Source organism: Chelmon rostratus, chromosome 6 (assembly GCF_017976325.1).
Source record: "Chelmon rostratus isolate fCheRos1 chromosome 6, fCheRos1.pri, whole genome shotgun sequence".
NCBI classification, from domain to species: Eukaryota; Metazoa; Chordata; class Actinopteri; order Chaetodontiformes; family Chaetodontidae; genus Chelmon; species Chelmon rostratus.
In genome coordinates, this window is record NC_055663.1 from 29,647,783 (window position 1) to 29,700,644 (window position 52,862).

At 45.1% G+C, this 52,862-nt stretch overlaps 5 protein-coding genes across 8 annotated transcripts; 3 read left to right on the forward strand and 2 right to left on the reverse strand.

Annotated features, from left to right (window-relative positions):
• Nucleotides 1–315: 315 nt before the first annotated feature.
• Nucleotides 316–14,991, reverse strand: LOC121608570 (peroxisomal succinyl-coenzyme A thioesterase-like). The gene is made up of 11 exons (XM_041939899.1): nucleotides 14,886–14,991; nucleotides 11,324–11,530; nucleotides 11,053–11,152; nucleotides 10,785–10,975; nucleotides 10,381–10,550; nucleotides 7,757–7,876; nucleotides 5,483–5,565; nucleotides 5,184–5,277; nucleotides 4,162–4,242; nucleotides 2,339–2,480; nucleotides 316–2,199 (listed from the first exon to the last, which is right to left on the reverse strand). The coding sequence occupies exons 2-11, from the start codon at nucleotides 11,517–11,519 to the stop codon at nucleotides 2,063–2,065; spliced, it is 1,314 nt and encodes a 437-aa protein (XP_041795833.1). The 5' UTR covers nucleotides 11,520–11,530; nucleotides 14,886–14,991; the 3' UTR covers nucleotides 316–2,062.
• A 7,494-nt stretch (nucleotides 14,992–22,485) lies between these two features.
• On the reverse strand, nucleotides 22,486–23,922 carry LOC121608569 (kelch repeat and BTB domain-containing protein 13). Its single transcript, XM_041939898.1, has one exon. The coding sequence runs from the start codon at nucleotides 23,920–23,922 to the stop codon at nucleotides 22,486–22,488; it is 1,437 nt and encodes a 478-aa protein (XP_041795832.1).
• A 3,006-nt stretch (nucleotides 23,923–26,928) lies between these two features.
• Nucleotides 26,929–31,756, forward strand: LOC121608573 (serine/threonine-protein kinase pim-3-like). The gene is made up of 6 exons (XM_041939903.1): nucleotides 26,929–27,125; nucleotides 27,816–27,925; nucleotides 28,791–28,841; nucleotides 29,125–29,488; nucleotides 29,802–29,978; nucleotides 30,375–31,756. The coding sequence occupies exons 1-6, from the start codon at nucleotides 27,047–27,049 to the stop codon at nucleotides 30,563–30,565; spliced, it is 972 nt and encodes a 323-aa protein (XP_041795837.1). The 5' UTR covers nucleotides 26,929–27,046; the 3' UTR covers nucleotides 30,566–31,756.
• A 1,085-nt stretch (nucleotides 31,757–32,841) lies between these two features.
• Nucleotides 32,842–37,397, forward strand: ftsj1 (FtsJ RNA 2'-O-methyltransferase 1). Of its 3 annotated transcripts, none has more exons than XM_041939220.1 (11): nucleotides 32,842–32,872; nucleotides 33,591–33,727; nucleotides 33,996–34,065; nucleotides 34,268–34,370; nucleotides 34,527–34,605; nucleotides 34,711–34,763; nucleotides 34,835–34,888; nucleotides 35,029–35,131; nucleotides 35,491–35,574; nucleotides 35,882–35,985; nucleotides 36,301–37,397. In XM_041939220.1, the coding sequence occupies exons 2-11, from the start codon at nucleotides 33,607–33,609 to the stop codon at nucleotides 36,466–36,468; spliced, it is 939 nt and encodes a 312-aa protein (XP_041795154.1). In that variant the 5' UTR covers nucleotides 32,842–32,872; nucleotides 33,591–33,606; the 3' UTR covers nucleotides 36,469–37,397. The 3 variants fall into 3 exon arrangements, with proteins under 3 accessions (XP_041795154.1, XP_041795155.1, XP_041795156.1); XM_041939221.1 differs by having other exon boundaries at nucleotides 32,849–32,868; XM_041939222.1 differs by lacking the exon at nucleotides 32,842–32,872 and adding an exon at nucleotides 32,917–33,336.
• A 262-nt stretch (nucleotides 37,398–37,659) lies between these two features.
• On the forward strand, nucleotides 37,660–50,336 carry LOC121607960 (bromodomain-containing protein 1-like). 2 transcript variants are annotated; one of them, XM_041939034.1, is made up of 11 exons: nucleotides 37,660–37,933; nucleotides 41,333–42,720; nucleotides 43,266–43,422; nucleotides 43,513–43,641; nucleotides 44,887–45,015; nucleotides 45,483–45,795; nucleotides 46,135–46,896; nucleotides 47,047–47,173; nucleotides 47,354–47,484; nucleotides 48,400–48,585; nucleotides 48,689–50,336. In XM_041939034.1, exons 2-11 carry the CDS (start codon nucleotides 41,351–41,353, stop codon nucleotides 48,754–48,756), a joined length of 3,372 nt encoding a protein of 1,123 aa, XP_041794968.1. In that variant the 5' UTR covers nucleotides 37,660–37,933; nucleotides 41,333–41,350; the 3' UTR covers nucleotides 48,757–50,336. The 2 variants fall into 2 exon arrangements, with proteins under 2 accessions (XP_041794968.1, XP_041794969.1); XM_041939035.1 differs by having other exon boundaries at nucleotides 48,400–48,554; nucleotides 48,689–48,845.
• The last annotated feature ends 2,526 nt before the right edge of the window (nucleotides 50,337–52,862 follow it).

The following is a 52,862-nucleotide window of genomic DNA, read 5'->3' on the forward strand; positions in this document are numbered from 1 at the left end:
GCCTCAGTGTGGCTGCATGCACCAGACTGTGGCCCCATAACGTGACTGTGTGCACGAACCGTTCCAACCTGAATGGATACGGATGAAACTAAACTGCTATAACGTGAGGATCCGCAATACTGTGGAAATGTGGAAAACAAACTTCAGGAGCATTTGTCATTTTTGTTCAGACAAAGATGAAAGAAATACTGAATGAGGTCATGACTTCAGCTCTCTACTCACAAGTTTACCACAACATAACACCAATATGCTTTGACTGTTTTAAAGAAGACAATGTGTTCACGGGAATTTAAATCACTTCGTATTTTATTCTTATGACATTACAATGGCTCAGTCAGAATTTATGAATCAATACAAAGACAATTTATCTACATCGTGATAACAGATTAATCAACTGAGTCGTTCATCAATCAAACCCTCTTGTATCATTGTTTGTATCTTGTAAACTCAATGTGTTTGGGTTTTGGACTGTTGGTGGAAAACACAAGACAACTGAAGACATCACAATAAACAATCACAATTAATTCAATGGCAATCCTGCCAAATAATTATCGACCAGTGCATTTGTGCCCACTCTTATTGAAAAGATGTGAGATAGAAGTGCTCGTGTGAAGATGTGAAGAGGTTGGTGGTTTTCAGCTTTTCAAGATGGGCTCTGCTGTCCTACTTCATTAGGGAACTTGTCCAAGGAGGAGGAGCCCACATGGAATCTATAGCATTAATGGTGGCCACATTCCATCTTTGAGGACTTGAGGCTTGGGGCTTTTCCTGCTTTGACAAGTCAAAATGTCGGCTATGAAAAAGGACGATGCAGAGGCAGAGGAGTGTCTTGCCAGGGTGTGGGGTTTGACTCTGGTTTGGAGGTAGGAAGGAGCAGTTCCTGTCAGAACACCAGAACTGGATGTGAGCAGCAGCAGGGAGCGAGCGTCATGAATGGAGAAGTGGAGTGATGTGGGAAAATAAGAGGTTGGTGGTTGTGGAAGTGTTTTTTACATTTTCTTTACGAAATCCTCAATGTTACTTAACACAGAAGCAAATGATGTAATGATTCTGTAGGTTAACGTTAGTGGCTGCGGCAGGCAACAATTAACATAACTCTTCATATTACTAGAGCAAGTCCCAAACCCACAAACAGCAGCAGAATCGGTTGCCCTGGGCAACCTTGTGCCTCATGAAGCCCACTCTCAGTCACTTACAGTGTGAGCCTCACCAAGACCCGGCTGCCCTTTGCGGCCCCATGACAGAGTGACCGAGGCTTAAGAGGCAGCAGCGACGCCTGGTGAAGGTGCGGACACAGTGGATCCTTTGAGGGACTGTGTGTGTGTGTGTGTGTTTTGTGAGTGTTTGTGTGAGCGCATGTGTGTATATCTGGAAGTGGGATATTGTCTGTCATATTATGCTTTTATTCTCTCTGTTGTTGTATTCTTTTATCTTGTGAAGCACTTTGTGTTGCATTTTAAATGGATGAAAAGTGCTATATAAATAAAGTTTGATTTGATTTGACATCAAGTTTTCATTTCCTATGGAGAGCAGGAGAAGTTATCTCCAAGCTCCCTGTGTACGATACGAGATGGGCCTCGCTGTGTGGGACTAGACATTTGAAGGGAGACATACGCACACCTGCAAAAGAGCCAATAGGAACGCCCTCTCTTTCAAATGACCTGTGATTGGCCAAAGTCTCCCGTCATGGGAGACATTTTCAGAGAGCCAAGAGGAGTTGCAGAAGTCTAGTTTTCACTCAGACCACTTCAATTGCAGGATCCTGAAAGATTATTTGGGATTTTTTCCCCAATGACACCAAAAGAATCATGAATACAGAATCAACTCAAAAACTGTAGACCTTTTAAAGGGCTTCATGGCCAGGCTCCACATTAAATCTCAGGCAGGAATCTTTGACCAAGGGACCAAAAACCCTGCCCCACGAAGTGGACTGGCAAAAACATTCTATCCTTTCAAATCACCTACCAAATTGTATTTTGATTGAAAGGCTTTCCTTTTTAAATCATCTTATTCAATCTATTATCGGCCTCTAACGCTCTCTGTTAATGAGGTGTTGCCTTGGTTACAGGCGGGAAAATGAAGCTGGACCAGGGTTTGCGCTGCCATACAGATTCTCCCTCAGAAAGTCCAGCGTCTTCCTCCAGGCGTCTTCCTGAGCGTGAGAATGTGCCCCCGTCTCTCCGCCCCACAGAGCCACAACTGCAAAGACAACAGGAAGCTGAGACGTCTGTCAAACCTCAAGCCTGCAGTCCTGATTTCTGCATCTTAACCTCGATTATTCAGCGTCAGATTCAGTTTCTGTCATGTCTTCAGCTTCCAGGTCTGAAGGTGAACCTACCCTTCTGACGTAAGTTGACCGTTCTGAAGGCGCTGGCTCGGACGTGCGGCGAGTACGGAGGTTCGATCAGGTGGCCGGTGTTCGGATACGACAGGACAGTCAGCAGGTGGCTTTTCCCCGCCCCCTCCATCACGTCCTTCATCTGGACAACACAAAGTAAAAAAACTAATAATCATATATTCATATATCATAATCATATTTGTCAGATAATTTTATTTTTTTAATTTGCCCTCCTCCTGACATCTTTCAAAGTGTATAAATAAATTCAACCCTGTCTTTAATCTGGAAAACATCCTGAGAGTCGACTGAGTCTGACAGCCAGGAGCTAGAAAACTCTCAAAACTCCACATCCTCATGAGCTAACTAATTCAATAAATGTTGCTGTAGATTGAAAATAAAGAATGACACCATGTGAATATGTGACATCTTGCAAAACAACTAGCTCACATGAGCCAACATTTAAAAACAGAAGGCTCACAACAGTAAATCTAACATTCATTTAAAGGAAGTTTTAGGGTTCCTAAAGACAACGACAGGGATGAAACAGGTGCAGTACCTCCACCAGTCGTCACTCTCACATCATGTGTGGTCAACAGTCCTGCTGCTCGAATCACGTGACCTTGCGGGGGAGCTGGATTGCTGCATTGCGCAGCCTACCCCGAATATACAGAGATACTGAAGCCAACCATTTTCTGATATAAACTCCTGACCATGTCTGCAGAATCAGGTACAGACATTCTATTGCTCTTTTTTCACGTTTGTCCAGGCCAGATGCATTCGCACTTACTGGAAACACTGTGTTTGGTTTAGGCAGAGGAGGAGGAGCTGGAGTGGAGCTGAAGACTGGTTGGAAGCTCAATGTGGCCATAATTCTGCATTTATTTCTGCCTTATTGTAATTTACACGAGTGAGCTGTATAGAATTCACCCCCTTACAGTTGTCATGAACGGAAAGTTAGCTATTATGACAGTTTTTTGTACCAAGCTGTAAACATGTTTATTTCTGCTGTGCAGTTGTGAATTTAATATGAAGGTCTGGAGGGACCGACTCGCTTTTAGTGTCTCAAGTGGCCATTCGAGGAACTGCAGTTTTTGGCGCTTGTGTGTTTTAAACCCTGGAGGTTGCTGCTTGTTCGAAGTACAGCAAACAAAAGAGTTCCTCTCAAACACCTTTTGAAAAAATTAAGCACTTGCTGTGTGAGGAGTAACAACAGGAACGTAAAGCATTTCAGTCACTCTGTAAGTAAAGCTGAGTCCATCGGTCAACAGCCACCTCCAATGCTCCAGGACCTGAACAGTTTGGAACTCATCCGATCCGGAGTGATGTCCATAAGCTTTGAGTTTCAAACTAACTCGACTGTGTGCACACTATTTACAATTTTTGCAGGTGGTTTGGAGAGCTGAACGTCTACGGTCAGGGTCAGGGACTTCCACTCAACACTCGGTGCTGGCTTACAGCAGATGCTCAGAGTCTGCACAGTTATGGTGTGCAGCACGGCATCAAATCTAACCGAAACAGTGTTGTCATAACTGCTAAAACCGAGGAGGAAACAGCATTTTCTGCATCTTTCTCCATTCTGTGCAGCCCTGAATAAGGAATTTATTATTGCACAAATCGTTCTTTCATTTCCATATACCACCCATCTATTCATAAGATTGACTTATTTTTATTAATTTGCTTTTTAATTTAATACTGGACATTTTGGAAATCCACATATTCCCGTAACTATTCAATTTCCTCTCAGTTTCAGTCAAGTTTAATCCTGCAAACCTTTCGGCCGAGCTCGTCATTCACACCGGATGTTCACGTGTCAGTAAACTCACGTCCATTGCAGACTCGCAGGCGGGCCAGTTCTGATCGTCCTCACCGACAACCAGCAGCAGAGGACACTGGAGTCGTCCCACCTGCTCAGAGACAACCAGCAGCAGCATTCAGCACAGAAGCATTTATCTGTGGATTTCTGAGACGTTACTCCAAGCTCGAGAGCAAATCTACAAATACATCAGTTTTTTGTTAATTCAGCAGAAAATGAAAGAATATTAATTTATACACTTTGATGTTGAGTCTCCAATCAAACATGATTCCTAAAATCCAAAACATTTGTTAACGAGGACGACTGATTCAAAGAACATTAGACTCATCTGTTTTTGTTAGATATACTTTATTTATCCCAAGCTGGGAAACTGCAGTGCAGCAGCAGCATCACAGTGAAATAAGTGAAATAAGTGAAAAAAATTGTGAAATTGTTCAATAAAAGGTCTAATAAATAATTAAATCTTGAACAAATAAAATTCACAAACACATATAAATTAACTGAAGCAAATCAATATCTGAGAGCCGAGAGCAGCCGTGCTTCGATCACTTGAATTTAAGTATCTGATGAGTATCAGCTGGTTGCGTTTATCTGTCGACTTTGGAAACGTCCCTCATCTTTTGTTCATTTAAAAATAGAAGAAGAAACTCTGGTCACCCTGGGGGGTTAATGCATACCATGTAGCTTCTACATTCCCAGTTTCAGAATCAGTCTTATTCACCAAGTGTGTGTGCACATACAAGGAGCTTAATGTCGGTTTAAACTGCTCTCAATGTTACACACAGATCCAAGAACAACTGACAAGAAGATGGAAATCGGACAACGAAGGATGTATGTGCAGGGGTGCGCATCACTTTTTTCATCCGTTGAATGTTTAGATTTAAATTCAATGATGATGACATGCACATGTTAAAAAAACAATGTGTATTTAATCTACAACATGTATGATTTCACTTTTGAGACCAGAAACACAAAACTAAATAATAAGAATAAAAATCAACAATGGTACAAACTCTAGCAGGAGATACTCACGTCCACTTTGAGTGCAGGGTCAGTGGGGATGGGCAGCAGCAGATCTCTCCAGATCAGGTGGTTCTCCTCGTTGACGCGAGTCCTGTCCGAGTTTCTGATTGGACAACAAAAACACTGAAAAATTCTGACCAATGACGAGTCAACTCAGACTCAGCCAAAACCAAAACCCCACTCATGTCCGTTTGCCTCTTTATCTTTCTTTCAATAATAATAATAATAATAATGATACACACACACACACACACACACACACACACACACACACAGAAGAAATCATAAAGTAACTGACGGCAACTTACTGGTTGAAGAAACTCAGTATTTGTTCCACGGATCCATGAATCGGCTGCACGTGACTCCCACTAATACACACTGCACACCTGAGCTGAGACCACACACACACACGCACACACACACGCGCACACACACACACACACACGCACACACACACGCGCGCACACACACGCACACACACACGCACACATCCATGCACGCATGCACACATTTAGAATATAGGTTTTAAACAGGATCATCTTACAAAAAGTTTAATTTACTGTTCTCTGACACTTTCTTATTTAACTTATTGCGTGGAGTTATGGGGATCTACGTTTAAAAGCACAACTGAAAGAATTGTGTTACAGCAAAAACGAGCCGTACGCATCAGAAACAAAGCTGCTTATTATTATTATTATGACCGTACAAATCCATTATTTTGAAATGTTTAGAGCCTTGGTTTATTATAGAACAATGCAAATCATGTTTAAAGTAAAAAATAAAACACTACCAGACAGCGTGCGTACGTTTTTCAGAGTGTCTGAGAGTAAATATGAGTTGAGAGATGGAAGCAAATCTGTGTTACCAAAAGCTAAAAAAGAGGTTAAAAGAAGATGTGTTTCTTTTAAAGGGGTTCAGCTGTGGAACAGTGCTGATCTCAAACTCAAGCAATGTGCTTCTTTTGTTTTGTTCAAAAAATCATGATGTGGATTTATATTTAGTTTATGGCTGGAATTGAAAAAAGGGGAAAAGAGATATGTATGAGTATGTATGTACGGAAGCCGAGAACGGCCAGGTCCATATAATTTTTTTTACCATTTTGTCGTGATAACGAATTAAATGATTTGGTTCTCGGCTTCTGTATAGCCTACACACAGAGCCTCCAACAGGACGGCGGTTAATTTGATGACAAGGGAACACAGAGCCGAGGTGGATTTCTGGAGTTTGGCTCCGGACAACTCAGAGTCGGGTCAGGAGAGAGGAGTGCTCACAGAGCTAACATTAGCGCCGACGCTGCTAACTTTAAGTTAGCAGCGGCAGCTGCAGTTAGCTCTCAGTTTAGTCAGGAAGCTGCTGCAGTCAGTCCTCCAGGAATGGCCTCGGCATCGTAACGGTCTCTGTCATCGTCGCTGAAGGCTGTGTGTTGCTCCGGTCCGGAGTTATTCATTGTAAACGTGCTGTTTGTTAGGATGTCTTACTGTTAGCTGCTAATTTGGCCAGATGTTTGCACAAGCATACAATACTATCCAAATTGTCTAAAAAACAGCTGTCACAAAACAAAACTTGGCCGACGTGAGTGAACGCAGCACAGAGCAGCGGGAACAGCGCTCGTTAGGTCTGACAGCGAGGTTTGCTCTGCTAGTTACTGTGATTTAAACACAAGTTGTTGTTCATAATGTCTCGTTCATCATAAACAATCGATGCTTAGCCTGGCGGGGGGGCAAGAAAAGATGATCCATTCTGTGTAAAGCACTGGGGGAAACCCTGAACTTTAAATACAAAGGGGCATACTTCCTCTGATTATAGACACATTTGAAGTTGATCACTGTAATGCATTGTGCCGCACTAACCATAATGTAAACACACTCATCACATCACTGCTAATAAACACTTTATCAAGCTATACCGTGCTAAATAAGCACTAGCCTTCGTTAGGGATTTTTCTGTGTAGAAACCCCGAAATCAAGAACCAGTCTGTGCTGAGAACCAAACAATTTAATTCGTTATCACGGGAACACGGTAAAAAAATTGTACGGACCTGGCCGTTCTCGGCTTCTGTATGTTTGTATATATATATATATATATATATATATATATAGATTGTTTTGTTCGTTTTTTCTTCCCACTTGACACCATGGATTGTGTAGCTTAAGATGCATAGTAAGCTTTGCTTCTGCCTGAGCATTTTTCCGTCAAAATAGTTTTTTTTGGTTTTTTTTTTCTTTTGATGCTTTGAAGTGTATTTATGACTGAAATGAACTAAAAATCTGTGACAGAAACCTGACTGTCAGTGTCAGCTTAGAACTTCATGAGAGGCCATAACTGGAAGCAGAAATAAACCCAGAGCTTCTGTGTGCAGTTCAGCTTGGCTCAGCTACCAACAGGCAGTTACTGTCAGCAAGCTTTTAGCACCAACTATCGAACGAGGATGAGCAAGAGAACTGTGTTGAGTCACATTTCTGGTCTGACGACGTACTTACCTCTGTTTTAGACTGCTAGCTTCAACTAACCTTCATTAAAGTAGCGGAGCTTCATTAAGCTACGTGAAGATGAAGACCATAGCTTTCAGCTTCTTATCTTACCTTCATAACTTTAGAGTAAACAGCCATTCTAAGGGTAATACTGGTGCCAAAGGAAAGACCCAGCATGGCGATCCTGCTGCCGAGGACCTCAGGATGCTGCTCCAGGACTCTGTAGGCCGTCTGCAGCAGGAAAACATGTCAGAAAGCAAACTGTTAGAGCTGTAACACAGAGGCCAGGCTCTGAACACTTTGTGATGACGTTTTTTAAGTTTGAGTCTGCATTTAGTGAGAGGTTTCAAGACATGAAAGGAAACAAAAGGTTTGTTCTGCGCTGTTTAATGTGGAACCAGCTGATGCACGACGTATGAAATGATTGAGCTGCAAAGCAATGACGAGCTCAAAGGTGGGTACAAACACCTCCCTCTGCTTGAGTTCCATAAACTGGATGCACTTCAAGGAGACATGAAGTTTCCTTCTCTGTGGGATGACCGACTACTGTGGGCAGTTCTTTCTAAACTGACAAGACCAGACCATCATCATCTCGACCGTCTGCCACCAGACGCCTCGCTGATGTGATAAGGCAGTTCACATTAGAGCTACTGTGACATGTGTTCAGTAATTTGGTATGACCCTCAAAGGATTATATAAACATTTAAATAGGTTTCCCAGCCTTGCTCCACAGTGTGCTTCACAGCTGACCATGTAAGAGGAAAGCTGATAAGACTCAAGGAAGGCTACAGGCCCTGATAGTGTCAGCCAAAGCACGGTCAAAGTCTGCATCCCCCAGCTTTGCGGAGTGCTTAACCATATCTGCAGAATGAGTCTTCAGAGTGTCCCTCTGCTGTGGAAGACATCCTGCCTCGTGACAAAGTACCTGTGACCCCTGTTTCCATCCAGGGAATCATTGTGGACATCGTGGGGGACTCCAAATACCCGGGCGAGCACACTGACAATAACCTGGGCTGGGCTAAGAACACTGAAGCCCTCCACAAGAAGGGCGAGAGCCGTCTCTACTCTCTGAGGAAGCTGAAGCACATCTGCCAGACGATGCTGAGCGTGTTTTTACAATCTGTAGTCGCAGTGCTGTCAGGAATCAGGAATCAGGAATCATTTATTGTCATCACACAAGTTTCCAAGTGCAACGAAATTCTGTTCAGTTACACCGTCCCAGAGGACACAATGGCACAAAAGACAGTACAAATAATTGACATGGGAAGACAGGGACAGGAGAACCACGATGCAACCAGCAGGGCGGCGCCTCGCTTACTAGATGAAAAACAAATGAAAACAGGAGGGGAGGGAGAGGAGAGAGAAAAAAAAAGACTAATCTCAGACTGCGACCATTGGGGGGGGCACAGTGTGGGCTTGGTAAAAAAAAACACCTCAGCACAAGCAACATTTAAGACATCATAACAAGACTGTAACACCTGCACATGTGGGTGGGGGAAGGAAGTTCGGGGGGGGGGGAGTCACAGCACAGTCGCCCGGGGGAGGGCTGCAGCTCCTACAGGGCGCCGTCCTCAACCCTTGGCCTACTATGCCGCACGGGGGAAGGAGGGGGGTGAGGAGCCAAAGAAGGCGTTGAATTGAGGGTAAGGGTGAATGTCCCAGAACGAGGTGGGGTCGGAGCATCTTGTCTGCAGAAACATCCAGGAGAGTGGAGAGATAAGCGTCCTTGAGAAGGCCGCTTATGTCTGGGAGCCAATGGAGATAACAATTGTTTTGGGACGGGCCGACCTGGAATTTTTCTGTCTGCCCTTGAGTCTCTCTGGTCTCACGGTGGCTTGCTCCAAAATGTCCGAATTTGTGACCAATTCAGCCGAGCCGAGCCGACAGCTTCTCCAAGTTGTTATCCGACCGGCGAAGGAGCTCAGGAATTGCATCCAGTTTGCGATTGAGCTCACAAATCGCTTGAGTCTGAGTGCTGGCAGCCCTGCACATTCCCTCGATCAAGGCAAGCAGCTTGCCAATTTCCGCCAGCATCTTCCTTATTATGCAGTAGATCAGGTATCCGCCAAAGCCAAACAGCAGAAAGCCTAAGATCATAAATCCAATTGTGTATGCATCTTCAACATCCTCAACGGAAAGAACCGACAGACACACGATCCTCCCCTTCTCCCAGGAGTCCAACGTGTAGCCGGCTGCGAACGTTCCATCAGGGCAGGCGGGTTCTCCTTTACCCAACTTCATTGTGGAGAAAATATGGTCAATTGCATTGAGAGACCAGCTGACCAGATCCATCATTTTTGGATTTGGAGGAGAATGCAGAGAGAGGCTCCGAGATAGTTAGACAGAGACAGCACAGGACAAAGAGCAGTAGCAGGGTAGATAAGGGCAGGGAGGGAGCGAAAGAAAAAGCGTCCGCCTTCTTCGAGAGCCAGGAAAAGTCCTGTTTGCTCTTGTGTGTTGGGGCAGCAGTTTGAGGGTAGCACACGCCAACAGACTCCACAAACTGATCCGCAAGGCCAGTGACGCTGTGGGAGTGGAGCTGGACTCTCTGGCAGTAGTTTCATGAAGGAGGATGGCAGAATTCTGTGGATTCAAGCCATGACTGGTTTAACTGGTCGATCCTGCCTGTTTCTGCCTGCTGCTCTATACTGGTCATAATATCAAGGTGTTTACGAAATACTTGAGTTAGTTTGAGGTATCTGAATGAACATTGATTAGAAGCTTATTGGGTTCACCTCAAAGTAGTCATTGTCCACCATCTTCCCAGTTTCTATGGTGATTTTTGGTGTTATGTAGTCGAGGGCCAGGGAAGCGAAGCCGTGGGAGGCCAGCAGCGCTGCACGGTACTCCACCAACTTCCCTCCACCACCCCACAGATCCAAGAGTCCGGGGAAAGGTCCCAGTCCTTGAAACAAGTTAAAACACCAAGAACAGTTCAGTTTACACAACAATAGGGTCTATTTCAGATGTTCCTGCACTCTGAGATTACATTTGATAGAAACACTTTTGAGTCTTTCCAACAATCTCACACTCAAAACTTACTTATAGCGAGCTATACTGAAGTTAACTTTCATGGTGAATGGTAGTCCATTGGTCATTGCTCAGAATGTTCTTCCTCCAGACTCTCCTCTGGTCTTACCTGAGGGCAGGAACAGGGTTGCAGTAAGTCCGCCTTCTGTGATCGGGACCCTGCGGACGCCGGGCGCCATGTACCAGCGCTCCACCACTGTACTGGCCAGCGGCACCTGATCCATGAAGCCCTCAGTCTGGTGGCCTTGGTACACTGATATTGTGACCACCAAGGGAGTCTGGACATTCACCTTCCTCAACCTGAGGGATGAAGGAAAAGAGTCAACCCTGATACTAATAATTGATTCATCTGAACAGCTCCATCCTTGTTGGCCTACCTAAGGTCAGGTTTGCTGCCTGGAACTGGTCTGAGGCTCCACAGGAGACCCATCTGTTCAACCCCAGAATATGTCCCACCCAGACTGGTATCCTCTGAGACTGTAAAGTGAAAGACATGAAAAATGATTTCTCGTTTTGAAGTTCTTTCCACGCAGTGGCGTCATTTTATTAAATCATGTGTTTCTACATTTCACAAGCTTTTCGATACCTGTAAACATTTCAAAGTAAATGTTCGATGAATTTTCCAAGTTTAGGCATTGAACCATGTACCATTCACACTGCCAGTAGCATTGGTGGTGTAGTGAGCGAACGCCTCCCAGCTGTGCCCATCTTCACATTTGTGGAGAGAATGGATGGTCAGAGGGAAACCAGGTGGAGTGTTCTGGACCAGGACGATAAACTTCTCATCCACGAGTCCTCTGGACGGCTGGACGGACAGCTTCACACGACACTGACTCCTGTCCATCCTGAACTGAGCTGACAGATGAAATAACAGATATGTGAACACATGGAAAACAATAAATTAGAACTATCTGACTGGACAGATGCCATTAGCAGGAGAAATGTTTCTTTCATCATGATGCGAAATGGTGAATTCAGTTGACAAAACGGTGTTATCAGATGCTTAAAAACAGGGTACCAACTGTTATGACCCTGTGAAATGAATTCCTATGATTCCTAATGAATGAGTAAACAAGGAGCAGGTGGTGTCCCTTGAATGGCCCGGTTGCCTCGCCTGATTGCTGCCACACGATTGGTCAGGAGGAGGATCTCTGACCTCCAGCCTTTTCCACCTCCAGGAAATGCCAGCCCGTCGTAGCAGTGATCAGTAGCATCATTAAAATCCTACAGCAGTGTGTTCAGTGGAAACTGTCGTGAATGTTCTGTTAAAATCCTGTAAAAAGCAAAGCTGAGCAGGAGAAGGAGGGAGAACCAAGTTTTCTCCTGTTTCCTCATTATAGGAGGAAGGTTTATCTGTTGTTATTTCCCTTTTTGTTTATTATTATTTGTCCCTCTGAAGCAAATCAAACTGCTCCTATTTTGTAGTTCAAAGCTGCTCTTTGATGAAAGAGGTAGTCATACTTGTAAAACAGGGTTTTCTCTACATTGGACCATGTATTTATAGTCCAAGATGGCGCCGAGTGGCAGCCTGCTCCCACGGCTCTGACCGTTTCTTCTCTGTTTAAGTGTTTTCTTCTGTGTTTCTCGTCTTTTTTCCGTCACTAGTCTCGGTCGATCGTGCGTTCTCACGGATGTACAACTGGTGAGACTAGCTTTTTACTTTTTTACTTTCTTGTGGACTTTTACTTCCTCTTACTTTATTGATCCCAAACTAGGAAATTACTGCTCTGCATTTAACCCATCCATGATTGGAAACACACACACACACACGCAACATGCAGTGAAACACACAGGAGGAGTGGGCTCAAGGGCACATCAGCTGGCTAATGGAGGGGAATCCAACCTGTGACCTTCCGATCACAAGCCGCTTCTCCAACCTCGAGGCCATGGCTGCATGACAGTTGGCCTGTTCACGTCTGAGATAACTGGCCAATGAGACTCGGCCGCATGCAACCTCTGTACGGGGCAGACCCAGCCCAGGAAGATAAGTGTGAACCACACCTGGAAATCGAGGCTCCTTCTGACAGAGATCCTGTGAGAGCTCTGTCAGTCTGAGCCCAGCGCTGCCTTACTTTACCTCTGACCAAAATCAATTCTACATCTGTGAACTGAAGATGTCTTCAGCTTGTTCTTGGTCTTCCAACCAGAGAGTCGGGATAACAGTAGTAGGTCGTTGCTTTGCAGCTGAATGGTTTGGCGTTGTTGGTTATCGGGCACATCAGCTGGTTCCGTATTGAACAGCGTAGTATAGAAGTGCAGCTCCTTTTGCTAACCTTTTTGCATCCTGAAACCTCTTGCCAAATAGCTGAAGGAGGTTTGAACACTCACCAGCATATTTAGGTGTACAGCAGACTTGTTCTAGCAGCGTAGGCAAATGCAGTCTTATCTCTCTCCAGTTGCACTTCCTGCAGCTTTAATTTCGATTAATGAATGATTTCACATCTGAAAGCTGAGAGCTTGGAGGCTTGTTGGAGGTCTTGTGAAAGTTGATTGTTTGGAACCCAAACTCTGCAGAGAATTAACTATATCCAAGCGTATCTGTCCTGCAGCTCATCCGGTTCAGCAGGTTTCAGTCTGTAATGACATTTGACATTTCTTTTTCATGAAGCTTTAGAAGCTGCAGGAGCCTGACGGTCAGCTGTGAGAGCTTCCTCATCCAGTTCAGCACTTTTCCAGCCGTAATGAATCTTGAGATTGGCTTTTTTCATCACTAAACGAACTTCCCTTCAACAAAAAAATAATTGTTTGTCCATCGCTCTTGGAGGACGTGACACTCTGCATCTACTTGCATTGTGTTGACGGGCACCATCCTGCCCTGAAGTGAATATATGTTGCATTCAGGTGTCGTTCAGAAGAACGTTTTCTACTATTGCATGCTATTTTATTGCTGAAAAAAACAATTGCTTTTTTGTATTTATAAATTGCTTAATGGACAGGATCAAATTAATGTATACGTCGCGGGGGCTGGAGATTCCCCACCCCGTTACAGGGTGTGTATGTACAAGGTTCCACTTCCGCCCTCTTACGGGGACGCCTTCACTTTGTGCCAGGTTTTGCTGATTTGGTCATTTATTTCTGCTTCTACAGGTAACAGGACCATTGGAACAGGTGATAGTGTCATGATGGGGTGTGAAAGGGGCATCCTCAACAGGCTCAGCCAATCACAAGCAAGGATAGAACGAGGTTCACCACTTTGTAAAATGGGACATTACTACATGAGCAGCACCACTTCATAAAGATACTCCGATATGCATTCAGCAAAATGTACTTAAAGTATGAAAAGTAAACACACTGACTGGACAGAGCAGCCCCTTTAAGAGTGTATGTTTTTATATGTATCATATACTCGTAATACGATTACTGATGCAGTATTTCAGCACAGCTTGTTGAGGTGAGCTCACTTTTACTACATTAGACACTGTTTGGTCGTGTTGTGGAAAATGTTCCCGGTCTGCCTACAGAGAGCCAAACAAACCAGTCTGGAAAGTGTTTAATCTGTATAGAGAGGAGACACAGACACAGAACCACAGGGCAGCCAGCAGTTCAGAGCTGTGCTCCCTGATCAGATGTTTTCACCCCATTCTTATAGTCTGACATGCCTTTGGTCTTAACAGAACTGGTTTAACAGATGGCAACAGAAAAACAGTTGTCTGCAATAAAACTGGATGATGTCTTGTTCTCAGAGATTTACAGTAAGGTGTGATAACATCAGGTCATTCACTTTGGGGGTTAATTGCAGGTTACAACAACTAATCCACCAGGACATCCTCTGGTCAATATAACAGTAAAACATCTAAGATTACTAACTATATAAAATAGTAAAACAAAATAGAAGAGTATAGAAACATGTACAAATTCCATCACAGTAGTTTAATCTATAAACATGCAGAATACCTTATAAGTTGATCATATGAAATGTATGGAAATACATAACCAGTACCGTCACTATAGTTTTCAGACAAATGTACAAGTCGAAAGTACATTTCCTCATGACGCGAGGAGGAAAATGGAAATACTCAGGTGAAGTCCATGCACCTTACAACTCTGCATACAGTACTCGAGTAAAGCTTCTGTTGAGGACGAACGGCTGAAAAATACGTAAAATCGTGCGAACCTTTGGACTTTCCTCTGAATATAAGATCAAAGTCGACAAGTACGTTTCATGACCTTCCGCCAGATACACACTTCTACTTGTGTGAACAAAACTTACTGTCCGGACAGACCCGCAGCGTTACGGTCCTGGTGTTGAACTCGTCGGAGAGTCGGAACGGTTCTGCCCGCTCCAGGACACCGACCGACTGCTGAGGGGTACGCCACCGTCCGAAGCACCGCCGCGCCGGGTGGAGCTTCAGGCTCCTCCCACCAGAACATCACGGTGACTGGACACAAGGTGGCGGCATCGAGTAACCGACGCTCCAGATTCTGCTTGTGTACATGTCGAGGAAGGTCTTGCAAGGATCTCGTGAACAGTTTTTAAATGTGAAAGAAGTCACTATAGTTATGAATATAAAAACTCTTGGTGTTTGGAGTTAGAAATGAGCTCTTTAACGTGCCACGGAGACGGTTTAAGACCTCTGTTTCCACCAGCTCGCATAAAACACACAGGAAGCTCCCGCCACAATTCACAGCGCCCGAGTTGCATTGTGGGTAATGTAGGCACCCGGTCCGGAACAAGAAGGCACAAAAAAGATCTGCTGCATTGATTTTGATACTAAACCACTGGAGAACTGTTTCAGCGTGAATCAAACAGACTGACGTAGACATTTCTTCAGACTTTAGACACCACATTTCTTACTCATTTGAAAAACATCAAAACATTTTAAAAATAGTTTATTGGCTGTGACTGGAGCTTCTTATTTTATTATGTTTTATTACTGTGACTTACTAGTTGTGCACAATGAATTGGATCTTATTCTGTCTCATATTATTTGTGTTTGTATTAGTCATTATCAGGATAACAACTCCTCTTACTTTATTGATCCCATGCAGGGGAAATTATGTTGTTAGAGACTACAGTAATAAAGAATAAAGAAGGAGATGTGAAAAATGGAATAAAAGTAAAAATCAACAAGAAATAGAAACGTAAAAAATCAAATTTATATATATATATATGCGTGTGTATATGTGTATATATGTATATATAATGTGTATATGTATATGTATACATGTGTGTGTATATGTATATACTTGTATATGTATATATATGTGTGTGTGTATATGTATATACACAGTCTTATGTCTCCAGATGACCTCACACACCCTCTGACTTTTGACCTCTGAAGATAAAGGAGTGTCTCTGTTACCCACAACAGTGCACAACAACAAAGTGTTGGCTTTTGGTTGTCAATCAGTGACAAAACATCCATCTGTCCCTTGGGGGCCCTCTGACTTTATGAGGGAGCAAAACATGCTTGTGTAACATCCAGGACGGTTCCTCTGGTTCCTCCGGTTCTTGTCGTTCCTGTGGCACCTCTGTTTTCAGTTTCATAAAGGAGCACTCCTTTAGTGGAGCCTAGCTTAGCACAAGGTTAAAAATACACCTTCCAGCCCGCGTGTGGAAAATTAGCAGCTCCAGAGTCAGTTCATGGGAGAATGTGCTGTTTTGAAAGGTAGGTTAGCTGCTCGCTAACCGAAATGTAGCCCTGGCGAGAGACAAACAAACTCAAACTGTGTTTTAGATGTTGAATGTGTTGTGTGTCTTTGTGGATCCTGATTTATTTCAGCAGTTTGTCTCCAAACTTGATGATGAATGAACCCCAGCTCTCAGCCGCCTCATGGATGCTATCACGCTAATCACGCTAACAACAATTCAATGTTGACATAAAAAAAAAACATATTGAGGCGAGTTAAGAGGTCGAAGTTCAACTGTCTCCGGCCTGAGAGATGTCTTGAGCCACGCCTCCTCGCCGCCCCGCCGGCTGTCCACACACACACACACACACACACTCACACACACACACACACACACACACACACGCACACACACGCACACACACACACACACTCACACACACACACTCACACACACACACACTCACACACACACACTCACACACACACACACTCACACACACACACATTAAATCACTGACAACAGAGACTGGTTAAGGAAAGCAGACTGAAATGCTCGTCTCCTTTTTAATACATTCATACATTTAATATTCATGGGAGTCACACATCATTGTCTGCTTATTGTGTGAAGAGGGAGGAGGTTAGGGGGAGGGGGTGTCTCATTCACAACAAAGAGACACAAAGGAGGGGACACCTGCCAGAATCAGGACTGGGCTGCATTCACACTGATCCACTCTTAAAGTTGTATTAAAGGTTTGCCAGTATATGATTAGTATATGATCTGGTTGGTCTCGCTGCCAGCTCGTCACACCCAGAGGCTCGTTCAGGACCCTTTGGCGTCACTTTTCAAGGCACTGCTAGTGTTTACATCATTCTTAGCAGTGCAACTACACATTTGATACGAAACTTACAACATTAATACATTATTTCATTTAAATTTTTGCTTGTTTTAGCGTAAGTCCTGCACGTAGATCATCAGTTACAGGCTGCAAATGAAAGAGCTACCTGTACTACCTGCTAGCCGTCAAATCACTCGGAATACCCTGAAAATCGATCCCTGCTCCCAGTCACACGTGAAGAAATGTTCCCGAACACTTCAGGGACAGACTACATGTGTGAAAGGGGCTTAACATGGTCAGTAAAGGCCTGCATTTCCTGTTCTGTCCAGCAGGGGCAGCGCGAGAGACAGGTCTCTGCTCCAGAGGGGGGTGAGCAGGTTCATCCAGCTCAGTGCTTTCCATCTTTTCTTTCTTCCCTCTGCTTCTCATTTTCATTTCATTTTCTCTACCTCTGTCTCCAGTCCCCTCTGTATTCAATTTATTTATTATTTCAGTTTTAAGACACTTGAAAGTTTAAATGAAATTATTTGGTATGTCCTTTTTTTCTTCTTTTTCTCAATGCTTGTGCAATTTTTCAATATTTCTCAATGTTTTTGGCAATATATTTTTATAGTCTTTTGTATAAAATGTACATATATAGTCAACTTCTTATTTTGTATTTTTATTTTCTGCTGCCTTGCTATTGCTTTTTTCTGTTTTTCCTTACTCTTATGTCACTTTTCACCCTGCTGATGTACTGAATCTGTGTTTGTGTGTTTCTCTTTATGACCAATGAGAGCGCTTGATGCCGAAGCGGCACAGAGGTGAACTGAGGACACACTGGCTTTGAGTCCAAATTCACACAGACACACACTCACACACACAAACACACACACACACACAAATATATTTACTACAGCAGGCACAGAGGAGGTCAGAGCGGCAATAATCACAGCACAGCACACACGAGAGAGAGCAAAGAAAAGTCAAAAAAAGGGAAAGATGGAAAAAAGGGAAGAAATATAAGAAGGAGAGCGAGTGTGAGCGACACATTCAGACTTAGAAAGATGGAAACACTGCCGTTTTCCTCCGGGATTCATCAGTTAACACACTGGCTGGATGCATACTAATCTCACATCTCCTGTATGAATGTGGTGACAGCAACCACCTTGCAACACACCTTAGCAACCACTTAGCAACAGCTAATGCAATGTCCTGGCCACATCTTAGCAATCACTCAACACAATTCACAGCTGTTCAGAAATACTATGTTACAAGTAAAAGATCTGCATTCAATTAATTTTTTTTATTAAGTAAGAGAAGAAAGGTATTATTACTAGAATACCAAAAGTAAAAGCACTTATTATGCAGAATGGCCCATTTCAGAATAATATATACTACATTATTGGATAAAGATTATTTATAGATGAATATACGTATCATAATATAGTAGAATTGTAATTACTTTATATCTGCTGTGTAGTTAATCTGTAATAATAAACGTATTCAAGGCCCCAAGAAAAACAACAGCAGCAGTTGTTCTGGGAGGTCCTGGACAAACGACGTATTCTGTGGTTTAATTTCGAGGCTCTATGCCTGAAATGCTTAAAAGATTAAAACCACCCATATCTGTAAGATAAATATGAAGCTACAGCCATGCAGTCAGTTAGCTTAGCTTAGCATGAAGACTGGAAAGAGGTATGGAGGCATTAAAGTAAGAAGAGCAGGAGTCACGGTGACTCCTGGAAGTCTCACCTGACAAACACACGTGTATATAAATCAATATACAGTTCACAGGACATTTCCCTTAGTTCCAGCCTTTGTGCTAAGCTAAAAAAAAACTGCTGGCTATAGCTTCACAATCAATCATCAATCGTCTCATTTAATTCTCCAGAAACGCAAATGATTCGAACTATAACCTTCTATCACCTCTTCTACACAAACACCAACTGCAAAACAGCAAACATGTTTTCTACATGAACTGTGTATTTATGATGAGTTGACTCAGACTGTTTCCACACACACACACACACACCACACACACACACACACACACACACACACACACACCACCAAGCCTCCTTAATGCCACATTTGTTTGAAGAAGACCACCTTCATGCTGCCTCACTCCACAGTCTATAAATAGGCCCTTTTTCCCCGCTGAGAGAGACCACCATTTACGGTGTGAAAGTCTGAAAGTCTGAGCTGTGAGGAGACAGCGCTCGTCTTTGTGTCGAAGGCTGGAAGGAGGAGATGCTGGGGGTGGGTTGTGTCTCCTCTTTACATCTGATTCATGTTTGTGCAGAGCTGAGAAAACCTTTATGGTTTTATTCCTCAGGAAGGGTTTAGTTGATTTCTGTCTGTGTGTCACAGTGAAGGGTCAGCTTGAAGAGGGTTTTTCTACTGTAGAGGTCAAAGGTCAGGCACACACGCACACACTTTATAACAGCAGAGCACACACGTTACGCTGTATTTCCTTCAGATTCCAGAGAATATGAGTAGTGGAAATGTAGTGTAATTAATGTATTTCATGTTAGTTTGTCAATTTCAACGTTATTTTTAATCTTTAAATCACATAAATAATAAATAAACAATAATAAATCATGCATTTATCCATTTATTTATAAACTGCAGATTTTAGCCGACAAAAACAGAGATTAGAGTTCTCCACTTGATATGTACATCGAGAGGAAAGTCATGTACCCCTTTAACAAGCCTGAGATGTCCGGGTGATGATCAGGGGCTGATCTGGGGTCAATGGCACCATGGCAACAGTGACATCACCACTTCAGGCCACCAGTCTGTGTGTGCGTGTGTGTAAAAGCTGTATTTAGACTGACCTAGTTCCTCTGCAGCGCCGGTCAGATAAAAACACATCACATGTAAACACTGAGCTCATCGAGCATGTGTCACCTCGCCGCCCTCAACCTGCAGTCAGAACAAACACACACTTTCCTTTCACCGGCCCGTCTGTCAGTCATTATAATTCTGGTGTTTTTCCAAACCTATTATCTGCCGGCTTGGGAAGTCTCTGGAATGGTGGAGGAAGACGAGCCACACATCATCCTCATTATCCCGGAGGCATCAGAGGTGAACACAACCTTTGTAGACGTCTCCTCATAACATAATGAAGACTGACACTCTGTTCACGTCATATTGTAATGACAGCGATCAGTGGGATCGACTGTTCACGTCGACGTCCTGGTTTTAATTCTGAGTGGGAGGAGTTTGACCACCCGTTCCACCGAGCGAACTGGTTTCAACATGGCTGCACAGCCAGCATCGCTGACAGGTACACCTTCCAATAAATTTATATCAACATTATCGAGTTAGCTCACCTCGTAAAAAACAGCGCCACACTGTTTGCATTCAGTTTTATTCACTGTATTATGATAAAACATGAACATGAAGCTATCATTCAGGCTTAATATCAAAGAATCTGCTCTGACTAAAGGGCTAGCAGTGTAGCTAACAAGTGATGCTAACAGGGCGCAAAAGCTAGAACATGAAGCTAACATTCGGAGCACAACGCTATCAGAGATATTGTATTGACCAGACTTCTCTGGAAGTGTTATAAAAATATATGTTCAAAAGCTAAGCTATCACCAACACCAGCTAACAGCGCAGAACGTTTACGTAATGATCGAATATCAGCTAACAACCGAGCTCACACTTTTTAAACCTTGGTTTATTATTTCACTTGTAAGCAAGTTTGATGTTATAGCAGAGTTAGCTTGAAGCTAATTTTCACGTGTAGTTCTTTGACAGGTCACAAACATACACACTGACAGCACGAACCAGGCGAACACGTCAGGGCTCAACACAAAATAATACCTTCAGATTCCTCTTATGTTCCCACAACAGCCCCCAGTTTACAACTTTACCACTGAGTTTAAACTCAGGATCTGCTGAGTAGCTCAATCTATAGAGTTTATTAGAATCAGCATCTGCAAGTAACTAAAGCTTTGGAACAGGTGTAGTGGAGTAAAAAGTACAATATTTGACTATATTTGAGAGTATAAATTACTATAAAATTCAAACGCTCAGGTAAAGAACAACCTCAAAACTGTACTTCAGTATGGTACTTGAGTAAATGTACTAGTGACACCCACGACTGGGAAAAAACATGGAGCCGATATAAAGAGGAACAGTATTCCTTTATTTTGAGTAGTTTAGGTTTTTATTAAAAAATAAGGTGAAGCAGGACGGCTTGACAAACGCAGATTGTTTGCATGTGAATTTGAACCGTAAAGGGCAGCAACGCAGACAGCAGACCCTCAGAGAGACGCTCATCCCTCACTGAGTCAAAGCTCTGGCTCCTGGCTTCAATCCCGGACTCAAGCCGGAGGTCGCAGAGGGCGTGGGCCCGAGCGCCGTGTCCCGGCCTGACCCCAGCCTCTCTCTTTATCCCGGGTCGGATTTAGCATCGCCGCCCGCTGCTGGCGTCCCTCCCGGCAGCCCGCGGTGCCTGGCTCTGCCTGCCGTTCACCTCCATCGTCATCATCCGACAGTGCCAAGAGGAAACAGAGGCTGCTGCAGGAAACAGAAGCTCTGTGTGAGGACAAACACTGGAGTCCACATGCAGTCAGCAGCCGGAGAGACACACTGACTCGATGAGATGAATCAGATTCACATTTACGTTTTTACAACGCATCCTGCCAATGATGGAGGGGATAGTCAAATGAATAATTCAAACTCTGCTTTGACCGTATAAATCACAGCTTTATTCAAGAGTTTTTATATCAATAAGTATTTAAGAGTTAACTGAAGATTTTGTATTTTAGATGAAAAATTATAATAAAAAGTTTTTCTGCTGTATTTTCAAACATTTGTGATGTAAACCAATAACCTTTAACAGCATCAGAATACTTTAATATCTCCACAAAACACAGGCAAACAGAGCTCCTGCAGTCCCAAGTCAAGATAATGATCATACATCCGGAGTCAGACATGGTAACGCAATGGCTGTTCAGAAATCCATGGGTGACGTCCCAGAGACTACAGCCATGTTTCATACAGTCTAAGGTAGCACAGAGGAAGTAATCGTTCTAACTTCAAATCTTTCTCTCACAATATCCCTTGTTTTCTATTCCAAATAACTTCGTCTGTCCTCGGGGTTTACTCTGAGCAGCTTATGTTTCTTGCCTCTGACTCATTTGCGCCGCTATCTTCGGGAAATCAGAGAGCGATCTGATGTCAAAAAAGCTAAGTGTAAACGTGTGTAAGAAGTGCCACTGATGGATTGAAATTTTCTTAAAACCACTTTGGTAAGTGGTTTTAGGTGTGATCCAGTAAGATGTTGAAAAGGTGTAAATGTGATCTCTCCAAGATGGACGCATAATCTTTATCTTTATGAAGATCAGCTGACGGTACACTGAATTCAACCATCTCAGCCAATAAATTCCAGAGCTAAAGAAGCAACTACTGCAGCATGCGAGTGTCTGGCAGCTGGAGCAGAAACGTCCACACAGATCCACTTCTGGGGAAACCCTTCATCTGCCGACGGGGCTTCCAGTTTTTACCGTCGATGCCGTACTCCAGCGTCGCGCTCCTGTTGAGCGTGAACACGGAGTCGCCTCTCACCACCGCCGTGAACAGTGAACCTTTGCTGTTGGCGAAGTGTCCGGGCAGAGATGACCACTGGCCCGAGCTGAGGTTATAGCAGTCCATCAGGCATCTGAGGAAGTCGTCCGACGGCCCGTTTCTCATGACGTAAAGGCTGTCCCTGTGGCCGACCATGCAGTGGCCGTAGCTCTGGTGCCTGATCAGCGTGCTGATGAGCAGCCACTCGTCTTTCTTCGGAACATACTCGTAGATTTCTGTGGTCTCCATCGGCCGCCATAAACACACAAATATCCTGTTCATGGCCTTGGTGCACGCCGCTCCCGTCGCCGGTCGAGGTAAGTGAGCGGCGAAGCCCCACCTCCCGGAACTTACGTCGTATGTTTCCACCGAAGACATCACTGTTCTCTCGTACTCTCCTCCGATGGCGTAAAGACGACCGTCTACACCCACAAGGCTGAGATTGTATCGCAGCTGTGCCGGACTGGAGATCCTGCTCCAGCTGTTGTTTTCAACGCTGTAGCAGAAACAAGAGTCCACGACTTGTTTATGAAGTCCGTGAACTCCTCCGACTATGTAGAGTTTGTTGTCTAAAACAGTCACTCCAGCCATTGACGTGCTGGCCTGCAGAGGAAGATCTGTTAATACTTTCCAGCTGTTGGCAGCTTCATCCAGGTAGCAGACCGTCCTGGAGGCAGCGTGTACAGTTTCATCCACACCGCAGGTCACATGGGCCCCCACAGCCACGAAAACACTCGGGGTCAACGACTCCACGTAGGAGATCAGCTCTGAAGGAAGGGTTTTCCTGACCTCTGCCTCAAAGTCGGCGTACATGTTTCGGATAAACAGCGCAGCAGCGCGGTATAGATCCATGAGGCCGAAGGTTGCGGCTGTGTGATACATCAGCAAACAGTTGTCAGAGTCGATGATGTTGATGAGGTGCTTAGTGAGCGGCGCCACCTGCAAGAAAGCAGCGCATTCGATGGCCTCAACAATGTCGTCGCCGTCCAGGATGGGCATCTCATCTCGTAAGACCGCCAGGGCAATAAGGAAGCCTCGAGCACGCAGAGACTTGAGGTGGATTTCTTTCTGCCAACACTCTTTCATCCCAGAGCGATACAGAGCTCGGAAGTAGTCACAGCTCTGAACTAGAACCATCTTCTCCTCAGAGAAGTGAGTGTCTCCAACCACGATAGTTAACTTGGCCGGCAGGAGTCCAGAGGCACAGCATGGCTGATGTCTTCCGCCTGCACCGTCGCAGCTGCTGTCCTTTGATTCGCTGCTGTGCACCGACATTCCTATGTTCTGACGGCGACGCTTGAGAAAATATCCTCCATGAAAATGACCAAAGGTTCAAGTGTTTCCAAAAGTCTTGAAGTGGAACTGGAGGGAAGTGAGTCAGTACGAAGCAGCTCGACTCGCGATCAGTTGTTTCACAGCTTTCAAAATAGACGAAGCTAAACATAGAAGGGAACAAATGACCTGAGTCACATTCATGCTGTGGACTAGAGGGCAACGAGGGAACATGGGTTCAGTGATATCTGCTGCTGCCAACAGTCGATCAGTTCAGCCAACACAGTAACACCGACAGTAAGTTCTGTACCGAGCCATGACGATAGGTTGAGATCTCCACTGCTGAACTACTGCTGGGTCTAAACGAGCACGCTGACAGCTAAAGGACCGAAGAAACGACTGCTGTGAACTTATTGAACATGTGTTGAGACAGATTTGAAGTCAGTTCGTTGTGGATGCTCTGTGATGGAAACACTAAGAACCAAACAGTGATGTCATTACAGTCTCTGTGAGTTCATGTGAGCTCAGATCAGCTTGAAGATGTTTTGACTGAGAACAACAGCGACTCTCTGTTTGTGTCTTTAAATCTATTTTCTGTCAATCTGTCTCTTTATTCACGTACAGTGAGGGGGGTGGGGCTGACCTACATTTGGGCTCAGTGGGGCAGTAATACAGCAGGTCACGTGACTCCTGCCTCCTCAATCAAAACAATCCCAGCTGCTCCAGCAGTTTGGGGGCAGACAGAGGGGATTGTGGGAACGTTGCGTTGCTTTGATCAGTCAGCTGCTCCGCTCCGCTCAGCAACAACAAGACAGCAGAAGAAGACGAGAAGACAGAACGGTGCCGGGGATGGATGTGGAACATAACGCTGGGAAATACACTGCACCGCATGCTGCTGTTTACACCAAGCAGAAATACAATATATCAGAAAGGAAGTGATTACACATGTACTGTACGGTACTCGCCGTGTTCCCAGCAAACAAGCTGAGATAAACTCACTGCTCACTTCCTGCTCTGCACCAAACAGCAGACACAGCTGGACAACAGCTGGAGAACAGCTGGTGCAGCTTTAACTACCTAAAGAGACAAATGTTTTTCTAAGGTGCTGGTGGAGACCAAAACCAGAGCTAGAAGAGAGTGAATATCAGGTCGACACGACTGCGACTCCAAATGAATTATATTTATAATTGATACTGTACTATACTGTACAATAACAGGTAAAAAAAAAAAAAATCTAATAATAATAATACAATACTTCTTACCACTACTGTTGGCTTTTGATATTTTATTATTATGTATATAATTTTTTACTGCTTGCTATTTCAATATTTTATTATATATATTTTGTTCTTACACTTTATTTTCACTGCCATTTGCTTTTGATATTCTTATTTTGATATTCATTTTGCATTTGATATTTCTTTTTTTGTGCCATACTTTTACTACTGTTTATTATTTGGCTATTTTATTATTATTATTTTGTATATAATCTTTTTACTGCTCGCTATTTTTATATATTATGTATAGTTTGTTCTTTATAGTCTTATTTTCACTTATTTCACTGTGTGTGATGCTGCTGCTGCACTGCAATTTCCCAGCTTGGGATGAATAAAGTATATCTATCTATCTATCTAAGAGCTGGAGACGACTGCTCTATTTTCACTTTAAAGGATATGTGAATGTTGTGGTCACAACTTGTTTTTGGATAATGGATAAAATATCATTTATATTGAGCTCATATCCAGTTTGTCAGTGAGCAAAAGTAAGCTTTTTGAAATATGAACAGATTTTTTCTTTAAGGCTACGATTCATGTTGCCTGATCTCATCTGATCTTGTGATCTCGCCAGTCCAGCTACCTATCCAGGTAAGAGTCACATCCCAGAAGAAAAAATCCATTCAGGTTTTATGGAAACACAAGACACTGTACATACACGTGGCGATGTATTCATGCTATGTGTAGCATGCATTTTTGAGTCAGAGAAATAATAAAAGAAAGACACTAGAATGATTAGAGGTGCAGTTGTCTGGGTATTTTGAAAAGCATTCTGGGAAATGTAGGAAACCACTGAGTGAAGTGGATGAGTCAGGCTCAGGTAAAATAAATCAGCCAGAAGTTCATCTTTCTTCTTCTTTGTCCTCCTCCAGTGGAACAGTTGATGACATTGATCGATCAGGACAGACAGTCTGGTCTGTTGAGTATTATCTGTTAAATCTGTGTTGATGTCTCTTCCTGTTCTCTGTCAGTACCCAGACTGTGTTTAAATACACATATTCATTGTGCGGTTATTCTCTCCAGCGGGTGGAAAGTTACTCACTATCAGGCACTGAATGCTAGTGCAATTCTGAGGTACTTGATTACACCTTTAGAATTGTGGTATTGCTGCTTTTACTCATGTAAGCATCAGAATACTTCCTCTATCACTGCCAGACAGCAAGGAATAACACTTTTTAAAAAATAACCAAAAGAAATAACTGCTGCAGCTGCCTGGATTAATTAGATTTCAGTCCAGATGATGGATGAACTGCGAGCATTTAGAATCATCATTTACATAATTATGTTTGGTTAATTATGTATGATTGTACTAATACTTATTCATATTTACTTTATATTATTGTTTTTTATTAAATAAATCATTTTTTTTATTCTCTCTGATGAGCCGCAGCACTGCCGGAGGGACCCTCTCTGAATCCCTACGCCTGTCCTTCAACGTAAATCTAGTTCTCGTGGTTTCTCATTGCTGTAGAGCTCCTTTTTGATGTCAACGAGTCAAAATTCCCCGTGAACTGACACGACTCGGCACATCGCTGTTTATCCAGGCGTCAAAGTTTGGGAAAATGTGGGTATGAAGAGCGCCAGGATCTGTGGCGTTATTTAACGCTCGGCAGGGACCAGGCGGAAGGATCTGTGTGGTGTTAGCCGCTGGCAGCGGCGGAGTGAGATGCAGTCGCGCGCTTCTTCTGGACGGACCGCCGAGCTGTGTAAAAACTGGATTAACGATGGCGTTTCTTCGTGTTTTCGTATTATTTCGCCCGTGAGAAGGGCCGAGGACCGCGCTATTATCTTACACTTATTACGTGATTGTTTTCGGAGTGTGTTTTAATTCTTTGGGAGGAGCGTCGAGCAGCATGCTGCTCTCTAAACTGGGCTCCTTCTCTCACATCTCGTCCAGCATGGATCTGCCGGCGAGGCTGCAGCTTCAGTCAGGTAACGGTGGTGGCGACATGCCGGTGTCCCTCCGTGTTCTGTCACCGTCACATTCTGTGACCTGAAACCGTCTGTGTCTAACATCTATCTTCATTAAAGTCACCTGAAAAGACACATGTGTTCAGGTTTACTCAGCCGATAGAACCAAAACCATCACATCTTCATACTGGAGGGCTGGGACCGGCTATATTCTGGCATTTTCACTGAAGAAGTGACGATCATTCACTGATCACTGATCGATCGGTGGATGACCTTTAAATAACTCTGTCTGGTGCCATTTTGAAAGCCAGGTGTTGAGCCAAAATCTGAGTTTATCTCGTTAAAACCGTCATCTGAACGGCCTTTGTTTCTTCTTCGGTCACCTCACATCGTTTGAGAGTTGATGTGGGAGATGATGATCCTGTCGACTGTCCTCCATGTTTAAACGGCTGACACCAGAACAGCGGGTCACCTGAGGACACGGTGCGGTCGACTGTGTTCAGGGGTTGTTGTGGTGGATTCAGGGGGCTTTGCTTTAAACTGTGAATTATGTGGAGATCGGTGTAAAGCTGACGCTGCTAAACAACACGCCGAGGACACATGGGCAGTTTGGGGGGGGGGGGGGGTTACAGATTTTGGCGCAACATTAGCGCGTCTGAACCGTCCAGGTCACAGGGAATTGTGCTGATTCATTGTTTCTGTGTTTTTCAGCCAAAGCGGAGAAGCAGCCGTTTGAGAAGCTGTACCGGCTGGGCTCGGTGCTCGGCAGCGGGGGATTCGGTACCGTCTTCTCAGCTGTCCGCCTCGCCGACGGGCTGCCGGTAAGAGCGCGGCGCCGCTTTGTTTTGGTCCCACCACATGGCCGCGGCTCGCGCGTCAAGCTGCTCACAGCAAGCAGCTGCGTTTCCGGTTTCTGCCTTTAAAATAAAAGCCGCACCGAATTCTTATTAGAGGTCATCCGTGACCTCGTTAAAAGAAGATGACAAAAGATGTCACCACATGGTCCATTTAACTATTTCACTTGTCCAAGTTGCTTAAAAAGCTCAAATTTAAAGCTCATTCTGGACCTCAGTCGACAATCTCACCACATTATTACTAGTAATATTTATATTTTAGCTGTTTTCCTTCCCGAATGAAAACTTCCTCTCTGAATTATTGGTTCCAGTGATCATTTGTGTCTTTATGGTTAACAGATTTTTTTTTTGATGCATTTAATTTGTAGTACAATATTTCAAACTGTCAGTTTGTATTTGGACTGTACCAAATAAGAACAAAGTATATTTTGATTCTGTGCTTTTATTTGGAAGGCAGAGTCTATTCTCTTCCTATTTTACTGTTATCAGCTGCGCAACTTGACAACACAATCCTGCTGTCTGGCATGTGGTCTTTGTTTTCACAAAGAAATGTGCTTCTGTAAAGCCTTACTCAATTCTTATATTAAAAATAATTTGCTTTATGCTCTTTGGGAGCAGGAAGTAGTTTCATGTTTAATAGTAACTTTTTATTCTTAACAAAGAAACATTCAGAGGCTGAGCAGCAAACAGGAAGCTTCTCCACAGAGTTTAACTGTAGCTGCTGTTTATTCAGTGTTTTTATACAGAGACAGAATGTATTCTACCTTTATCTACCTTTATCTACCTGTATGTGCATGTGGGCTATATGTTGATGATGTTTGTGTGTATGCAGGTGGCGGTGAAGCATGTGTTCAGGGACAGAGTGACGGAGTGGGGCTCTCTGGTGAGGTGTTCCTGCATTTTCACTGCAGATTAACTGTTTTCTGACAAATTCCTTCTGGATTGATAACTACTTCAGCTGCTGTATTAGTTACTCATTTGATGAAAAAGGCGTCTTATTGGCTTATTGGAGACCTGACAAAACAGTTCAGTGAAAGTTTCACTCTAACGTCAAGTGTGTAGTTTTGTCTGATCACCAGAGCCAAACTTGAATATGTTCAGTTTAGTTTTAAGCTTCATCCTCGCACTCGAGGACGTGTCGTTGACACACCTTTCAATGTTCTCAGTGCGGCGCCGTGGTTCCTCTGGAGATCGTGCTGTTGAAGAAGGTGGGCGGGGCGTTTGGCGGAGTGGTGCGGCTCTTGGACTGGTGGGAGCGAGCGGACGGCTGGCTGATGGCGATGGAGCGGCCAGAGCAGGGGCAGGACTTGTTTGATTACATCACGGAGCGCGGCGCTCTGGACGAGGCGGCGGCCCGAGGCTTCTTCCTGCAGGTGCTTGAGGCCGTGCGTCACTGCTACGCCTGTGGCGTCGTCCACCGGGACATCAAGGACGAGAACCTGCTGGTGGACCTCAGGAGCGGACAGATCAAACTCATCGACTTCGGCTCAGCGGCCCTCCTCAAAGACTCCGCCTACACAGAGTTTGACGGTGAGTCGGATCAGCCAATACTAATCAAAGAGCTGCATCGACCGGGTAATTACTGTGGTGCAGTCGCCATGACAACAGCATCAAAGAAGCTGGTGACACTGCTGCCAGTTGGTAGAGGAACAAGAAGCTGGAGGGAGGGGGGGGGTTGTAAGAATGGAAAGGTAACTTTTATAAAAGTTCTTGTTTCTGTTGCTAACGAGCAGCATGATGATGATCTGTCGTCACTTTAATGACACACAGCTGTTCAGTCAGATCACAGTTGAACACTGTTGAATATTTAAAATGTCTAATGGACCCCCCCTTGTCCCTCCAGGTACGCGGGTCTATAGTCCTCCAGAGTGGATCCAGTCTCACCGATATCACGGCCGCTCGGCCACCGTCTGGTCGCTCGGCGTGCTGCTCTATGACATGGTCTGCGGCGACATCCCCTTCGAGCAGGACGAGGAGATCCTGAGGGGACGAGTCTACTTCAGGAGAAAGGTCTCCTCGGGTCAGTCCACGTGTGCCGAGTCGGCCGCTCAGATCTCTGGACTGAGTTTTAGATTTTTGATTTCCAGACATCGTCAGTAATTAATTCTATGAAAATTTACTTCAGAGAGTGCTGCAGATACACTATACGGCCAAAAGTATGTGGACACTTCAGTCTTGTTTCCTGGTTTGCTCAAAGCTTCCTCCAATTTACTGTGGACCACATACAGGACGTCAGTCTTCGTGTTGTTGTCGGTCTGGGTGAACGTTTGTGCCTGAAAGACTGAAATCAGGGCAAAAGAAAAGCGTGAAGTGGATGAGAGAAGTTTCCTTCAGTTTATCTTCAGGTTATTCTTTGTGCTGCAGAGAATCATTTCCTGTCAGGGTTCTTCTTCATGTCCTTGTTTTTCTGTCACAGAGTGTGAGCAGCTGATTGGCTGGTGTCTGAGCCAGCAGCCATCTGACCGGCCGACCCTGGAGCAGATCCTCCTCCATCCCTGGGTGACGAGCAGCGATGGACCGCAGACAGACGGCAGTAGCATCACACTCCACGCCATCACAGCTGATTCTTCTTCCTCGTCTTCCTCCTGCAGCCAGCAGAGCCTCTGATTGGTCGAGTGGAGGCTGCCAGTGGGTGTGGCATGGACTTGATTGACAGGTGTTCAGTTACTTTGTGACTGTTGGAGCGAGTCAGCGGTCAGGATGTGGTTGACTCTGCAGCGCCCCCTCCTGTTCACAGACGATGGAGCAGCTCTTTTTGGAGCCTCAGCTCTGGTGAGGCTCCGTCTGGTCTTCCAGTTTCAGAGTGCCTTGAGTCTGAAAGCTGCTGGGTGGAGAGACGCCATGGTAACAAACTGATTTTGCAGGAGTTGGTCTTCAGAGGTTCCTTTTAGTTTAGATAATGAAGGTCTAACCCAAAGAATCCAAATAAAAATGTGGTTACATGACAGAAGAACCCAGCCACGTTCTGTGGCCTCCTTTAGTCTTGGTGGCGGTTCGGTTCTGGTCTGGTCTGGGAGGCTGCTGAGCTCATTCCAACATGCCGGTGCTCCGAGCCCTGAGTTGGGACACACTCAGTCAGTTTATAGGGCCACTAGCTGCATGGCTAAAGGAGCTAACTAGCTAACGACAGCTAGTAGATACAGCAGTTTTGTTGGCAGCAGCTTGCGGTTACCCTGGTGATAAGCTGCCCCCGTCTGTGTGGCGTGGCCTTCGACAGGTGGCCATGTTTAACACATCGCACCTTTTTAAAGAACATTTCCATCCTCTGAGGATCCAAACACACACCTCAGCCACACACACACACACACACACACACACACCTGAGCTGGAACCGGTTTAGGACACCAGACTTGAGTCTCAGTTCTGATACCAAAACATGACTTTTTGATACTTTACTCAACTTTGAGTAGAAACGTTTCGCAGACAGACGAGGACTAAATAAAACAGCCTAAGATGAACAAAAATACTAGATGGTGACAGCTGAAGAGATTCAGGACAGCGAGGAGAGAGGAGAGCGCGACGCCCTCAGCTGCTCAGTCTTCGATACTTCTAGAAGTTGGTGTTTGTACGATGATGAGATGCATATTTTTCCTCCGAGGTTCTGCAGCCAGTCCTCCATCTGTCTTCTCTCTCTTCTAAAACGCACAGTCAATGCAAATATTCAGTTTTGTATTTTGAATAAATGTGTATAAGTACATTTTTCTGTTTTATTTATGTAGTGAAGGAACATTCCTCATCCTGTGGTTATTTATTTAAGTTGTCTTCCGTCTAACTTTTCTAAAAAAAAATATTTTTTTATTTTTTAGCCATTAACGAGAATAAAATGATTTCAGGGTTGAGTTTTCTCACATCAGGTTAAAGGGTTTTAACTCCTTTTCTCATTCCGTTTGTTACGGTTGTTGGTGTTATATACAGTTCTGACAGGAAAAAGTATTTTTTCATGAACTTTTCTTTTTAATTAAACCTTTTGTATATAAACTCAGTTTCTGTGTGATGTCTTGGCTCCTTTCAGACTCTTCACTTTTTTCTCTACCAACCACATAACTTCAGATTTACACCATTTTCTCCTTTATGACAAATGTAATTTTGGTTAATTCAGGGAGTCTTTGATTTATTAGGAAAATACACTGCTTTTACATTTTTTAAGACCACCTCGAACAACCACTTAATTTAGGACCATAAATATTAAAAAAGTAAATCAAGGGAGAGGAATTTTCCTTTAAAGTCACTTTTCAATAATTTTATTTCAATGATTATTAAGGCTCGGCCTTTCATTTAGGAAACAAATTTCAAAATTACTGAGTAACTTAAATTTACAAAAGTACTTCAATGTGGAAGTGAAGGTAATCGGCCTGTTTTCATGCAACAGACTGACTATATTGGGTCTTTTCACATTTATAATTAAATCATCCTGTAAATGGTGCATAAACGTGGCTAATTAATCCCTTAATGAACACCTCTGAGAAACGTGTATATTGTGTTCCGTATATTTTCTTATATTTCTTTCATACAGAAAAATAAATGTCTTTACTTGGACCCGTTTTTTGGCATCATTGATATAGTTTGTGATGATTGCTGTTACTCATGTTGTTTCTATCGAAAGCAGTTTCATGTATCTGCGGCGCCACCGTGTGGCCGCTGCTGAGAAGAGAAACCTGCAAAAACTGATACGTTCGAAAGGGAAAAACATAAAACAAAAATAATTTTAAACTTAAACTAACTAACTTAAACTTAGGTTCTGGTGAATGTATGAGTGAAAAACATGACTTTGCGAAGAAACAGAAATTGCTATATGAAGTACACATTTCGGTTCAGCTGCACGTGTCTGTAACTTAATTTTGAACAGGCGCTTTGGAGACAGCTATCGGCAGGGGTCCTGTCATCGTCAACACCGGAACCACACGTGAACAGTAGGTAAAACGATCTGTAACGGGCTCATAAACTCAGTTGAAAAGATATACGATGTAATTGGTACATATGTATTGTCTAGTAAAAATGTGTATATATTTAATCCAGAGGCATATACTGACCTAACATTAGTGAGTAAGCTCAGACAGAAACAGAAATATGCCGTTTCAAGAGCACACGACACCAAACTCCGTTAAAAAAATAAAAAAAAATAATTAATTACACCATGTTAATCAGTGTGCAGCACAATAACAGAGTTCATTAGATTACAAATACATACATTTCTAGTTTCAATTAGAGGTGCCCTTCAATTCGGCAAAAATAGAATAAACAAACGTTCCTCACTGTAAAGTCTTGCCTGTAGGATTAATACACACGTTGTTCATCAAGGTGTAATTTGGTTGAGACGCCATACCTGTACTGAGAGTGATAATAGACCCAGCTGATGCTAAACTGACGACCAGTTAAAGGTATCTGTTCGAACTGCTATTTGCTTTTACCGAGAAACAAGAAATAATAGAATTAGTAAATTTTACGAAATGTTGAATTTTGTGTGTGTGTGTGTGTGTGTGTTTTTTACATTGAAATTAAATCATGTTAAGAAATGAAGGATGCTGCATCTGTCACATCATCAGTCACACGATGGCAGTAATTCCATTGAAAGAAGAGAAACCAGTTTAAATGTGGTTGGTGTGTTACTGGTTTTCTGTGTGTTTTCCATCAGAGGGTCAAAGGTCAGAATGGGTCGCTCCTCCAAAGACAAGCGGGACATTTACTACCGTCTGGCCAAAGAGGAGGGCTGGAGAGCGAGGAGCGCCTTCAAGCTGCTGCAGCTCGACCACGAGTTCAACCTGTTCACAGGTGAGACCCACAAAACACCTGAGATACAGCTCCGCTTCTGTCCATGGGTGGATTATGGGCTCCAGATGCCTAACAGGTCGTCCACCTCCCCAGCTCCCTCCCTCCCCAGACTCAGTAGAGAGTGCAAGAACTAAAGGTCCTACAGAAAGCTGGCCTCTCAGAGGCTCTGTTGGTATTTGTCTGTGCCTGGTTCTACTCTGAGGCTGTCTTTTATTAAATATTTGATTTGTGAAAATGATCATTAATGAAGGTTATGTGTCTCTCTCAGGTGTGAACAGAGCAGTGGATCTGTGTGCAGCTCCTGGCAGCTGGAGTCAGGTCCTGAGTCGGAAACTCAGGTTTTGCTTGTTTTTGTTTTTGAGAATGAACATGTGGACGTACCTGGACAGAAACCATCTGTGTGGCTACAGTTTAATTTGATTGTCATAAAACAATAAACAGAAATCTTTTAAATCCTGAGTTAGAGACATATTTGGCCGTGATGTGCAGCTCTGCATTTCAGCTGCAGCTTTTTATTGATCGCTTTGACTTTGCTCTCAGAGGGCGGGAGGAGAAGGGTGAGGAGGTGAAGATCGTGGCAGTGGACCTGCAGGCCATGGCTCCTCTGCCAGGAGTCACTCAGATCCAGGGAGACATCACCAAGGTGAGGTAGCTTCACTAGTACACCTGTATAGGTGAGGACAGCCACACCTTTAAAAGAAGGTCTGTGGGATCACTTGTTGGACAAAGCAGCATGATCAGGCCCTCCTCTGACTTCACATACTGTGTCACATGACGTGTGTCTTCTTCTTCCTCTCAGGTGTCGACAGCGCAGGAGATAGTCCGTCACTTTGAGGGGCAGCCGGCTGACCTGGTGGTGTGTGACGGAGCTCCAGATGGTGAGGCGCTCACTTCCTGTCTGTACTCACCTGCTCTCAAGTTTCTCCCTTTTAATCTTTTCATTCAGCCGTCAGGAGTTGTTATGTCCTGTTCTGTTTCCATAGTAACCGGGCTCCATGATGTGGATGAGTACATCCAGGCTCAGCTCCTATTGGCTGTGAGTACAGAGGTGTGTTTTTATTCAGCTGTCAGTCTGTGATGTCACGCTGACAGCTGTTTGTCTCGCAGGCTCTGAACATCACGACTCACGTCCTGAAGCCTGGAGGGACGTTTGTGGCCAAGGTGAGTTTTTACAACTTAAACACGTGCCACTGTTCTGGATAATGACCGCAGTGTGAATAGCTGCATGCAGTGGTGCACTGGGGGCCGTGGGCACTGTCAGATCAGGCTGTGTTAACCCCTCCCTGTCCTCTGTGTCGTAGATCTTCAGAGGTAAAGATGTGACTCTGCTGTACTCTCAGCTGAAGATCTTCTTCAGTGGTGTGACCTGCGCCAAGCCTCGCAGCAGCAGGAACTCCAGCATCGGTGAGCCCCCCCGCCCCCCCCAGCTCATGCAGTAAAAGATTACTCTTGACAAGCTGCAGCATTGGTATGAAATGGTAGACACTTCCTCTCTCCTAAGTGGTACGGGGTCATAATATGCTCGTGTTCACTTCTCCCATTGGAATAAAGTGACACAGGGACAGGAAATGACTCTTCAGTGGGGTGTCTTAGTTCCTGAGTTCCTACAGCGTAGACTTTTGTGCTGCGGGCTTCAGTCCAGTGACAGAAATGAGCCCCACAAATAATCTGAAGCCAAAGTAAAAACTGATTCAGTCGATGTTGATTTTGATCGGAGCTCGTGGTGTTTGCATTACGCTCAGTGTCTGTCTGTCTGTGTGCAGAGGCCTTCGTGGTGTGTCAGAATTACTCCCCACCTGAAGGGTACACCCCCAACATGTCCAACCCTCTGCTGGATCATTCCTACGGTAACTAGGAGCCCGTTTCCAGGCCTGGTCTGTATCTGCACATCTGATCTGGAATGGGAAAAACGTGTGTGACTGCTGGTGTAAATGCACTCTGAACAGATAAGAATCTCGGTGCCACTGGATCCTCCAGACCACGTCTGGAGGTGGTGGTTCATGTTGAGATCCAATCACAATGTGGCGTCTGCATCATTCTAAGTAATCGTATCTGTTTCAGGTGCATAAATCCACCATGGATCAGTCTTTAGTTCCCTCCTGGTCCTGGTTATCCTCTGTCTGTTCTCAGTCTGGCTTTTGGTCTGTCCTTCAGATGTGGACTTTAACCAGTTAGAGGGTCCAAACCGCGTCATCGTTCCCTTCCTGGCGTGCGGTGATCTGAGCGCCTTCGACTCAGACAGAACTTACCCTCTGCAGGTGATTCATCCTCCTGGTCTAAACTGAGTCAAACTGAAACTCGGTTCTTGTTATTACTTCAACAGGTGTCATATTACACATTCCAGGTCTGAAAGGGGCTCAAGAACACCTCAGACTGGTTGTTAATGTTAAAGTGATTTGTGTGAATCAGGTGTTTGGTGTCTTTTCGGTGATGAACTAAAGATGAATTAAGCGTATTTTAAGGAAATCTTGTTTCAAAGTGATGCTGCGTTGTTCTATTTTCTTCTCTTTTCTTGACACAAACCCGTCTCACACCTGTCCGTGTCCATGTTTCTTACTGTTTTCTTTCTTCAGCTGGATGCTGGCAAACAGTATCAGTACACGCCCCCCACCCAGCTGCCCATACGCCCTCCCTACCAGCAGGCCTGCCACCTCCGCAAAAACAACCTGCTGTCCAGAGAGGATGCACCGTCCCCCAGTCCCAACCAGAGACAAGACGAGCCACAGAGCGAGTCCACCTGAGCCGTCTTACTGCCGCTGATTGAATAAGAAGAACCAGCAGGAGACAGAAGAGAGTCATCGTTAAAGAAACAGTCTGGAATTTGTTGGTCTGAAGATGGATATTCGTTTCATTTCTGTGCGTCTAGTGCAGAGATGGGACCAGGACTCTGTTTTTAGCTCAGCCCAGTTTCCTCCTGTCCCGTCTTTGTGCTAAGCTAGGCTAAACATGCTCGGAACCTGACGCTGTACTGGATGTTTTTCCAATCGGAGGAGTATGTTTTATTGTTTTGCCTGATTTTATGTGGAATATTTTGTGACAGATCCTTCATCCACCATGCTGAGGAAATCCAAACACATTTATTTTTTAAAAATTAAACTAATTTCCTGGAGGCAAACCGGCATCGTGGTTTACATGAATTGTATTTTAGTGGACGGCCAACTCTGCAGGAAGTTGCCTCTACTTTGCTTTAAAGTGACTTATTCAAAGAGTATGAACTGGGTGGTCTTCAAATAAGGTCTTCTAGTGAGACTCAAAGCATTAAAGGTCACTTTATACTCTGTGTTCCTATATTTCTTAAAACAATATAACTTCAACAAACAACCATAAAAAGTCTTGACAGGTATTGAACAGTGCTCATAGCTGGTTTAGTAAAGACTGACAAGTTAATTATTGTGTTATCAGAAATAACAGAACATCTGATCAGTGGCTGTAGATGTAAAACTGTTAAAGATGTTGCAGCACTTACAGGAAGGACACTCAGTTTTAGCAGGGAGAACTCCCCCCACAGCCCAGTGTCAATAAAAGCACTAGTGTAGTGATATTCTGTTTTTCTTTTTTTTGTCAGCAAATCCCACACAGACCTCATCCAATTTATGTGTATATCCAAATCCTGTTAAATCTTATTTCTCTAGGCCATAGAGCTCCATTATTGTACAAAGGCTATTAAAAACGTATTGATGAGCCACACTGAGCTGATATGGTCCTTAATGACTATGGACACAAACGCACTGTATTTTTTCTCAGTGTTGAACTTCTGAGAAAGATCAGAATACATTTCACAAGAATATTTGACTACATACATTGTTCCAAATAGTACATGTAAATAGTGTTAACAGTAAAAAAAAAAAACACAGCCGTAGTACTTCCTGGTTTCCCTTTGTACGCGGTGACGTCACGGCGTAAAGACTCACACAACCGCATTGTTGTTGGGGGAAGAGAAGCTCGGGCAGCTGCTGAGCTCTGCCACTTCCAACTGCTTCTAAACAGTTATATCGATCAGTATTAATCCTGATCAAAGTATAACACCCGAAACCAGCTCCGTCGCCCTGGATACCTGCCGGTTACTTTCAAATTTTCCTCGGTTCGGAGCGAGCCGCGGCCGCCGTCGGATGAGCGGACTGAATGTGGATTTAACTGTCGCTTCGCTCCACAGGCCGCGCCGCCATTGCTGCTGTTTTTATAAGCTGAATTGGTGAAAGAAGTAAGGTAAGTTCACCCTCATTCTGTCCTCAGCTTTTAAAATCACCCTTGACAATCTGGACAGGTTTAAAGTCCAAAACAATTCGCGCTGCTATGGGGAAAAGCCACCTTTTCCAATCGAGGCAGTTTCTTGTGTGTTGGTCGCCATATTTCCTCCCCCTTGGCTAGGTGTAATGCTAGCAGGCTAACGTTAGCCCAGTTTGTGGACGGAGTGTCCTAATGCGTTTAACCGGTGACCGAAGAGGCCGTCGCCTGATGAGAGGACACCACCGGGTTGTCTTTTCTAGTAACAAACCCTTGTTTCGTATAACGGTGTCACTTTGAAGCAGATTTGATTAATCACACAGATGAACGTTGAGGTTCGGTTAAGGGGAGCTAACGTTAGCCGTGGCTAGCAGGCAGCGTTCAACAAAAAGTCAGGGGGGACTGTCAGCTGAACGAGCTGAAGCTGCTACTGCTAGCCGATTATATTTAACAACAATCGGCTCTTAGCGGCTTCAGTTAGGCTAGCTGAGAGGAACACAGGCTGGCTGTAGACGGTGGGGGGGTGTGCTGCTCTCGGTACGCGTCTTTCATTCATCCAGTGATCGTTATCACAGTCAGTCTGTTTTCGCCCCCGTACTAGCATTAAAAGTACATTCAGTAGGATGACGGAAAGTGTGATCTCCTAAGTAAAGAGGCGTAAACTGAACTTCATGTTGCGTGTGAGGCTACAATTATTGTTGTTGCATCCTGGTTTTAGCTGCACAACAGAGGCTGTTTAAATCAGCTTTATTATTATTATTATTTATTTATTATATATTATTATTTTGTTTTTAGCATCTCCCAGTTTACTAACGCAGTGCAGAGAGCATATTCAGTGTAACAGGAGGAAGGTCCACAAGGCTGGAAAGACTTCTCATAAACTCGTCAGTCAGTAACATCTTTGATCTTCGGTTAATTATTAAAGGAATTCTGTAAGCAAAATGTTTGACATTCTTTAGATCATGGACCAGGTATGTGCTGGTTTAACTGAATATCTCCTGAGTAGGTGTGTCAGACAAGGCTGGACATTTAAACATGTCAGCTCGGACTCTGGGCAACTGTGATGGACATTTTCAGTGTTTCCTGATTCCATTTTATAAATCATACGAGTGATCACTTAATCGAGGAAATAGACGCTGGATCCGTTAGATAAAACAGTTCGAGCACTACTGTTGACACAAACATGGAATTTGACTCCTTTTCAGGAGCTGTCAATGTACTAATACACAGTGCAGGACAAACAAAGTAGTGATGTAATGCATGGCAGTGTGTCTTCTCTCTTCACTTTCATTTTAGGTTTTCATTTTTCATTCTAAGTTTGCATTGAAAGCTTTGTCGGCTTCTGACTGTTGCTGGCATTGATTGGCTAGTCCCTGATTTAGGTCAGGAGGCTCCTAACTGTCTCTAACAGGTCTCTGTTTAACACTGCTGCATTTAGCAGTTGAGCATATTTTTCATGGGTAAATGATCATATTTACTTTCACACTACATTTAAACGTAAGTACTGGAAATAGTTTTGATATCAGTATTGAAGATCAGGAATCATAGTGGTGCAGATGTCAGATATTTTCAAATAATACTCACCGGGCACTCACAGGAGTGAGAAATACTGCAGTATCTTAATTCTCCCATCAGCAGTGTCCAGAAGCACATTCTCCACACCGGTCAACAAGCGATGCTATTCCTCTGCTGTGATCACACATTGGGCTGATCTTTATAGTAACCCTGTAAATTTCTAACGTAAAGATTTTTTTATGTTCCTGAGTGCATTTATGATTTTGCAAACCCACTTTAGATCCACTTCCATGTGACAAAAGACCCCTGAGACCCCTGACTGGAGACATTTCCTGTGTCTGTCTGTTTAGGGGACTTATGGCAGGTGCTCTGTCTGTTCATTTCAATGGGAGAAGTAAACATGAGTACAGATTATGACCGATTCTCGTGCCCCATTTCACAAGTTAAACTTCTTCTGATTATTAACCGGCATTTTTCGGACCGCCAGACCAGGAGAAACTACACCCACTTACGAGACAGGAAGTGTATACCATTGCACACCACTGGCACAGCTTAAATGGGTTATCTTATTGTTCTACAATATCTTTGGTAATGTTAACTTATTGGCATGACAGTAGCTGAAGTAACCTAATGGAAACACAGCCGCTGAGGCGTAGTGAGAGGCGGAGCAGACGTGGTTTCATTAAAAGTGGGTTGGACAAATGATAGATGTTTCCAAGATAAGTGGGTCGCGCTCCTTCTGCATCAGTAAAGTTGAAAGGACCATCATCGTGTGTGATGATCTGTGGGGAGGGATTCCTCTGCCTGCGAGCGTGTGCTCGTCTTTCTCGCTCTCTGTTTTTACACAGCTGTCAGATATGAGGAATAACGTTATGATCGCAAACTGCAGTGATAGTATTTCTAATGAATATTATGGGTGAGCAGTTTTTGATATTGCATCCTGGGGGAGAACAGCAGACAGAGAGGCAGGAAAATCAAAAGTGTTTGCAAGCATCAGATGCATATTTAATCATTTATCAGAAGCAGATTGTTTATATCATATAATATATCATTTATATGATAAGAATTGATCATCTGTGTGTTTCCTTGACAGGGTTGCTCACAGAGAAAGTAAAACAGATACTGAAACAGTTGCTGCAGATCATGAGCTGTCTGTTGTTTACATTCATTATGATAATGTAGGTGTTTTCTTACATGTGAATGTGACATGAGACAGTGATCAGTAACTGCAGGCCAGGTTGCGGAGGCTGAGAGGTACGTTCCTGACGGCTGTTTTGCATGTGTTGATGTGATTAAGGCATTAAACAGAGTTCAGTTTTTCATTAAATGGGTCTAAATCATACAGCACATCAACTGGGTGATGGCCTCGAACTGGAGTGCAACATATTTTTTGCGTATGCACATTAACCTGTAGACCGACATGTGTAACTGGTCAAAAACATTCGTGGCAGCGGGCCATTTAACTGTTGACCGTTGACATCCCTGGTCAGTCGTGTACATGCAGAAATATTGCAGGAAACTTCAAACAGAAGCCACAGAACAAACATAAAACACTGGAGCTAAAAGTTGTGTATTTTGTTTTTACGTGTTTCTTTTGCCCTCTGTGATTGAAGGTTGGAGGAGGTGCTGACACCCTTGTGTAAACACATTTGCTGCCCAACATTGTTCCTGTCAGGCAGCATTGAGGGTTAAGACTGTTAATCATTATTGCACGAGGTTTTGTTAGATCCACCATCCACTGCTCTCTGTGCTAGTTGTTGCTTCACAGGTGAATTATTGACATGAAAAACTGTCCGTGTTCATCAGTTGCTGCCACATCACCTTCGTGAGTCATTGACACTGTTGTTTCCTCTGTTTCGTTTTCAGGGTTTTTACATCTTCAGGATGAAGAAAAAAGGTCGACATCACCGCCCAGCGGAGGTGAAGAGGGACTCCTCTCCCATCAAGCCGTCGCCCAACCGGGAGACGCTGACATACGCGCAGGCTCAGCGAATAGTGGAGCTGGAAGTGGACGGCCGAGTGCACCGGCTCAGCATCTACGACAAGCTGGATGTCATCACTGATGACGACCCCACCGCTCAGGAGATCATGGAGTGCAACAGCAACAAGGAGAACAACGAGAAGCCCCAGCAGGTCCTGGTGCGGTCTGTGCGCCTCAAAAACAACCAGCAGAAGAAGAATGCAGCGCTGACGGCCTCGCACGGCGGCATCGGTACGCACGGTAGTGCAAGCGGCCTGCTGGAGCCAAAGGTTAGAACGGTTGAATACAATCTGCCGGTGGTGCCACGGAGGCCGGCGGCGTATTACAAATACACCGAGAGGACAGCAGAGGACCTGGATGAGGAGGTGGAGTATGACATGGACGAGGAGGACTATGCCTGGTTGGAGCTAATTAACGAGAAGAGGAAGAGCGAGGGCATCAGCCAGGTGTCGCACAACCTGTTTGAGTTCCTCATGGACCGCTTTGAGAAGGAGTCGTACTTAGCCACGCAGGGTCAGAGCGACCTTCAGTCGCTGGTGGACGAGGATGCCGTCTGCTGCATCTGCATGGACGGAGACGGAGCCGACAGTAACGTAATCCTCTTCTGCGACTCCTGCAACATCGCCGTGCACCAGGAGTGCTACGGGGTGCCGTACATCCCCGAGGGTCAGTGGCTGTGCCGCCACTGCCTGCAGTGCTCGTCACGGCCCGCCGAGTGCGTCTTCTGTCCCAACCGAGGCGGAGCCCTGAAGAAGACTGACGATGACCGCTGGGGTCACGTGGCGTGTGCTCTGTGGGTGCCCGAGGTCGGCTTCTCTGACACGGTTTTCATCGAGCCCATCGATGGTGTCCGTAATATTCCACCGGCGCGCTGGAAGCTCACCTGTTACCTGTGTAAAGAGAAGGGTGCCGGAGCGTGCATCCAGTGCGATAAGATCAACTGTTACACTGCCTTCCATGTCAGCTGCGCCCAAAAGGCTGGCCTCTACATGAAGATGGAACCTGTGAAAGAGGTGACGGCGTCCGGCGCCGCCACCTTCTCTGTGAAAAAGACAGCCTACTGCTGCAGCCACACGCCGGAAGGCTGCGACCGCCGGCCGCTCACCGTCTATGAGGAGCCGCACCCGAAAAATGGAGCATGCCACAAGAGGGCCGACAAGAGGGGGAAGGCCCGGGCCAAGGGGTGGCAGAAGAAGAAGAGTAAGAGAGACCCCGAACCAGAATCAGAACCCGAGACCCCCACCAGCTCTGGGCCTAGTATCACCGCGTCAAGGTAAGCAGGCAACAGGACCAGAATGCACCTCACATTACTTATAAGCCAAATTTTAACTTCAATTAATACACTTTCTAACTCCTGATTTTAGAAGAATAGTTTGTAAAAGTAGTGAACTCTTGCACATTATCAAGTTTCAGGAGTCCAATCATGTTTGAGATAATTATGTCAATAGCTGATATGAACAAGTCGACACAGTTCAAACCTGGAAATGAAAGAAACTGGATGGATGATACAGAACAAGTGATTTTTATCAACAACAGAAGATCCAATAATGAATCATCAAGCAGTCAAGTTCGTATTTTCCCAGCTTCCTGATCCAGAGTCACTCAGTGTACACTAATGGGCTCAGAGATCCACTCATTCCCGGTCAATGAGACCCAATTCCAGATCCAGCTTTTTTTTTTAATAAGTCTTGTTCAGTAAAGCCTGTTTCTGGTCATTTTTTAATCGGTCATAAACTAAACAGAAGCCTGATGAGTCAAGAAACAGGGGCAGTCGGGTATCTGTTCATTAATATCTCTTTCTGTGTTCATGCGCGTCAGTTTCGACACCATCCTGAACCAGGTGGCGGTTCAGAGGAAGCGTCTGTTTGTCGAGCGGGTGCTGAGCTACTGGGTGCAGAAGAGGCAGTCGAGAAACAACGTGCCGCTGATCCGCCGGCTGCAGGCCAACCCTCAGCCACCCAAAGCCAAGCAGATGGTCAGTGCCGCTGACGCCGGTGGCGTCTGCCAGCGGAGCGTTTCCTTTAATGTAGCTCTCGCTGACATGAAGTGTGTGTGTGTTGTGCAGGACCGCGTGGAGACAAATCAGGCACTGAAGGAGCAGCTGAAGGAGTGGCACCGCCTCCGTCACGACCTGGAGCGAGCTCGCCTGCTGCTCGAGCTCATCAGGAAGAGGGAGAAGCTGAAGAGGGAGGAGGTAGAGTCACTTCCTCGTCTCTCAAAGCTGAACTCTGAACTATAAATGATGACCGTAGATTCCCTGTGTAGATGTATGTTCACACCACACAGCTTGGCTGCCCCCCCCACGTGCTGATGTTTGATGGAATAGAAAAAAAGTTACTTTTAGTAATGGTTTCTTCATCAATTTGAATATAAAATGTTATTAACTCATCAGTATATATATGTGTGTAACTGCTTTCAGTTTCACCAAAAATCCCCAGATTTCACTGATAAATTTAATTTCTAATAAGTTCTAATTCAAATCTCGACCACTCGACTGTTTGTGTAGTCTTTCTTTTATTTGCTTCAAACACAGAACATACTGACACAGTCAGGCACAGTCGGGCACAGTCGGGCACAGTCGGGTTCAGTCGGGTTCAGTCGGGTTCAGTCGGGTTCAGTCAGGTACTGTCGGGCACAGTCGGGCACAGTCAGGCACAGTCGGGCACAGTCAGGCACAGTCGGGTACAGTCGGGTACAGTCGGGTACAGTCAGGTACAGTCAGGTACTGTCAGGTACAGTCAGACACAGTCGGGTACTGCCAGACACAGTCAGACACAGTCGGGTACTGTCAGGTACTGTCAGGTACAGTCAGGTACAGTCAGGTACTGTCAGGTACAGTCAGGTACAGTCAGACACAGTCGGGTACTGCCAGACACAGTCAGACACAGTCGGGTACAGTCGGGCACAGTCGGGTACAGTCAGGTACTGTCAGGTACAGTCAGGTACAGTCGGGTACTGCCAGACACAGTCAGGTACAGTCAGACACAATCGGGTACAGTCAGACACAGTCGGGTACAGTCGGGTACAGTCGGGTACAGTCGGGTACAGTCAGACACAATCGGGTACAGTCAGACACAGTCGGGTACAGTCAGACACAGTCAGACACAGTCAGACACAGTCGGGTACAGTCGGGTACAGTCAGACACAATCGGGTACAGTCAGACACAGTCGGGTACAGTCAGACACAGTCGGGTACTGCCAGACACAGTCGGGTACTGCCAGACACAGTCGGGTACAGTCAGACACAGTCAGGTACAGTCAGACACAGTCAGACACAATCGGGTACAGTCAGACACAGTCGGGTACAGTCAGACACAGTCGGGTACAGACGGGTACGGTCAGACACGGTCAGACACAGTCAGACACAGTCAGACACAGTCGGGTACAGTCATATCTCATCCTGCTCACATGTATTGAAACTTTTCTGTTCTCTCGTCAGATGAAGCAGCAGCAGTCAGTGCTGGAGGTCCAGCTGACCCCCTTCAACATCCTGCTGAGAGCCGTGCTCAGTCAGCTGCAGGAGAAGGACCACTACAGTATCTTCGTTCAGCCCGTCAGCATCAAGGAGGTCTGCAACCATTTCAGTCTGATTCACTGTTCATCAATAACACTGCAGCACTTCTGTGATCCCATAATGGTCCACAGTCAGGGTTTGTATATGTCAACAAATGCTTCTCACCAATTACTCATTGACTTCTAAAAGCACTCGCTAATGCTGTGGGCAGAAGGTGACCGGTCTTGGATATCATTGTTTTAGTCAGGGTCCCCGGGTGAGCCCGTCAGTCACTTCCTGTCTACATTTACTACTACTACTTTCCACTCTATTAATTCAGGTGTGGTGCCAAGGTGATACCCTATGTATAATTTTACTTTATTTGCCACTATTGGCACAGCTAGAGACCTGGTCATGAGTTTTCCTGCACCGTTCATTTGTGCTGGAAGTGAAAGATGAAGCGAATGTTGATTCTAACCAGGGTTTTGGTTAGTAAATCTTCACAATCTGCAGCCTCCAATGTGTCTTTGTGTCTCCTGCAGGTTCCTGATTACCTGGACCACATTAAGAACCCCATGGACTTCTCCACCATGAGAAAACGCATCGACGCTCACGGCTACAGGAGTCTGGAGGAGTTCGAGGACGACTTCAACCTCATCATCTCCAACTGCATGTCGTACAACGCCAAGGACACGTTTTTCTACAAGGCGGCTCAGCGGATGCAGGACCACGGAGGGGTCATCCTCCGCAGGGCCCGCAGAGAGGCCGACAGAATCGGCTTCGACTTCCACAGCGGGCTGCATCTGCCCGAAGTCCCAAAACTGGAGGCGCCACCCCCCTTCTCCTGGGAGGACGGTATGTGGGAACAGAACATCTATCAGTGTCAGTGTTGATAAAGCATTGACTGTTTCAGAAATTACTCCAATAAAATCTCCAAACATAAGAAAAGGTTAGATAAAACTTTATTTATCCCCACCTGTGATAGCATTGGGAAGAAAAATAGCCACAGAGAACGAGAAAATTAAAAAAACAAAATAAAAAGTTGACTATTTATATGTACGTATCGTACAAGCAAAATGAAATTTTAGAAGAAGAAAAAAAGCATTGCCGCAGTGACTGTGGGGAAAGAAAATATGCTGCCTTCAGTTGCGGAGTGAAAGCTGACAGTCATGTGACTCTCTCTCTCTCTCTCAGTGGACCGTCTGCTGAGCCCCGCCTACCGTCAGCTGACCCCTCTGGAGGATCAGCTGAAGGAGCTGCTGGAGAAGCTGGACCTGAGCACGGCCATGAAGCACAGCCCGTCCCGCAGCAAGAGGCTCAAACTGTTGAAGAAGACGATCATGGAGGTCCGCAGCGAAATGAGCCTGAAGAAATCCCTCCCAACGCCGACGCCGCCCGCCACCCCGGAGCCCGACCCGACCCCCGCCGAGTCAGAGGAGAAACCACTACACGAACCCCCGGCGGACCCCTGCACGCCTCAAGAGGAAAAGTCTTTACCTCCGCCATCGTTAGAGCTGCTAACCTCACTGTCGCAGCTCGACGCCTCGCCCAGCGACTCCGAGCCGCCCCCTCTGAACGCCGTCAAACCGAGCGTGGATCACACTCCCATGGAGCTCGACGGCGACGCCGACACATCTACCTCAGTGCCCCCGGACACCCCCAACGGGCACATCCCAGACCCACTGCTTCTCAACGGCGACCTCCACACCGAAGCCTCTGGCACCTGCAACCGACGGACCAACAACCTCTTCCGCAAGTCCAAGAGCGCCAGCCCCCAGAAACCCCCCAAGGCCCAAGAGGCAGCAGCCGCGTTGCCGCCGCCCCTGGGCGCCAAAACGTTCCTGTCGGTGGTGATCCCTCGATTAGAGACGCTCCTTCTACCGAAGAAAAGAACGCGCAGCAGCAGCGCGGACGGCGAGGAGGATGAGGAGTCGCCGATAAAACGCCTCGGCACAGGTACTCACTCAGATAACGGCTGTCCCGTTTCCTTTCTCAGCCAGCCACCCAGAGACAAAATGACTGGGATGTTAGAGAGGTCATTTAAAGAGGACCGTCGTACCGTAACCCTGCACCACACTCTGCTGTCACGCTGTTTTTTTTCTTCAGGAATAGCGAACGGTTTTGTAGTGGAGGAGGAGGAAGTCACGCCGTCTCCTCGCCTGCTGGAGCCTCGCCGGCGCTGCGCCTCTGAGTCGAGCATCTCCTCCAACGGAAGCGTCCTCTGCGGCACGAGGTGAGTTCAGGAGGAAACATGTCGTCTTTAATCACCGGGCTGATCTGTAATCAGGTTTAATTCAACACTGAAGACGAGATAAAAACAGTAACACACATCAAACGGGGACACATTAAATCCAGACCATTCCACCAAACCGGATGACACTTTTTTCATCCAGCTTTGCTCTCTTCTCTTCAGCACCGTCATTCTGACTAAAGGCGGGAAAGGCCGGCCGGCGGCGCCTCGACGGAGCACCGTGGACGACAAAAGCAATCTGATTACCTGCATCGAGAACGGAGAGTTCACCAAAGCGGCCAAGATCTCTTCAGGTGAGACGGCAACGAGTCGTGTGATGAATGCGCATGAAACGGCATGGCACGCTTTGATTGGTCAGCTCTCCCCCCCCCCCCCCCCCCCCCTGTAATTTTACTAATGCTGTTTATGTGACCCAAAGAGCAGTGAAGTCAAACATCCAGGCTCTGAAGTCTTTAAAAGACCGAACCTGCAGCTCCCCACACCTCATCACACTAATGGAGTCAACCTCAGGGGGTCCTGAGGTCCAGGGGCCTCGGGGGGCCTAGATGAAGTCAGCAGAGAATAAAGATGCAGGTTTAAGCCATGAAAGAAGTAAAGACAGGAAACCTGTGATGGACAAGGAGGAAGTGAAGTGAAGTCAGTTATTTCTCTGTGAGACTGTGATGTCAGCAATGTGCAGTCAACACCTGTGTGTGTGTGTGTGTGTGTGTGTGTGTGTCTCTGTCTCTGTATGTGTGTCTCTGACCCTTGGTAACCTGCCTGTTGTCGTCCCTGTAGAGGTGTGGACACCCACTGCTGCTTGTCCGTTTGTTCTGGAGCCTCTTAAACTAGTTTGGGCTAAATGTAGTGGATATCCGTCCTATCCCGCCCTGGTGAGTGAGTGTCGGCCCCTTCTGTGTCTCATTACCCATCAGCCCCTCTGCCATTGTGCGTGCTGTAGCTCGTGATTTGTGCTCAGGGCCGTGCGGGAGCCCCCGGCCGTGCGGGAGCCCCCGGCTGGCCGATCATGGACCGCTTGGTGTGTGTGTCGTCGGCCGCTTCGCTCAGAGCGTTTCTGGCTCGACTTGGCCTCGCATGCTTTCGTGTCTTGAGTGTCTCTGAAGCGTCCTCCGCGCGGCCGCCGCCGGCGGGTCGTACTCCGCGGCGTTGCTGCGAGGAGGCCGCTTCACTCAGTCTCCCCCCCCCCCGCCTGTTTTTGGCCTTCACAGATCATGGACCCCAGAGTGCGGAGGACAGCGCATCAGCACAACGGGGCGGAGCTTCCCCAGCCGCCGCCGGACGTTCTCAAAGCCGGAGAGCGGATGCAGTTCAGGTCCGCAGAGAAACTCTTCCTCGTCCACTTCTTCGACAGCAAGCGCAGCTGGTGAGGACCCCCCCGCCTCACTCTGAAAAATGTGGGGATAAAATAATCAAAGTGTTTTGATGTTTGTTTGGCAGCGGACACATGTGGCCCCCAGAGCGTCCGTCCAGTTACACCCACGTCTCTTCTCTCCTCAGGCAATGGCTTCCTAGATCCAAGTTGGCCCCCTTCGGGATCAACGAGACGCTCGACAGAATCAAGCTGACGGAGGCTCGCTCCTCCTGCGTCCGAAAAGCCGTGCGGCTCGCCTTCGACCGAGCGACGAACCACCTGCGCCGCGTCGGCGGCGAGCCGGAGCCGAGCGCCAACCTCACCGTCACGGACTGAACCCCCCCCCCCCCCGCCCCTTCTCCGCCCCACACCATCTGTGAAATCCTCCCATCATCCATCTCTCCTCTGTGTCCTTTCAGCTTTTTGTTTTGAGCACCCCCCCACAGCAGAGACGCTCAGTTCCTGTCTCATACGCACAACAAACACACACTCATCATGTTTACCATTTCCTGCGAACTGGAACCGGATCGTCTTCGTCTCCCCCCACGTCTGTCCCCGACGTCCAGAATACTGTAGCTTTGACGGCCGTCTCGTCTATGCAACGAAAACAACTCGGTTAGCGGGTGCAAAAAAGACAAAGTAAAATCAAAAGCTGGGCCGTGAGGAGCGAAAACTCGCGGAAACCTGTTGAATGTGTCAGAGTTTGACCTCTGACCTCCTTAAATGTGCTGCAAGACCGCTGCGACAGTCCCGCCGCCACAGAAGCTCCATCAGCGAGCGTGGACGCAGCGGCTCCTGTAAATATCCTGTACGAGGCCTGACACTAATTTATTCACTCCCTCGGCTTGTTGGGGTACACGGCGTTCACATATTTATAGAGTCCGAGGTGATGACCCCCCCGGTCGCGGCGGTCTTTCTGCTGGTGCTATCTCTCCGGAGAGAAACAAACATGCATACTGTAACGAACGTTTGATTTCAGCTCCTTTTTTACCGTTTTTGTAAGTTATTGAGTTCTCAAGCTTCAAGTTCTCTCGTCTTCGGCATTAAATCTTTTTGTGTCTGCGTCCATCTTTTTTTTTTTTACCTGAATGTTTTTACTGGACTACTTTTTCTGTTTGTACATATTTATATAAAATCTATATAGATGCTCTCAAAAGTTTAAAATGCCTAAAGTGCATCATTCACACCAAAACCAAAAAGTCTGCTGCCCACACGTTTCCACTAGTGTGTTTCTGTCTTTTTTTTCTTTTTTTTTTACAGTTTTGTTGTGTTTTTTAGGTTTTTGGCCTTTTCGTTCGAGTGCTGTGATGAGTTCAAGTCTTCTGTAAAATGTCACAGAATCATCTTTTCCGCCTGAACTGATCTACAGTCAGCTGTAGGAGAGAAGAGAATGTGCCTGTACTAATTTATTGTAAAGCAGAAAATGTATATGCATTACTTTATAGAGAGAGTATTGTAAGAAAATACTACGGGCACACGAGGAGCCGTGTGCAGAGGCCCTTCCTCTTCTGTTGTTTTGTGACTTTTTTATTTTTTAATTAATAGCATTAAGTCTGAGCGGTGAGGTGATAGTGTTTGATGTTTTATTTTGGCAGGGTAGCGATGGGTAGACTTCCTGTTTCGTTTGGCCCCTCTGGATGTGGATGTCGTGTGTAAATAGATTTGGTACTTAGCTGATTCTCTGGGAAAAACCACAGTTATAGCCAACGGGAGCGGAAACCAGCCGACGGCGGGCCGGTGGGATTTTTTTATACTAAAACACTGAAAAATTAAAATATGTTATTGAATCACTGAGTGAACGTGTCCTGGTTTTATTATCCTGTTTTTGTGCATTTTTAATTTATATTCCAGTTATTCTTTGACTCGTATTACTCTTATTCTTACTCTGTTATCTTGTGTCCTATTTTACTCATTACATTTTAATTTTTAATTTTTTTTATAATTTTTTGAAACTTTTTGTTTAAGTTTCATTTTTGTTCTTTGAAGTTTTTGGTGAATTTTCTTTTATTTTGATATTTTTTAAATAGCCTATACTATATTCTGTTTTTTATGGTTTTGTAAATTGTTTTTATTATAGGAATGTAATTTTAATTGTTTTTACACATTTTTATGACAATCATGAAACCTGCTTTTCGACATGTTATATGCATGAGCAGAATTATTCTCAACATATTATACTTTAAGTCTAAGAAGTAAAAGTAAGACAAGAAAAAAGAACAAAATTAAAGAAACCCTCCCTTCAACCCGTCATGAGATGTACCCACTGATAACACGTCACAGAGGATTTAATTTTGAATTTAATTTATTGTGAAATTGAGAAAAACTAATTTAGAATGATGCTGATGAGGTGGTTGGTCCTAAATAGCTGTACAGGTGTCCACCCTCAAAAGAAACCAGAAACTAATTAATAATTTATAAAGTAATTAAGTCCTAAAACAAATACTATCGTCTTCTAAAGCACTGAACATATCAACAAACTGATCATCACCTCATTACCTGCACATCATTACCTGACCACAAGGGGGAGCTGCTGTTCCGTGTGAAACAGCTGATGACACACACAGTGGACACACTGCAGTCTGAGCAGTTACAGCTCAGCAGCTCAATAAAAACTCAGGCCTTCGTTAAATCAAGATGGTTTTCACACGGTTTGGTGTGTTTGACCTTCGTTTCAGACATTTGACAGCAAACAGAAGACAACAGGTCGTACCCACAGGTACATTTACCCAATCAAAACGGCTCAAGCTGTCATGCTACACGGCGGTTGTGTGTGAACAGCCCAACCTCTTGATTGGATTGAGATGTGGGCTCTGATTGGCTCACTCCAGGACATTCACATCACCGGTTTGAAGCCCCCCCTGTGTAGCTTTGGAGCTTTTGTGTTCGTGTTCGTCATCTTGTGGCAGATTTCTTGCTGTGAGAGGATGAGGAGCCCTGAGTTTAACCACGCAGCTGATACACGGAAGTTCAATCTGAGCATCAAATGGATGGAAACGGAAATTAATTTGCATTTTGATGTAACCACGTGATTGTAAACGCGCTTGAGAATGACTCAGTGGGCTGCGACCCCAAGTGGAAACCTGCAGGAGCAGCAGAAACTGGATGGATGGATGATCATTGGTTGTTCTGTTGCTACACCCATCGAGGAGGAACCCAACCAATAAAATGATTTCTGCCAGTCAGAGTGTTTACGTGACTTTCATTCGGTTAAAATCTGCAGCTGCTGCGTCCCTGTAGGTCCAGATCTTACAGTCCTGTATCCTGTGAGTATCTGTGGTGGTCATATCTGCTCAGTGTATTTCAGCTGCTGTTGGTATAATTTATAGTTTATTGTTTAGTATATTTTCATTTCTGGTATATTTTTACTGCATGTTGGTTTATTTTATTCTAGTATCTTAATTTTATTTTAGAATTTTTATCTTGCTTATTATCTAACGTGGGGGCTGCAATGAAAATTCCATTGACGTCATGCTCAATGACAAAGAAATCTTGAATCTTGAATCTCGATCTTGAATATTTAGCTGACGACTCATCATTTTCTTCTAATTAACAGATATTTTGGGCATCCTGAGCTCGTCGTCCAGCTCAGCCACACGCAGCCTCTCGGGGTCTCGTGGGGGTTAAAATGTGTTTGAAGCTGGAGATAATTATCCATGAATGTGGATAATTAACAGTGTCCAGCTCATAAATAAACACGTTTCCTCTGCACACGCAGCATTAAAGCAGCAGACGCCGCTGGAACAGATTCCAGGCCAGCAGTCGGTTTGGGTGGGATCAGACTCCCTGAGAGGAGGGGCATTTTGTCGGAGTTCCTCTGGAAGCTTCTTCTTCTGCAGATTATTGATGATTGATGATTTCTCCCACATCTGGAACGGCGTGCAAAAGAGGTGTCTCCATTATTTTGTCCAACCCGTTTATGCCAATCAGAGTAGGCTAAATAATAATAATAGTAATAAATTTCATATTTATAGAACCTTTCATGTGGCAGAACTGCAGCTCAAAGAGTTTTAGAACAACAAAATCACATAAAAAGAAAATTAATGTCAGATAAGATGAAGAATAAAACTCTCTTGATGATCAGACAAAGAGCGAGAAGGAAGTCAGGAGTAATGAAATAAACGAGTCTGAAAGCGTGGAGGTTTCAGGTCGTATCAGGCAGTCAGAGCTCGTTAAAGGCTGAAGTAAAGAACAGCGTACTCTTATACTGAAATTCATTCACACTTCCCCCCTCTTGATCACACGTTGATCACAATCAACGCGAACACAAACATTTCCGAGCACAAACTTGTCGGTCATTAATAGGTGATGTGCGGACAGTGG

Bases quoted from the DNA above. Each gene is read 5' to 3' on its own strand.
- LOC121608569 (XM_041939898.1), bottom strand. From the start codon at position 23,922: ATGTCGGTGCACAGCAGCGAATCAAAGGACAGCAGCTGCGACGGTGCA.
- LOC121608570 (XM_041939899.1), bottom strand. From the start codon at position 11,519: ATGGACAGGAGTCAGTGTCGTGTGAAGCTGTCCGTCCAGCCGTCCAGA. The intron at 5,278-5,482 runs GTAAGTTGCCGT...TTGTCCAATCAG, and splicing joins ATACTGAGTTTCTTCAACCA to AAACTCGGACAGGACTCGCG. The intron at 2,200-2,338 runs GTAGGTTCACCT...TTGTCTTTGCAG, and splicing joins GGTCAACTTACGTCAGAAGG to TTGTGGCTCTGTGGGGCGGA.
- LOC121607960 (XM_041939034.1), top strand. From the start codon at position 41,351: ATGAAGAAAAAAGGTCGACATCACCGCCCAGCGGAGGTGAAGAGGGAC. The intron at 42,721-43,265 runs GTAAGCAGGCAA...CATGCGCGTCAG, and splicing joins CCTAGTATCACCGCGTCAAG to TTTCGACACCATCCTGAACC. The intron at 43,423-43,512 runs GTCAGTGCCGCT...TGTGTTGTGCAG, and splicing joins CACCCAAAGCCAAGCAGATG to GACCGCGTGGAGACAAATCA.
- ftsj1 (XM_041939220.1), top strand. From the start codon at position 33,607: ATGGGTCGCTCCTCCAAAGACAAGCGGGACATTTACTACCGTCTGGCC. The intron at 34,371-34,526 runs GTGAGGTAGCTT...TCTTCCTCTCAG, and splicing joins TCCAGGGAGACATCACCAAG to GTGTCGACAGCGCAGGAGAT. The intron at 35,132-35,490 runs GTGAGCCCCCCC...GTCTGTGTGCAG, and splicing joins CAGCAGGAACTCCAGCATCG to AGGCCTTCGTGGTGTGTCAG.
- LOC121608573 (XM_041939903.1), top strand. From the start codon at position 27,047: ATGCTGCTCTCTAAACTGGGCTCCTTCTCTCACATCTCGTCCAGCATG. The intron at 28,842-29,124 runs GTGAGGTGTTCC...CAATGTTCTCAG, and splicing joins TGACGGAGTGGGGCTCTCTG to TGCGGCGCCGTGGTTCCTCT. The intron at 29,979-30,374 runs GTCAGTCCACGT...TTTCTGTCACAG, and splicing joins CAGGAGAAAGGTCTCCTCGG to AGTGTGAGCAGCTGATTGGC.